This window comes from Arachis ipaensis, chromosome B2 (genome assembly GCF_059453495.1).
Source record: "Arachis ipaensis isolate K30076 ecotype BB chromosome B2, ASM5945349v1, whole genome shotgun sequence".
NCBI lineage: Eukaryota > Viridiplantae > Streptophyta > Magnoliopsida > Fabales > Fabaceae > Arachis > Arachis ipaensis.
Genome location: NC_142437.1, coordinates 1,736,808 through 1,807,725, shown reverse-complemented (window position 1 = coordinate 1,807,725; position 70,918 = coordinate 1,736,808). Strand labels below are relative to the sequence as shown.

The 70,918-nt window shown below is 32.7% G+C and overlaps 9 protein-coding genes and 1 long non-coding RNA gene across 14 annotated transcripts in view; 4 read left to right on the top strand and 6 right to left on the bottom strand.

The window, feature by feature from the left end:
- Window positions 1-7,057, bottom strand: part of LOC110262350 (putative disease resistance RPP13-like protein 1) — an 8,137-nt gene extending 1,080 nt beyond the window's left edge. Inside the window, exons 1-3 of one of the 3 annotated variants that reach the window (XM_088504558.1) lie at window positions 6,110-7,054; window positions 5,182-5,286; window positions 455-4,157 (exon numbers count right to left, since the gene is read on the bottom strand). In XM_088504558.1, the coding sequence (XP_088360684.1) occupies window positions 473-3,880 (3,408 nt within the window). In that variant the 5' untranslated portion in view covers window positions 3,881-4,157; window positions 5,182-5,286; window positions 6,110-7,054 and the 3' untranslated portion in view covers window positions 455-472. Of the gene's footprint in view, window positions 1-454; window positions 5,287-6,109 lie in introns of all 3 variants that reach the window. The other 2 variants (XM_088504557.1, XM_088504559.1) reach the window with 2 other exon arrangements.
- Window positions 7,058-10,914: 3,857 nt separating this feature from the next.
- LOC110262482 (putative disease resistance RPP13-like protein 1) lies at window positions 10,915-15,782 on the bottom strand. 2 transcript variants are annotated; one of them, XM_021114226.2, is made up of 3 exons: window positions 11,973-15,782; window positions 11,695-11,777; window positions 10,915-11,135 (listed from the first exon to the last, which is right to left on the bottom strand). In XM_021114226.2, the coding sequence occupies exon 1, from the start codon at window positions 15,585-15,587 to the stop codon at window positions 11,991-11,993; it is 3,597 nt and encodes a 1,198-aa protein (XP_020969885.1). In that variant the 5' UTR covers window positions 15,588-15,782; the 3' UTR covers window positions 10,915-11,135; window positions 11,695-11,777; window positions 11,973-11,990. The 2 variants fall into 2 exon arrangements, with proteins under 2 accessions (XP_020969885.1, XP_088360682.1); XM_088504556.1 differs by having other exon boundaries at window positions 11,699-11,777.
- Window positions 15,783-19,381: 3,599 nt separating this feature from the next.
- LOC107621547 (putative disease resistance RPP13-like protein 1) lies at window positions 19,382-24,029 on the bottom strand. Its single transcript, XM_021114620.2, has 2 exons — window positions 20,304-24,029; window positions 19,382-19,683 (listed from the first exon to the last, which is right to left on the bottom strand). The coding sequence occupies exon 1, from the start codon at window positions 23,898-23,900 to the stop codon at window positions 20,322-20,324; it is 3,579 nt and encodes a 1,192-aa protein (XP_020970279.2). The 5' UTR covers window positions 23,901-24,029; the 3' UTR covers window positions 19,382-19,683; window positions 20,304-20,321.
- A 2,163-nt stretch (window positions 24,030-26,192) lies between these two features.
- LOC148572784 (putative disease resistance RPP13-like protein 1) lies at window positions 26,193-35,343 on the bottom strand. Of its 2 annotated transcripts, XM_088505497.1 has the most exons (5): window positions 35,207-35,343; window positions 29,021-32,611; window positions 28,136-28,311; window positions 27,446-27,524; window positions 26,193-26,795 (listed from the first exon to the last, which is right to left on the bottom strand). In XM_088505497.1, exons 1-2 carry the CDS (start codon window positions 35,239-35,241, stop codon window positions 29,035-29,037), a joined length of 3,612 nt encoding a protein of 1,203 aa, XP_088361623.1. In that variant the 5' UTR covers window positions 35,242-35,343; the 3' UTR covers window positions 26,193-26,795; window positions 27,446-27,524; window positions 28,136-28,311; window positions 29,021-29,034. The 2 variants fall into 2 exon arrangements, with proteins under 2 accessions (XP_088361623.1, XP_088361622.1); XM_088505496.1 differs by lacking the exon at window positions 35,207-35,343 and having other exon boundaries at window positions 29,021-33,236.
- LOC148572785 (uncharacterized) lies at window positions 27,781-30,903 on the top strand. Its single transcript, XR_015905329.1, has 3 exons — window positions 27,781-28,223; window positions 28,548-30,152; window positions 30,304-30,903. It is a non-coding gene; the product is annotated as an uncharacterized LOC148572785 (long non-coding RNA).
- Window positions 35,000-37,045, bottom strand: LOC107621649 (pentatricopeptide repeat-containing protein At2g46050, mitochondrial-like). Its single transcript, XM_021114627.2, has one exon. The coding sequence runs from the start codon at window positions 37,043-37,045 to the stop codon at window positions 35,084-35,086; it is 1,962 nt and encodes a 653-aa protein (XP_020970286.1). The 3' UTR covers window positions 35,000-35,083.
- A 3,526-nt stretch (window positions 37,046-40,571) lies between these two features.
- LOC107621661 (uncharacterized) lies at window positions 40,572-43,456 on the bottom strand. Its single transcript, XM_088505089.1, has 8 exons — window positions 43,373-43,456; window positions 43,189-43,324; window positions 41,961-42,461; window positions 41,686-41,870; window positions 41,514-41,594; window positions 41,314-41,389; window positions 41,114-41,188; window positions 40,572-41,014 (listed from the first exon to the last, which is right to left on the bottom strand). The coding sequence occupies exons 3-8, from the start codon at window positions 42,454-42,456 to the stop codon at window positions 40,821-40,823; spliced, it is 1,107 nt and encodes a 368-aa protein (XP_088361215.1). The 5' UTR covers window positions 42,457-42,461; window positions 43,189-43,324; window positions 43,373-43,456; the 3' UTR covers window positions 40,572-40,820.
- Window positions 43,457-43,878: 422 nt separating this feature from the next.
- On the top strand, window positions 43,879-46,915 carry RHB1A (RING-H2 finger B1A). The gene is made up of 5 exons (XM_016323562.3): window positions 43,879-44,277; window positions 44,860-45,037; window positions 45,679-46,057; window positions 46,167-46,276; window positions 46,419-46,915. The coding sequence occupies exons 2-5, from the start codon at window positions 44,975-44,977 to the stop codon at window positions 46,446-46,448; spliced, it is 582 nt and encodes a 193-aa protein (XP_016179048.1). The 5' UTR covers window positions 43,879-44,277; window positions 44,860-44,974; the 3' UTR covers window positions 46,449-46,915.
- Window positions 46,916-51,893: 4,978 nt separating this feature from the next.
- Window positions 51,894-54,921, top strand: RLK4 (receptor-like protein kinase 4). Its single transcript, XM_088506294.1, has one exon. It carries the CDS (start codon window positions 52,001-52,003, stop codon window positions 54,542-54,544), a length of 2,544 nt encoding a protein of 847 aa, XP_088362420.1. The 5' UTR covers window positions 51,894-52,000; the 3' UTR covers window positions 54,545-54,921.
- Window positions 54,922-55,959: 1,038 nt separating this feature from the next.
- LOC107626531 (uncharacterized) lies at window positions 55,960-56,358 on the top strand. Its single transcript, XM_016329433.3, has one exon. The coding sequence runs from the start codon at window positions 55,960-55,962 to the stop codon at window positions 56,356-56,358; it is 399 nt and encodes a 132-aa protein (XP_016184919.1).
- Window positions 56,359-70,918: the final 14,560 nt, after the last annotated feature.

The window sequence follows — 70,918 nt, the reverse complement described above, 5'->3', positions numbered from 1 at the left end:
CATCATGATGCCTTCAAATTGTAAATTTAACCCAAAAAAAGAGCCTACAATTCAAGTTTGATATAACCCTTGCATTAGATATTGAAACTCATTTGTTTAGCATGTTGGTTCAAAGTTCAAACATGACTGCTATTGGATATAGAATATAGAAATTCTCAAATGTTAGATATAGAATATATAGATGCACATATATATTCCCTATCTTCCAATTTGTAAGAATGACCTTTTTTGAGAATAACAGAGGATATTTCTTTTGAGTACAGCTACAGACTGAGAGGTTTCCCAATGACTGAAAAAAAAGACTGCAAATTTTATTGTTGGCGAATCAGATTATCAGTCCAACTAGTTAGTAATGTGTAAAGAAAGAGAGAAGTCTTTTCTTTTGAGGAAAAGGAAATTGATGCAAGTATAATTGAATTGTGGTGGCATGAGAACCGTGAAGTTAGATAATTACCTGCTCAGAAATTTATATTCAGAAAATTTGTTTATCATTGACTTTAATGGTTGGAATGTGTGAAATTTTGGGCCAGATTAGTTGATGCTTGTTCTTGCAGTGTTCTTCTAGCAAATGACACCCTTCAATTTGAAGTAGGATGAGAGAGGAAGGCAGAGTTTCTCCTTCCATATTCTCCAGCTTGTAGCAGTACTCAATGTGCAATTGTTGAAGGGAGGTGAGGCGGAGAAGCTCGTTGCACTCCAATGCCTCTAGATTATCAAAGTTGTTGATATGTAGAGTGGTAAGGGAGGGTAGATGAGGCAGGGAATCCACCTCGGGGTATGACTTTATTGTGCTCACACACCCACTACCAGAAATGGTGAGATGAGTGATGGTGTCCAAGTTGCCCATCCATGATAGAATCCTCATTTGTTCCTCGCAACCTCCCACACCAAGAGATTTCAAGTTAGGCGGCAAATCACCCTCTGGCAACCTGTAAATGTTTGGGCAACCATATATCTGGAGAGACTGTAAACTTGGGAGTAGACTCTTCATGTCACGTGGTAATGCCTCCAACTTTGTGCACCATCTGACTTGAAGATGAGTCAAGTTGGGTGCAGCCAGTCCTTCTCCTGCTAATGACACTAATTTGGAGCACCCACTGATTATGAGACGTTCAAGAGCAGCGTGTGGTGCCTCTGACATTGACACTGATTCCAGATTCCTACAGTCTCTTATCTCGAGATTCTTGAGATTGGGAAAGGTATCCAAAGAAAACGAGGTCAGTGAATCACAGCTGGCTTCTATTTGTAGCTCTACCAAATCATACTTGTGCTGCTGTTGCTCCGGGAATTCAAATTTTGGGCACCAGTAGATTGTGAGCTTTTGCAGAGATTTGGGTAAACAATTGTCCGGAAAGGATACAGCAGACAAACAGTAATAAATATGTACTTCTTGGAGACAACATAGATGGTTGATGCTCCTTGCATTAAATGCAGACTTCACCAAGGATTCACATCCCCTTATTGATAAAGCATCCCCACGAGGTAGAATCTCATTAGACCTTTTTTCATGATCTCCCCGTATTTCCAGTTTGCGAATTTTGGAAGCATTCGATGAAGAAGAAACCATTCTCAAGAATATGCCATTAAGCATATCTTCCTTTAACATTGGACAGTCTTTTATTCGAAGTCTCTTAAGCTGAGGAAAAGCTTCTGGGTCAATTACGTGCCACTCCTGCAAGCATGGAATGTTATGAAATTCCAATGTCTCCAGTGAGGGAAACGGTGCAGTAGGCAAAGAATCATGATCTCTTTCATTCTTGTAAAACTCATCACCAATACGCTTGAGCTGATCAAAACCTTCAATGCGCAGGGACTTAAGAGATGGCAGCTGTCCAAGTGAAGGCAGCATGCAGCAATTCTTGCAAGACTCTAGAGATACATGAGTCATATTGTTGTAGGAACAGCCCCCCAACCAATCTGGAAATATTGTACCCTTGTATCCCTTGATTTTCAACTCTTTCAACCCATTGTGCGGTTGCAATCCGTCGAGTATATCTGTCAGAGTCTCTGTGCTTGTAACCATCTCATCGTCTGAACACCATTCCAACAATAAGTTGTTAATTTGGTTCTTCTCCAACATCCTTGCACCCCTTGCTTGTCTGGCATCAACAACATTCTCTAATTTCTTAATCTCAAATGATCCATGAAGATTTGAGAGCCCTGCTAATTCTTGGATTCCATTGTCTTCATGCCTGCCCACCACAAAATAATCTAAAATAGGCAAGTGTTTCAACTTACCTATTCCTCCTGGCATTTCTTCCAAACAAGTTCGCCTAAGATCAAGGTGCTGTAAATTCACAAGATTATGCATGCCACTAGGTAACTTAGTCAGCCTAGTACATTCATACAATATTAATGTTTGTAGATTATGCAAGTTGCACAATGACTCTGGCAATGTGGTGATGTCTGTCCAAGAGAGATTCAAATAGCGTAGATGAATCAATTCACCTACTGAATCAAGCAATATATCAAGTTTACTGAACGAGCCAAATGAAAAAAAATCAAGATTCTTAAACGAGTCAAATGACAAAACTCTCAAATATTTGAACTTCTTTATCAAGATATCGATAGTATTGCCATCAACTTCGTTGAATAGAGAATAGATACTGAAACTGCTTGGGAGGAATGTCCTCAAGGATTTAACTTTAGTTATGGAATCAAAATTTTGTGAGAGCACATGATTCAAGTCTTCATAGGACAAATGACGAGTCAAAGTAGTCACATCTTTTGCTTTACCATGCTCTTCTAATGAACAGTAGAAGTCTCCAGCAAGGAAAATTGCCAGGTCATGCAATAGATCATGCATCTTATAATAAGAATACAAATCTTGTTTAAAAAATAACCTGGAAGCTAGTTCTTCAAAACATTTGCAACCAACTTCTTTTAAACTCTCCCCTCTCGTTGGTGGCCTTAAAAGATCTTCAGCCATCCATAGCAGGATCAGTTCATCTTTTTCAAAAAGATAATCTTTGGGATATAATGAACAATAAACGAAACATCGCTTCAAATAGGCAGGGAGCTGGAAGTAGCTTATTAGCAATGCTGGAATAATTTTACTATTTTTCATAGGAAATTCCCAGATGTCACTGCTTAAAACAGCATTCCATTCTTTAGCATCATCCTTTCCTTGCAACAAGCGCCCAAGTGTTTCTACAGCTAATGGCAAGCCCTTACACTTGTTGACAATCTGTCTACCGACATCAACTAGTATTGGGTTCCCATTTGACTCCGGAAAAATGGCATTCTCTGCAAAGAGTAACCAACAAGAATCTTCGGACAACTCATTAAGAAAGTAAGAGGAACATGTCTGAACAACTGAAGCAACCTCTTTAATGCGAGTTGTTAGAAGAATCATACTACCCTTACCCCCACAGTGAAAAGGAGTTATAAACTTCTTCCAGTTATCAGTATCATCGCTCCAGACATCGTCTAGAACAACAAAGAACTTCTTCCCCGACAAGATCTCTAGCAATTTATTCTGAAGCAAATTCAAACTCCCAAGGGAACAAGTAGTTTTAGTAATTTCCTCAATGGTTTTCCTTGTAATCTCAACAACATCAAATGTTTCAGAGATGCAAACCCATGCTTTGAAATCAAATCCCTCTGTGGTATTGTACACCCATTTTGCTAAAGTTGTTTTACCAACCCCACCCATACCAACAATAGGGATCACAGATAACTCACTTTCACTGCTGTCATTTATTACTTTGAGTAAGGCTTGTTGATCATCCTCCCTCCCATATATATTCCCTTCCACCAGAGATGTGGATTCTCTCCATGATGATGACAAGATATTGGTAGTCTTTTGAAGACCAAGGAAATCTTTTTGTTGTTCAAGAAATTCTATCTTTGTAACCACCCTTTCCATCTCATCTACCATCTCCCTTTCGCGGTTGAGGAAGTAATCAGGCCAGTAAGAACTTCCCTCCTTTGGAATAGCCTCTTTGGTGAGGACAGCGTCCAGCAAGTCATCAGCCTCATAAACAGCATCTCTAAGATCGTTGAGCCACTCCCTCACGGATTCGTTGCCCAGTTGCTTGTACTCAGCATCATCAAGCACAGCTTCAGCAGCATGCAGAGAAATCTTCAGCCTCTTAACCAAGTCAGGGTCAAGCTTCTTGCCCAACACCAAGTTGACCGCATCTTTTGTAAGGAGCCTGTCAAAGACAACGTTAATGAAGCCAGAAAGAAAAGCTCCACCAACAAGTGAACCAGCCATGATATGATCTCAAACAAGTGATCAGAATTCGGGTATGAAGAAGAGTGAAAATGCAGATTTTGCAGGGTTTGTAACTGAACTGTGTGTAGGTCTATCAAAGCATATTGTGAAGAAGTAGTTCTCAATAATTTGATGACAACAAGACAAAGACGGTTGACTCAACAAAAAGTTGGTCTTCTTAACTAGTGGGAGTATCTTGCTGGCTCTTTGCTAATTTTATGTGCCTCAAAGTTATTTTACGATATTAAAATACAATATTATATATAAAGTATTATAAAATAATATAAAAAGTATAAAAAAGTAAAAATAATTAAAGTATTTATAACTCTAATAATTAATTTTTTATTTCTTGCTTCAAGGGAATCGGCTTTTGGATGCAAAGTTACTTCTGCGTTTAGAGAAAAAAAGTTGCCAAACATCAAAGAACAGCGTTCAAAGCACGCACTTTTATCATCTCCAACGTGTTTGCCAAACACACCTTACGTCTTGTTGGCAGTTTCAATTAAAGTGTTATCTTGTGAGTTATGGGACCAGGCTCAATAGTATTACTATACCAAATTACTAATCTCTCTCAAATGCATCAAATCACATTAGTTATGGTATAGAGCATGTTAGTTACTACTTAATATTAAATTAAGAGTTATGCTACTCTTTCAACTATTACAAGTGATTATCAAGCAAAGTTATTGATTCAGAGTTGGATTCCAGAGCTTCAATCACCCCACAATCTTCTTAAAAAATTCATAATTTTGTGTTTTTTTTATCTCTATGAAGAAGCGAAAAATTTCAATGTCACGACCCAAAATGAGCCATGACTGGCGCTCAGGAAAATAATCCTATAGCAAGCCTAACATAGTCAAATATAAGTTCAATAAGCAAGTACTAATATTTTACAAGTTCTAAAATAAATAGTTATATACTTTTAACAAAAAATTAAAATAACTAAGAATGGTTGGTCCTGCCTGTGACATATGGAGCATACACTTCTAGGAATTCGACAAAGAATAGGTACTCATTGCAGACCGTTACTCTTGAATAGAAAGTCTCACACAGTCAAATATTTGTTCCTGAAAAATATTTTTAGAAAAACGGGGTGAGTTTTGCAACTCAGTGACCAGACAATACATCTATAATCAACATGAGACTATACAAACATTATCATTAAAATAATTTTAATTAGAAAATAATAGTTGATAATAATAAGTGAATCAATAAGGGAGTTCTCATACAGAAATCAAATCAAAAGTCCACACTTGGGCGGCTCCACCTCTATGGGTAGCCCTTTCCTCTTGTGTGTCCTAACAGAATAACAGATCTAACGTGTGGCCTATACGTTAGGCTAGCAACACCCCTGCTAGCTGGAGTCTGAGTTAGATGCATCTAAGTTAACGTCATAACCGCCGTTAACTACGGTTTTCTAATACGAGCCTCCCAAACCAATTCAAAACATATAATTTCAAATACAACAAATATTTGATCTTTCAAATATATAAGGTATCGAATCGAATCGAATCAAATAAAATTAAATCATACTTTTTCATCAGAAATCTTTTCTCAATCATACTTTTTCAACCATGAGAGATTTCAAATATATTTCACAATTTTTAGAGTGAGTATCAACAAATACTTCAATGCTTCAAAAACAAATATTCAAATAAAATCAAACATTTTAGAATAATGCAAAACTTCATCAAAAATATATATAGTCTCATGTATAGTTTCCAAAAGTATAAACTTCATAAAAATGAGTTATTTAATTCTAATAAATCAATTATTTTAATCAATTCAAAACCGTTCAAAGCAAATATAGCTATAATTCAAAGATCATAATAGATATCAAAATAATTGTAGATGCACAATCAAACAATCATAAATGTAAAGCCTACTCACAACGTAGTCCCTAGGGACCGAAGATACCAAACCCAGAGTGCCAAATTCAAGGTAAGGAGGATTGAAGTGGGATGGAACGAATGAGCGTAGAATTTGAACCGGAGTAGCGACAAGATAGAGCTGGCTATAGTTCTCGATTGTTAAAACTATAATCCGAACGCACCGACGGAACCTTTCCTCTCAACCCGAAATTGCGGCAGCCACAACCTCAGCTCCAAATCACTTTCTCAGCAACTACAACGACTCGGACTTAAGGGAAACAAGTAGCGGCAGCACCGGTGGTGGTTCCGGCAACAACAGCGCCATACCCATTGACCAGAAACCCCGACAGCGGCGGCGGCAGAAGAACGGCGACCTCAATGTGACTTTCCAGCGGCCAGAGGTGCAGTGGCTCTTGCGGCAGCAGCGAGCCACTCCAGCAACCCCTTGTGCAAGCTCTCTTCCTCCGGCAGCGACCCAGACGGTGACGACTCTCCACGGACGGCGGCGGGCCTTCGGCGGCGGTGCAGCTCCAGTGACGACGGTGCATGGCGGGACAGCGTTCCTCTCTTCCTCGAGCTCTCCCTCTCACTGGCGCTCAATGGCGGCGGTTGCAGCTCGCGATGACAGAGACGCTCCTCCGCGACGGCGAGGGTGGCTTCAATGGCGGCGGTTGCAGCTCGCGATGACAGAGACGCTCCTCCGCGACGGCGCAGTTGGCAACGATGGGCATGAACGGCAGCAGCGACCTCCCTCTCTTCTCCGCGTCAGTGTAGGTGCGTGTGTGTGGGGATGAGCGACGGCGTGAGGATGAGCGAGGGGAGTGCGTCCATGAGTGTGTGTTTCTACGAAGAGGGTGTGGGAGGAGTGGGGGTGGGAGCTCGACGGCTAGTGAGGGACTGAGGGTTGAGAGAGTGTTTTTGTGTGATTAGGGTTAGGGAAAAAGTAAAGGAAGAGTGACCCACAAATTTGTTTTTTTGTTTTTTTTTTTTTTTTTTGGAGCTATTACATTCAAGGCTTTCAACTTTTGTATAAGCAAGGTAATAGTACGGTTTTCTACAATAAATTTAGTGACTGCAAGAGCTTCTATGCTGTTAATAAGGGACATATGATGATTTCGTTTTTTTTTTTTTTTTACTTTCAATTTGTTTATACACAATAAAATAAAGTCCTCTTTCAGAGATACTCCTAAATAAATTACACTATCAATTTTGAAGAGAACAATGTCTATAGGATCATGAGCTTATTTTGTTTTCTGAAGTACTGTCTTAATTGCTTTGAGTCATTCCCTTATTGGTTTTAATTTGCTGAACTTCATTGATAAGAACATTAGTTCATGGTATTATTGGTCTAACTAATTGGAAAAAGAAGACCTACATCTACATGATATGTAAGAAATGCCCAAAATTCGAGTATTAATGACAACGAAAGTTATTTATTTTTGTGTTATATATTTCCAAAGGGATTATCAAAGCTGATGTACCTACCTTTGATTAGAAGTTAATTAATTTAACTGCTGCATGCTTGGTAAGATGTAGATTATCATAGCTTTAACATATAATAACACTACTTCAGCTAGGTTCAATGATCTTAATCATCATGGATTTGAATTGTAAATTTAGCCCCAAAAAAAATACAATTCAAAATTGATATAACCCTTGCATTAGAGAGAGAAGCATTTGTTTACATTGTTGGTTCAAAGTTCAAACATGACTGCTATTGATAACCAAACAACCAGATATAGTTCCCATCTTTCAAGCAAAAAATTGAATTGAATAATCCAAGCAAGTCCACATGTAGTGTAGATATGAAAGCTGAAATCAGAAAACACTGCTTCTGCATCCCAACACATTAATCCAGTTTACATCTCCACATATATACATGTATAATGAAATCCCGAACATCTGTGAACTTTTAACTAATTCCTTCTCAGATCATGCTTCATAACTTTTTCTTTTACCCAGCAGAACAGGAAAAGTAAATTCGAGAATGGAATTTAGTAAAGTTATCAACTTGAAGCTAAAACAGCAGTGCAGTTAGATAAAAAAGAAAGTTATCACAAGCATGATTTGATAAAATAAAAAAACAACAACTCTGATTTCGGGACTTATCCTGAAACACTAATACACAAATTAATAACATTTCAAGACTAAGTGCTTGTCATCACGAAAACCAAAGACACTTATCATTCTACAGTTTTTCTGTTTATTTTATTTTATTTTATTTTCTACCGTTTTGCTTTCTACAGCACTGAAAGTATATTTAACAAACAGAAATGCCACCAAAAAATGAAATTGCAAAAGAGGAAGTTAAAAACTGTTGGGCCAACCGTGGAGAGCTCTCGACAACCGGGGAGAATTCGGGGAGGAATCAAGTGAGAGAACATAAAATGAGAAGACACCACATCCAACTCAAAACCTTAAGGTGTCAAGTTAATGGGTCTCTCATCTTATAAACTCCTCACTCTTCCATGCTTTCTTTGATGTGGGACTAACTTCAACACTCCTCACACTTGCAACACTAACACTCCTCACACTTGCACACACTTGCAACACTAACAATCTCCCCCTCAAGTGTGAGCCTCCACATCAAGCACCAACTCCCCCTCTTTCTAGCTCCTCCACCACCACGAGTATTCGTCCATCACACCGCCGCAAAACACCCTCTTTCTAGCTCCTCCACCACCACGAGTATTCGTCCATCACACCGCCGCAAAACACCGCGGGACACGCCGCCCGAACCACCTTTGCCGGGAAGACTTTCGATGCTTCACCTTGAATACCCCTTAAAACCAGACCGATTAAACCATCGGCTCTGATACCACTTGTTGGGCCAACCGTGGAGAGCTCTCGACAACCGGGGAGAATTCGGGGAGGAATCAAGTGAGAGAACATAAAATGAGAAGACACCACATCCAACTCAAAACCTTAAGGTGTCAAGTTAATGGGTCTCTCATCTTATAAACTCCTCACTCTTCCATGCTTTCTTTGATGTGGGACTAACTTCAACACTCCTCACACTTGCAACACTAACACTCCTCACACTTGCAACACTAACAAAAACAGCAGTGCAGTTAGATAGAAAAGAAAGTTATCACAAGCATGATTTGATTGACATAATATTACAAGTTAGAAGAAAAAGTTTTTAATACAGACATTTCAGAACAGAATACTTGTAGCCATCCTCTCTAAGTCCCAAATGATCAAATATTCTAAGACAAGATTTCTTCTTGAATAATTTTACATGTAAGAATAATATATTTATTTTGATCCTATGCAGCTTAATATATGTAGTTATTACAAACTGCACATAGGAGGATTTATTCATGGTATGCCTCTTTTTCATTTTGCATAAAAAAATGCCTATTTTTCATTTTTTTTATAAAAAAAGAAGAGAAAAAGAAGAAGAAGAAGAATAAAGAATCTCACCAATAAATAAAGTTGATAGAAACTAAATTGTTGTCTGATGCTTCTAATGACATTAGCTATATCTTCATCACCTTGGGAAAACAATTTGATAAACAAATTAACAGTTACAAGCAGTTGAAGGCAAAAATTCCACTCTTTTAGTTCTAGCTGATGATAAGGATAGATACTGTACAAATATGTTACCAAAATTTAGATAGCATGTTGACACATATAAACAAGACAAGGAAGAAATGGTTATTGTTAAGCCCCTATCCTTTGTATTAGAAATAGCTTATATAGGCATCTACTTTTAATATTATCTCATGATTCAATCTATGGTTAAAAAAACTACACAACAATAACTTGATCCTTTTATTTTGAAAGTATTGTACACCTCATGCAGATTCCTTTTATTATCCTACTGACTCTGATGAAAAAGCTATTAGACATTCTGCAATCATCTGAAGCTTTGCTCTTGTTAAAAACAAGTACATTTCAATCCTGGAAACCAGTTTATTAGCCTTATTTAATTTGAATTTGGTTAGGCATATATATAAAGATTTGGCAAAGACAGGATCACCATTTTATAAATGATTTCTTTCCACTGATCAAGCTGTCATTTTTTCTTTCCATTGCAAAATAGGAAAAGATAAAATTATGGGAAGGGGCAAAAGATACCAATAACAAAACCTTTTAACGACTACTCCAACTTTCTCCATCATTTCTTCATTTCTTATACATTCCTTCTGGTTCCGACATATCAATCCAATTTACCACCTCAGATGAACTTCGAATTGAATGAAGATAATGAAGATATGATTGCCACTGTATAGGATTAAATCTCCAGATATACACAAGTACAATGAAATCTCAAAAATGTATTCAAAGTCAAAAACCTTGTTTTTAAAATGCAAAAATCTGTAATTCTATATAGGCATAAACTGTGTTCCTTTCGGTGTGATATTTAGTACACAAGTTGAATAATTTGATTGATTTCTCACCTTATTTTTACAATTTTGCACGGATGCGCACATACCTATATTACTAACAATGGAAGTTACTTTATTTTTTGTCATATATGTTTTCAAGGGATTATGAAAGCTGTTGCACCTACCTTTGATTAGAAGCTAATTAAATTAACTGTTTCATGCTTGGTAAGATGTAGATTATCATAGCTCTAACATATAAGTAACACTACTTCCGCTAGCTTCAATAATGATGTTAATCATCATCATGCCATTGAATTGTAAATTTAACCCAAAAAAAAAAAAAGAAATAGAAGAAAAAAAAGAAAAAGCCTACAATTCAAGTTTGATACGACCCTTGCGTTAGATATTGAAATTCATTTGTTTAGCATGTTGGTTCAAAGTTCAAACATGACTGCTATTGATAACCAAACAACCATCTTATGTTCCTATCTTTGAAGCAAAGCATTGAATTCAATAATCCAAGCAACTCCACATGTAGTGTGGATATGAATCATATGATACACATCAGTCATTAATTTAAACTAGTGTAGATACCATTTAAAATGAAAGCTGAAATCAGAAAACATTACTGCTTCCCAACACATTAATCCACTTTACATCTCCATATATATACATGTGCAATGAAATCTCTAACATTTCTGAACTTTTTACCTGCAAAAGATATCAAAAACAGTAGGAAAAAAATTATTAAATTCTTTTGAAGCTTCACTTTCCATTTTGAGGCAAGACAATAAACTTTATTTTCTTTTAGCCTATCATTCTAAGTGGCAAACCATATCATGTTGTATTATATTGTAAAAAACTTTAAAAGAAGATTAAAGAATAGAAGAAAAAGGAAACAAGGTAGATCATATTAAAAAATATCCTAATATTTGGTGAAAGTTTTAATTTTATTTCAAATATTTTTAAAAGATTTTAATTGATCTTTCTGCTAAAATTACGAATGAACAATAAAAAATAACAAAAAGTACAATTTATATATTCCAAAAACAGTTAAAGAATCAAATTTAAGTTACTACATGGCAGTACGAATTAGTTCAGCATAAAGCCATAAATATCAAATAGTGTCAAAGGCAGAAACACAATTTTACCATTAAGGGCATATATCTAATATCTAATTCTTCTAAAATCAAGTTTGATAACATTTTTCTTTTTCCTAACAGAAGAGGAAAAGTAAATTCTAGAATGGAATGAAGTAGAGTAAATTTACCAACTTGAAGCTAAAATATTTGTATAAGATTATATATGATGAAATCTCCGTCATTTGGGCACTTTTACTTGATAACAATGTACCTGCAGAAGAAGGATGAAAACGGTAAATTTCATATATCGATGTATGTAAAGAAATTCTCAAATGTTAGATGCACAATATATATATTCCGTGTCTTTGAATTTTTAAAAATGACCTTTTCTGAGAATAACCCAGGATATTTCTTTCGAGTATAATTGAATTGTGGTGGCATGAGAACTGTGAAGTTAGATAATTACCTGCTCAGAAATCTCTATTTAGGAAATATGTTTGAAATCGACTTGAATGGTGGGGATGTGGGAAATTTTGGGCCAGATTAGTTGATGCTTGTTCTTGCAGTGTTCTCCCAGCAAATCACAAAAATCAACTTCAAGTCGCAAGAGAGAGGGAGGCAGCTTTTCTCCTTCCATATTCTCCAGCTTCTCGCAGCCCACAATGTGCAATTGTTGAAGGGAGGTGAGGCGGAGAAGCTCGTTGCACTCCAATGTCTCCAGATTCTTGAACCCCCATATCTCAAGAGTGGTAAGGGAGGGAAGGTGAGGCAGCGAACGCACCTCTGGGTATGACTTTATGTTGTTGCAGTAAGAACCATAAATTTCAAGACGAGTGAGGGCGTGCAAGTTGGGCATCCATGATAGATCCCTCATTTGTTCCTCGCAAATTCCTACTTCAAGTTCTTTCAAGTTAGACGGCAAATCACCCTCTGCCAACCTGCAAATGTTTGGGCAACCATATATCTGGAGAGAGAGTAAACTTGGGAGTAGACTCTTCATGTCACGTGGTAATGCCTCCAACTTCTCGCACCATCTGACTTGAAGATGAGTCAAGTTGGGTGCAGCCAGTCCTTCTCCTGCAAATGTCACTAATTTGGAGCAGTCAATGATGGTGACTTCTTCAAGAGCAGCGTGTGGTGCCTCTGACATTGACACTGATTCCAGATTCCTACACCATTCTATCTGGAGATTCTTGAGATTGGGAAAGGCATCTAAAGAAAACGAGGTCAGTGAATCGCAGCTGAAAACTATCTGTAGCTCTACCAAATCATAGTTGTGCTGCTGTTGCTTGGGGAATTCAAATTTTGGGCAACACCAGATTTCCAGCCTTTGCAGAGATTTGGGTAAACAATTGCCCAGAAAGGATACAATAGAGAGACACCCAGCAATACATAGTTCTTGGAGGCAACATAGATGGTTGATGGTGGTTGCATTAAATGATTGAGATGGCCTTATTGATAAAGCATCCCCACCACCTACCATCTCATCACACCTTTCTTCATCATCTTCCCCCATTTCTACTTTGGAAACATTTAACATTGGACAATCTACTATTTCAAGTGTCCTAAGCCGAGGAAAAGCTTCTGGGTCAGGTACGTGCCACTCCTCCCAGCATGGCATCTTATGAAATTCCAACGTCACCAGTGAGGGAAACGGTGCAGTAGGCGAAGAATGATGATCGCTGTCACTCTTGTAAAACTCATCACCAATACGCTTGAGCTGATCAAAACCTTCAATGCGCAGGGACTTTAGAGATGGCAGTTGTCCAAGTGAAGGCAGCATGCAACAATTCTTGCAAGATGCTAGTGTTACACTTGTCATATTGTTGTAAGAACAGTGCCCCACCCAATCTGGAAATCTTTCGCCCTTGTATCCCTTGATTTTCAACTCTTTCAACCCATTGTGCGGTTGCAAATTATCGAGTATATCTCTCAAAGTCTCTATGTTTGAAACCATCTTATTACCTGAAGACCATTCCAACGATAAGTTGTCAATGCGGTTCTTCTCCAACATCCTTGCACTCTTGGCTTGTCTGACATCAGCAACATTCTCCAACTTCTTAATCTCAAATGATCCTTCAAGATTTGAGAGCCCTCCTAATTCCTCCATTCCATTGTCTTTGTGCTTGCCCACCACAAAGTAATCTAAAATAGGCATGTGTTTCAATTTACTTATTCCTCTAGGCATTTCTTTCAAAGAAGTTCCCCTAAGATCAAGATGCCGTAAATTCACAAGTTTATGCATGCCATTGGGCAACATGGTCAGGTAACGACATTGATACAATATTAATGTTTGTAGATTATACAAGTTGCATAATGACTCTGGTAATGTCTTCACATAGGTCCTAGAGAGATTCAAATAGCGTAGATGAATCAATTTACCTATTGAATCAGGTAATGCACCAAGTTGACGAAAGGATAAAACTCTCAAGTATTTCAACTTTGATGCTCTGCTTTTCTTGCTTAACAAATCATCGATATACAATGATGTCCTCAAAGATTCTGATTTCATATCGGACTTAAAGACTTTTGAGATTGGATGATCTAAGCTTCCATATGGCAAATGTGACAAATGACGAGTGAGAACCTTCTTCTTTTCTTGTTCATCAAGCTCTTCTATTCTATAATAGAAGTCTCCAGCAAGGAATATTGCCAAGTCATGCAAGAGATCATGCATCACAAAATACTTGTCATTGTCTTGAAGCTTTTTAAAGAATAACCTCGAAGCTAATTCTTCAAAACACTCAGAACCAACCTCTTCTAAACTCTCTCCTCCATTTGGTAGCCTTAAAAGATCTTCAGCCATCCACAGCAAAACTAGTTCATTTTTCTCAAACTTATGATCTTTGGGAAACAATGAACAATAAACGAAACAACGCTTCATGTAAGGAGGTAGTTGGAAGTAGCTTATTAACAATGCTGGAATAATTTTACTATTTTTCAATTCCCAAATGTCATTCATTAAAACAACATTCCATTCTTTAACATCATCCTTTCCTCGCAACGAACGCCCAAGTGTTTCTACAGCTAATGGCAACCCCTTACACTTCTTGACAATCTTTCTACCGACATCCTCTAGTGTTGGGTTCCCGTTTAACTCCGGAAAACATGCATTGGCTGCAAACAATAACCAGCAAGACTCTTCGGACAACTCATTAAGAGTGCAAGAGGGACATGTTTGAACTACTGAAGCAACCTTTTGATTGCGAGTTGTTAGAAGAATTGTCCTACCCTTAGCCCCACAATGAAAAGGAGTTAGAAATTGCTTCCACTTATCGGCATCATCACTCCAGACATCGTCTAGAACAACAAAGAACTTCTTTCCCGACAAGATTTCCTGCAGTTTATTTTGAAGCAAATTTAAAGTCCCAAGGGTACAAGAATTTTTAGTAATCTCCTCAATGGTTTTCTTTGTAATCTCAGCAACATCAAATGTTTCAGAGATGCAGACCCATGCTTTCAGATCAAACCCTTCCGCGACACTGTACACCCATTTGGCTAAGGTTGTTTTACCAACCCCACCCATGCCAACAATAGGAATCACAGATAACTGAGATTCACTGTTGTCATTTATTGTTTTGATTAGAGCTTGTTGATCATGCTCCCTGCCATATATGTTCCCTTCCATCAGGCATGTGGTTTCTCGCCATGATGACAAGTTATTATCCTTGATAGTCTTTTGAAGACCAAGGATATCCTTTTGCCTTACAAGAAATTCTATTCTTGAAACCACTCCTTCCATGTTATCTACCATCTTTCTATGTCGGTTGAGGAAGAAACTAGGCAATAAAGAATGTACCTTCTTTTGAGTGGCGGCTTTGGTGAGTAGAGCGTCCAGAAAATCATCAGCATCATAAACAGCATCTCTCAGTTTGTTGAGCCACACCCTCACACCATCGTCGCCCAGTTGCTTGTACTCAGCATCATCAAGCACAGCTTCAGCAGCTTTCAGAGAAATTTCCAGCCTCTCAACCAAGTCAGGGCCAAGCTTCTTGCCCAAGACCTGGTTGACCGTATCCATTGTGAGCAACCTTTGAAACACAACTTTAATGAAGCCATCAAGGAAAGCTCCACTAGCCATGATATGATCTCAAACAAGTGATCAGAATTCGGGTATGAAGGAGAGTGAAAATGCAGATTTTGCAGGGTTTGTAAGTGAACTGTGTGTAGGTGTATGAAAGCTTATTGTGAAGAAGTAGTTGTCAATAATATGATGGCAAAAAGACAAAGACTGTTGACTCAATAAAAAAGTTGGTCTCCTTAATTAGTGGGAGTGTCTTGCTGGTTCTGTACTAATTTTATGTATTTGGAAGGAACGTAATTTTCATTTTTGCCTTTGATTATTACTGCTTGTTACCTTTTATTTATTTATTTTTTCAAAACTGGCATCATTATTTTTGCCTTTGATGTCAGATACATTATCATAATGAGCTGGTCGTGGGTCATGCTAAAATAATAATGCAGATGCAGTGCAATTGCTTTGCTCCTTCCAAGTTCCAATAATTCAGCTTCATTCACTGTATTCCCTTCTTGATTGTGTCGTGTTCCTTACTTCTTAGCTTAAAGAGTAAAGACATTCACTTCAAGCCCTCATCTCTGTCCATGAAAAATTTGTATGAATTGAGTTATTTGATTTGCCTAGCATCTAGTTGGCTCACACTAACTTTGTCCTTGATTCTAATTTATTTGATCGATGCAACATAATTGCATCTTATTGGAAGTTTCAATTAATGTATTATCTTGTGACTTATGGGACCAGGCTCAATATTACTACTATATTAAATTATTAATCTCACTCAAATACATCAAATCACATTAGTTATGTCTATAGCATGTTATATTAGTTACCACTCAGTATTAAATTAAGAGTTATGCTTCTATTTCAACTATTACTACTTTACAAGTGATTATCAAGCAAAGTTATTGACTCAGTTGGATTCAAGAGCTTTTTTCCCCCCTCGAAAATACTCATAATTTTTTGTTTTTAACTCTGTTAAAGAAGCAACAGAATTTCAAGCGTTTCAACTTTTAAAATATAGTGACTGAAGGAGCTTCTATATTCTATATACTTTTAATTTGTTTCTATATGAGATAAAATAAAACCTCTTTTTGAGAGATTCCTAAACAAATTACACGTTCAATTTGAAGAGAATAATGTCTATAGATCACGAGCATATTTTGTTTTCTGAAGTACTGTTTTAATTGCTTTGAGTCATTCAATTGGTTTTAGTTTGTTGAACATCAATGATAAGAACATTAGTTCATGGCATTATTGGTCTAACTAACTGGAAAAAGAAGACATACATCTACATGATATGTAAGAAATGCCCAAAATTCGAGTATTAATGACAACGGAAGGTACTTTATTTTTGTGTCATATATTTTCAAAGGGATTATTAAAGCTGTTGTACCTACCTTAGATTAGAAGTTAGTTAATTTAACTGCTACATGCATGGTAAGCAGATTAAAGAAAAGAAGAAAAGGAAACAAGGAAAAACATGTTAAAGGGTTTCAATTTACCAACTTGAAGCTAAAATAAAAAAACAACTCTTCCGATTTCAGGACTTATCCGGAAACACTAATACACAAATTAATAACATTTCAAGACTAAGTGCTTGTCATCACAAAAACCAAAGACACTTATCATTCTACAAATTTTATTTTCTACACCTTTTTGTGAGAATGCATAGTACAACAGCTATGTTGGATTGGATCACTGTATTGATTTGAGGATCAGCACTGAAAGTATATTTAACAAACAGAAATGCGCCAAAAAATGAAATTGCAAAAGAGGAAGTTAAAAACAGCAGTGCAATTAGATAGAAAAGAAAGTGATCACAAGCATGATTTGATTGACATAATATTACAAGTTAGGAGAAAAAGTTTTCAATACAGACATTTAAGAAGAGAATACTTGTAGCCATCCTCTTTTAAGTCCCAAATGATCAAATATTCTATGACAAGATTTCTTCTTGAATAATTTTACATGTAAGAATAATATATTTATTCTGATCCTATGCAGCTTAATATATGTAGTTATTACAAACTGCACATATCAGGATTTATTCTTGGTATGCCAATTTTTCATTTTATTTAAAAAAAAAGAGAAAAGAAAAAGAAGAAGAATAAAGAAATTCACCAATAAATAAAGTTGATAGAAACTAAATTGTCGTCTAATGGCATGAACTCAACTTGACCTTCTAATTACATTAGCTATATCTTCATCAGGTTGGGAAAACAATTTGATAAAACAAGTTATTCAAGGCACTAGATGAGTGTAGAATTCAACTTAACAGTTATAAATCTAGCAAGCAGTTGAAGGCAAAAATCCCAACCTATTCGTTTAGTTCTAGCTGATGATAAGGATAGATACTGTAAAAATATGTTACCAAAATTTAGATAGCATGTTGACACATATATATCTGCATACAAACAAGACAAGGAAGAAATAATTATTATTAAGCCCCCTATTCTTAGTATTAGAAATAGCTTATATAGGCATCTACTTTTAATATTATCTCATGATTCAATCTATGGTTAAAAAAGACTACACAACAATAATTTGATCCTTTTATTTTGAAAGCATTATACACCTCATGCAGATTCCTTTTATTGTCCTACTAACTGATGAAAAAGCTATCAGACATTCTGCAATCATCTGTTTAATAGACCTGTTTAATTTGCTATGTACCATGAATTTGGTTAAGCATAAATATAAAGATTTGACAAAGACAGGATCACCATTTTGTAAATGATTTCTTTCCACAAATCAAGCTGTAATTTTTTTTTTCAAAATAGAAAAAAGATAAAATTATGGAAAACGACAGAGTAATGATACCAACAACAAAACCTTTTAACTGCTACTCCAACTTTCTCCATCATGTCTTCATTTCTTATACATTGCTTCTGGTTCTGACATATCAATCCAATTTACCACCTCAAATGAACTTCGAATTGAATGAAGACAAGAAAGATATGATTACCAACCTTAACTTGTTTTTAAAATGCAAAAATCTTGTAATTCTAGATAAGCATAAACTGCGTTCCTTTCAGTGTGATAATTAGTAAACAAGTTGAATAATTTGATTGATTTTTCACCTTATTTTCTTATTCGTATAAACTTAAAAAAATCAATGGAAGACGATAAAGTAATATTAAATTAAAAATTTCAAAAGGACATGATCACATGATATACTTTTCCTAGACTAAGAGAATCCATATAGTTGACAAGAAAACTTTTAATTTTTTTTTGGTTAATTATATATGAATAGAAGAGTACACTAAGGCTAAAAATGTAGGCAATGACATAAATAAGATATATAGTTATCCAATGTCTAAACAATTTAAATAATATCATAAGAAAAGAAAAAACTCTAAGTATTACAATTTTATGTCATACGCATTTTACAACATATGTGAGTCTCATTTCTATTAATTATTTTTTGTCATACGCATTTTACAATTTTGCACGAATGCGCACAAACTCTAAGCAAAAGAATAATGGATTTTTTATTAGACATAAGAAAACAAAAAACATAGATTTATATTTACACAAATGAAAAAACTTGTATTACTAACAATGGAAGTTACTTTATTTTTGTCATATGTGTTTCCAAGGGATTATGAAAGCTGTTGCACCTACCTTTGATTAGAAGTTAATTAAATTAACTGTTTCATGCTTGGTAAGATGTAGATTATCATAGCTTTAACATATAAGTAACACTACTTCAGCTAGCTTCAATAATGATGTTAATCATCATCATGCCTTTGAATTATAAATTTAATAAATAAAAAAAAAAAGAAGAAAGAAAAAGCCTACAATTCAAGTTTGATACAACCCTTGCATTAGATATTGAAACTCATTTGTTTAGCATGTTGGTTCGAAGTTCAAACATGATTGCCATTGATAACCAAACAACCATCTATGGTTCTGTCTTTGAAGCAAAGCATTGAATTGAATAATCCAAGCAAGTCCACATCACAAGTAGTGTGGATATGAATCATATGATACACATCAGTCATTAATTTAAACTAGTGTACATACCAATTACAATGAAAGCTGAAATCAGAAAACACTACTGCTTCCCAATACATTAATCCACTTTACATCTCCATATATATATATATATATAGATATACATGTGCAATGTAATCTCTAACATCTGTGAACTTTTTACCTGCAAAAGATGGCAAAAACATGTCACAGCCTAAAATGAGTCATGATTGGCGCTCAGGAAAATAGTCCCCTAGCAAGCCTAACAGATTCGAATATAACATAAATAAGGTTATAAATATTTTTGATAAATTTACAGTTTCAAGAATGAATAATTACATTTTTAACAAAAATAAAATATAGATGGATGCTGTGACATATAGAGCAGATGACGTCTAAGAACTCAACAAAGAATAGATACCCTTTGCAAATCATTAATCTTGAATAGAAACTAGAAAGGCTCACATAATCAAATATTTATTCTTGAAAAATTATTTTTAAAAAACAGTAAATTTCATTTATCGATTATGTAAAGAAATTCTCAAATGTTGGATACACAATATATATATACATTCCCTGTCTTTGAATTTATAAGAATGATTTTTTTTAGAATAACAGAGGATATTTCTACAACTACAAAGTGAGAGGTTTCCCAACGAATGAAAATAAAGAATGCAAATTTATCAGTTCAACTAGTTAATAATGTGTAAAGAAAGAGAGAAGTCTTTTCTTTTTAGGAAAAGGAAATTGATGCATGTATAATTGAATTGTGGTGGCATCAGAACCGTGAAGTTAGATTATTACCTGCTCAGAAATCTCTATTCAGGAAATTTTGTTGTAATTGACTTCAATGGTTTGGATGTGGGAAATTTTGGGCCAGATTAGTTGATGCTTCTTCTTGCAGTGTTCTCCCAGCAAACCACAATAATAAAGTTTAAGTCGCAAGAGAGAGGGAGGCAGCTTTTCTCCTTCCATATTCTCCAGCTTGTGGCAGAACTCAATGTGCAATTGTTGAAGGGAGGTGAGGCGGAGAAGCTCGTTGCACTCCAATGTCTCCAGATTATCAAAGTCTTGGATATGTAGAGTGGTAAGGGAGGGAAGGTGAGGCAGCGAACCCACCTCTGGGTATGACTTTATGTTCTCACACCCATGAATGGTAAGATGAGTGAGGGCGTCCAAGTTGCCGATCCATGATAGACTCCTCATGTGTTCCTCGCAACCTCCCACAGTAAGTGATTTCAAGTTAGGCGGCAAACCACCCTCTGGCAACCTGCTACAAATTTTCGAGCAACCATATATATCCAGAAACTGTAAACTTGGGAGAAGATTATTCATGTCCTGTGGCAATGCCTCCAACCAGTAGCATTTGCTAACATTGAGATAAGTCAAGTTGGGTGCAGCCAGTCCTTCTCCTGCTAATGACACTAATTTAGGGCAATCATAGATGGAGAGACGTTGAAGAGCAGCGTGTGGTGCGTCTGACATTGACACTGATTCCAGATTCCTACACCCTTCTATCTCCAAATTCTTGAGATTGGGAAAGACATCCAACGACAAGGAGCTCAGTGAATCACAGCTGTATTGTATTTGTAGGTCTACCAAATCACACTTGCGCTGCTGTTGCTCCAGGAATTCAAATTTTGGGCACCTCGAGATTTTCAGCTTTTGCAGCGATTTGGGTAAGCAATTGCTCCTTGCATTAAATGATTGAGATGGCCTTATTGATAAAGCATCCCCACCACCTACCATCTCATCAGACCTTCCTTCTTCATCTTCCCGCAAACAACAATCCCTTCTCCATAATATGTCGTTAAGCATATCTCCGGTTAACATTGGACAATTTCTTATTTCAAGTCTCCTAAGCCGAGGAAAAGCTTCTGGGTGAGGTACGTGCCACTCCTCCCAGCATGGCATCTTATCAAATTCCAACGTCTCCAGTGAGGGAAATGGAGCAATAGGCAAAGAATGATGATCGCTGTCATTCTTGTAAAACTCATCACCAATACGCTTGAGCTCAAGAAAACCTTGAATGCGCAGGGACTTGAGAGATGGCAGTTGTCCAAGTGAAGGCAGCATGCAGCAATTCTTGCAAGATGTTAGTGTTACTCTTGTCATTTTGTTGTAAGAACAGTGTCCCACCCAATCTGGAAATCTTTTGCCCTCGTATCCCTCCATTCTCAACTCTTTCAACCCATTGTGCGGTTGCAAGCCTTCGAGCATATCTCTCTCAGTCTCTGTGTTTGGAACCATCTCACGAAGCCAAGACCACCTCAACGATAAGTTGTAAATGTGGTTCTTCTCCGACATCCTTGCACCCCTGGCTTGTCTCACATCAACAACATTCTCCAACTTCTGAATCTCAAATGATCCATGAAGATTTGAGAGCCCTCCTAATTCCTGGATTCCATTGTCTTTGTGCTTGCCCACCACAAACGAACTTAAGGTGTGCAAGTGTTTCAATTTACTTATTCCTCTAGGCATTTCTTTCAAACAAGTTCCCCTAAGATCAAGATGCCGTAAATTCACAAGTTTATGCATGCCATTGGGCAACATGGTCAGGTCATAACAATCATGCAATATTAATGTTTGTAGATTATACAAGTTGCATAATGACTCTGGTAATGTCTTCACATAGGTCCTAGAGAGATTCAAATAGCGTAGATGAATCAATTTACCTATTGAATCTGGTAATGCACCAAGTCCACGAAAGGATAAAACTCTCAAGTATTTCAACTTTGATGCTCTGCTTTCCATGCTTAACAAATCATTGATATACAACGATGTCCTCAAAGATTCTGCTTTCACAACGGACTTGAAGACTTTTGAGATTGGATTATCTAAGCTTCCATATGAAAAACATGACAAATGACGAGTGAGAACCTCCTTCTTTTGTTGTTCACGAAACTCTTCTATTCTACAATAGAAGTCTCCAGCAAGGAATATTGCCAAGTCATGCAAGAGATCATGCATCACATACCTTTCACGAGGATGATCCGCTGGTTTAAAAAATAATCTGGAAGTTAATTCTTCAAAACACTCACAACCAACCTCTTCTAAACTCTCTCCTCTCTTTGGTAGCCTTAAAAGATCTTCAGCCATCCACAGCAAAACTAGTTCATTTTTCTCAAAGTAATGATCTTTGGGAAACAAGGAACAATAAACAAAACAACACTTCAAGTAAGGAGGTAGCTGGAAGTAGCTTATTAACAATGCTGGAATAATTTTACAATTTTTCATAGGAAAGTCCCAGATGGCACTCCTTAAAACAGCTTTCCATTCTTCAGCATCGTTCTTTCCTTGCAACATGCGGCCAAGTGTTTCTACAGCTAATGGCAAGCCCTTACACTTGTTGACAATTTGTCTACCGACATCAACTAGTGTTGGGTTCCCGTTGGACTCCAGAAAACATGCATTGTCTTTAAACAATGACCAACAGTACTCTTCTAACAACTCGTTAAGAAAGTGAGAGGAACATGTTTTAACTACTGAGGCAACCTCTTTCATACGAGTTGTAAGAAGAATTGAACTACCCTGAGCCCCACAGTGAAAAGGAGTTATAAATTGCTTCCACTCATCGGCATCATCGCTCCAGACATCGTCTAGAACAATAAAGAACTTCTTTCCTGACAAGACTTCCTGCAGTTTATTTTGTAGCAAATTTAAAGTCCCGAGGGCACAAGAATTTTTAGTAATGTCCTCAATGGTTTTCTTTGTAATATCAGCAACATCAAATGTTTCAGAGATGCAGACCCATGCTTTGAGATCAAATCCTTCTGCGACACTGTACGCCCATTTGGCTAAGGTTGTTTTACCAACCCCGCCCATGCCAACAATAGGAATCACAGATAACTGAGATTCACTGTTGTCTTCTATTATTTTGGTTAAAGCTTGTTGATCATCCTCCCTGCCATATATTTTCCCTTCCATCAGACATGTGGTTTCTCGCCATTTTGATGATGATGATGATGATGATGACAAGTTATTATCCTTGGTACTCTGTTGAAGTCCAAGAATATCTTTTTTACTTACAAGAATATCTATTCTTGTAACCACGTCTTCCATGTTATCTACCATCTTCCTATGTCGGTTACGGAAGCAACTAGGCAACAAAGAACGTACCTCCTTTTGAGTGGCGGCTTTGGTGAGTACAGCGTACAGAAAGTCATCAGCATCATAAACAGCATCTCTCAGACGGTTGAGCCAATCCCTCACACGATCGTCGCCCAGTTGCTTGTACTCAGCATCATCAAGCAAAGCTTCAGCAGCAAGCAGTGAAATCTTCAGCTTTTCAAGCAAGTCAGAGCCAAGCTTCTTGCCCAAGACCAAGTTGACCGTATCCTTTGTGAGCAACCTTTCAAAGACAACGTTAAGCAAAGCTCCACCAACAACTGCAACAGCCATGATATTATCTCAAACAAGTGATCAGAATTCAGGTATGAAGGAGAGTGAAAATGTAGATTTTGCAGGGTTTGTAAGTGAACTGTGTGTAGGTGTATGAAAGCTTATTGTGAAGAAGTAGTTGTCAATAATTTGATGGCAAAAAGACAAAGACTGTTGACTCAATAAAACGTTGGTCTCCTTAATTAGTGGGGAGTGTCTTGCTGGCTCTCTACTAATTTTACGTGCTTGAAAGTGATTTTGCAATTTGGAAAAAAAAAAAACGTAATTTTCATTTTTGCCTTTATTTCTTACTGTTTGTTACTTTTTAAGTTTTTATTTATTTATTTTTTCAAAACTGGCATAATTATTTTTGCCATTGATGTCAGATACATTATCATAATGAGCTGGTTGTGGGTCACGGTAAAATAATGATGCAGATGCAGTTCAATAATTCAGCTGAAGGACATTGATTCAGCTTGATTTACTGTATTCCCTTTTAGATTGTGTGGTGCTCATTCCTTGTTTGCTGAAAGACATTGACCTCCAGTCGTCCCAACATCTCTGTCCATGGAAAAATTGTACGAATTGGGTTATTTGAATTGCCTAGCTTCTAGCTGGCTCACACTAACTTTGTCCTTCATTCTAACATTTTTGAATCTTGTTGGAAGTTTCATTTTAATGTGTTTTGTTATGACTTATGGGAGCAGATTCAATAGTACTACTATACTAATCTCTCTCAAATACATCAAATTGCATTAGTTATGGTAAATAGCAGAGGAGGCATTTCAAATATTTCAGGAATACTAGTGTTTCAGTGGTTTTAATAATTGATTTGAATTATAATAAATATGTACATGGTGGAGATCAATAGCCAAAACTACCAAAACATCAATATTTTCGGAATACTTGAAAATTTTTCTATAGCATATTAGCTACTATTCAGCATTAAATTAAGACTGATGGTATTATTTGAAAATTTTTCTATAGCATACAAGTGGTTGTCAAGCCATGTGATTGCAGGACGTAGAGTTATAGTCATTGTGGAAATTTCGTCCTTGACGTCAGATACATTATCAGTATCATAATGAGCAAGTTGCGAATCATGGTAAAAAATTATGCAATTGGTAAAATAAGGTCTACTTTGTTACTTAGCCTTCTTCTTTTAGGTAACAAATTCTTTATAACAAAAATATTCTTATTGGAGAAGTTGCTTTAATCCACACATTGTAATTTGTAGAACAAATTAATAGATCAGATATGCTGCATGTAATTTGATGTGATGAAGAGTTGCTCCTTCCAAGTTCAAATAATTCAGCTTTATTCATTGTATTCCCTTCTTGATCGTGTGGTGCTCCTTACTTGTTAGCTAAAGGACATTGACTTCAAGTCATCCCAACATCTCTGTCCATGGAAAAATTGTATGAATTGAGTTATTAGAATTGCCTAGCATCTAGCTCGATCACACTTACTTTGTCCTTGATTCTAATTTATTTGGTGGTTGCAACATTATTGCATCTTGTTGGAAGTTTCAATTAATGTGACCAGGCTCAATAGTACTACTATACTAATTTATTACTTTACTAAATTACTAATCTCTCTCAAATGCATCAGTAGCATTAGTTATGATAATAGCATGTTAGTTACTACTCTCTCTTTTTTTTTCTCTTTTTGCTTTTAATTTGTTTCTACTGAAATAAAATAAAATCCTCTTTGAGAGATACTCCTAAATAAATTACACTAATACTTTGAAGTCCATTGATAAAATATCAGTTCATGGTATTATTGGTCTAACTTATTGGAAAAAGAAGACCTGCATCTACATGATACATAAGAAATGCCCAAAATTCGAGTATTAATAACAATGGAAGTTACTTTTATTTTTGTCATATACATATTTCCAAGGGATTAATTATCAAAGCTATTGTACCTATCTTTAATCAGTTAACTAATTAACTGCCTCACGCTGGTAAGAGGTAGATTCTCATAGCTTTAACATACAAGTAACACTACTTCAGCTTGGTTCAATGAAGTTATAATCATCATGGCTTTGAATTGTAAATTTAGCCCAAAAAAAAAAAAAAAAAAAAAAAAAAAGAAAAAAGCACTACAATACAAATTTGATATAACCCTTGTTTAGCATGTTGGTTCAAAGTTCAAACATGACTGCTATTGCTAACCAAACAACCACCTATGGGTCCCAACATTGAAGCAAAGCACTAATGTTTAATTGCAGAGGAAGGTACCTCATACAGCTTTATTGAGAAGAGCTAAAGGAAAATAAAGTGAACTCAATGAAAAATGTGGAGGGTATAATATAGGGATAAGAAATTCTTCCCCTGGAAGTAATATATAAATTATTATTTATTTATTTACAGATGGATAATGAAGCTCCAACATACAAATTTCAGTCAAACAACACCACCAAGAAGCTAAGCTAGTACAACTACAACAGTGTTTCACTTTAACCCGAAGACTCTTCTTCCAAGAAAGTAAAACAAACAACTTCTGATGAAGTGTTTTCAAGCTTACACTCCATCGAGCTTAATACTTACCAAACAAAGATCAAATAATGTTTACAATATGAACAGCATAAATACCAAATGGGAAAAAGAGGTAGTTGGAAAATTAGAGATGACTTTTTAGTCTATCAGTATTCGGTATTCACCTTAATCCAACCTATAGGTAGCCCTTTCCATGGCGCCGAGAACCACGCTCTGATACCATTGTTAAGTATCTAAGGAAAGTGGAAAACCACACCTTAAAAGCTATCTGTTAAGGGGGAAGAACCACTCTCCTTATATACAATATCAAGCATCCCATACTACTCGATGTGCGACTTTGAGCACCCCATAATACCCAAGTCCCTAACAGTTTCATAATCTTTTGACTTTCTCTGCTTAATCCTCCTTGTATCTCCTGCAGAATTCAGAGGTTACACAAATTAAAAACATTTCATGACTAAGTGTTTGTCATCACAAAAACCAAAATGCATTATTATCAATTTATCATTCTATGGTCTTTCTTTTTTTCATTTTGTATATCTCTTTGGTAGGTACGCATATAATACTGCAATTATCTGAAACCTCATGAACACAATGTTGGATCAAAGTTGCAAACCGCATCCTGTTGTGTTATATTGTAAAAATAACTTTAAAAGAAGATTAAAGAATAGAAGAAAAGGAAACAAGGAAAACCATACCAAATGTCCCTAGTGTTTGGCGAAAGTTTTAATTTTACTCCGAATGTTTTTAAAGGATTTCAATTTATTTCTCTGCTAAAATTATGAATGATCGACAGTAAATAGCATCGTAACAGAAAGTATAATTTAGAGATTCCAAAAACAGTTAAAGAATCAAATTTAAGTTACTACATGGCAGTACCAATTAGTTCAGCATAAAGCCACAAACATCAAATAGTGGCAAATGCAGAAACACAATTTTACCATTAAGGGCATATATCTAATATCTAATTCTTCTAAAATCAAGTTTTGATAACATTTTTCTTTTTCCCAACAGAAGAGTAAAAGTAAATTCTATAATGGAATGAAGTAGAGTAAATTTACCAACCTGTAGCTAAAATATTTGTATAAGATTATATATGATGAAATCTCTGCCGTTTTGGCACTTTTACTTCATAACAATGTACCTGCAGAAGATGGATGAAAACAGTAAATTTCATTTATCGATGTATGTAAAGAAATTCTCAAATGTTGGATGCACAATATATATATTCCGTATCTTTGAATTTATAAGAATGACCTTTTCTGAGAATAACAGAGGATATTTCTTTCAAGTACAACTACAAAGTGAGAGGTTTCCGAATGAATGAAAAAAAAAAAGAATGCAAATTTATATCAGTCCAACTAGTTCATAATGTCTAAAGAAAGAGAGAGGTATTTTCTTTTGAGGAGAAGGAAATTTATGCATGTATAATTTAATTGTGGTGGTATGAGAACCGTGAAGTTAGATAATTACCAGCTCAGAAATCTGTATTCAGAAAATTTGATGGTTATATACTACAAGTTATAAAAGAAAAATTATAAAGAAACAAGAGTGATTGTTGGCTATAATACTACAAGTTATAAAAGAAAAATTTTTCCATACACATAATACCCTGAATTTACATAACAATAACCCTGTATATTTGTAGCTATCCTCTTCAATTCAGTCCAAAAAGATCAAATATTCTATGACAATGCTTTTTCTTGAATAATTTGAATCCCACTGCAGGTTAATATATGTACAAACTGCACATACCAAGATAAAGATCAATGAGTGAAGTTGATAGGAATGAAATTGCTCCTGATGGCATCACCAGAACTTCACCTTCTAATGACTATTTCAGGTACAGGATTGTCATCTTTAAATGTGGAAAGCATATTCTTGAATCATGTCTGCATTAGCTACATACCTTCATCGCCTTGTGAATTTGTCTGATGATGTATCCAAATCCAGAAAGGAAGAAATAGTTATTATTATAGAATGTTTTCTCTTAGTATTAGAAATAGTTTATTTTAGGTATCTAATACTATTCATTTTATGTAATGATTCAAACTGTGGTAAGAAAAAAAAAACAGACTACATAACAATAACTTGATCCTTCTATTTTGAAAGCTTATATACCTCATGCATGCTGATTCCTTTTATTATTCCTACATGAATCTTGCAGCACAACAACTGGCTCTGATTATCATAAAGAATTGGCAAAGACAGAAACACCATTTGTAACTCTTTTCTCTCCACAAATCAAGCTATTATTTTATTCTTTCTGTGCAAAACAGCAAAAATAAAATTATAGAGAGGAAGAGAGAAACATACCAACAAAAAAAGAATCTTTTCAACAAAAAAGATGTTCACTGTCCTTCAATTTTTGTTTCATGTTAATTCTTATCTTGTTTTGTAAATGTGATTTTATTGGAATATGAATGTTACTAAGTATTAGAGAGAGCAATGAGTTTGTGAAAGAAACAAAAGACTTCTTGAACTACAACTGCAAAGTGAGAGCTTCCCAGATAAATGAAAGAAAAGAATGCAATTTGGCATACGAGTTCAATTGTCTTTTTTGTCTTGAAGGAAATGGAAATTTATGCGTTTGTGAATTTAATTGTGGTAGCATGAGAAACATGAAGATTAGAGAATTACCGGCTCAGAAAACTCTAATCAGAAACTTTAACGGTGGGGATGTGGGAAATTTTGGGCCAGATTAGTTGATGCTTGTTCCTGCAGTGTTCTCCCAGCAATCCACAGTCTTCAATTATCAGTAGCAAGAGAGAGGAAGGCAGCTTTTCTCCTTCCATATTCTCCAGCTTCTTGCAGTACTTAATGTGCAATTGTTGAAGGGAGGTGAGGTGGAGAAGCTCGTTGCACTCCAATGTCTCCATGTTAGGAAAGGAGCATATCTTGAGAGTGGTAAGGGAGGGAAGGTGAGGCAGCGAACCCACTTCTGCGTATGACGTCACGCTATCACAATGACAACCAACAATTGTGAGATGAGTGAGGGCATGCAAGTTGGGCATCCATGATAGATCCCTCATTTGTTGCTTGCAAAATCCCACATGAAGCTCTTTCAAGTTAGGCGGCAAACCACCCTCTGCCAACCTGCAAATGTTTGGGCAACCAGATATATGAAGAGAGTGTAGATTTCGGAGTAGACTCTTCATGTCACGTGGTAATGCCTCCAACTTCCCGCATCGTATAAGGCTGAGATGAGTCAAGTTGGGTGTAGCCAGTCCTTCACCCGCAAATGACACTAACTCAGGACAATCAGAGATGGTGAGATGAGTCAAGTTGGGTGCAGCCAGTCCTTCTCCTCCAAATAACACTAATTCAGGGCAATCATAGATGGAGATACGTTCAAGAGCAGAGTGTGGTGCCTCTGACATTGACACTGATTCCAGATTCCTACACTTTATTATCTCCAAATTCTTGAGATTGGGAAAGACATCCAACGACAAGGAGCTCAGTGAATCACAGCTGTATCTTATTCGTAGCTCTACCAAATCATACTTGTGCTCGAGGAATTCAAATTTTGGGAACCACAAGATTTTCAGCTTTTGCAGAGATTTGGGTAACCAATTGCTCCTTGCATTGAATGATTCACATGCCCTTATTGATAAAGCATCCCCACCACCTACCATCTCATCAGACCTTCCTTCATCATCTTCCCGCAAACAAGAAACCCTTCTCCACAATATGCTGTTAAGCACATCTCCCTTTAACATTCCACAATATTTTATTACAAGTCTCCTAAGCTGAGGAAATGCTTCTGGGTCAGGTACGTACCACTCCTCCCAGCATGGCATCTCACGAAACACCAATTCCTCGAGTGAAGGAAACGGTGCAGTAGGCAAAAAATGATGATCGCTGTCACTCTTGTAAAACTCATCACCAATACGCTTGAGCTGACGAAAACCTTCAATGCGCAGGGACTTGAGAGATGGCAGTTGTCCAAGTGAAGGCAGCATGCAGCAATTCTTGCAAGATGCTAGTGTTACACTTGTCATATTGTTGTAAGAAGACTGTCCCACCCAATCTGGAAATCTTTCACCAATATATCGCTTGATTCTCAACTCTTTCAAGCCAGTGTGCGGTTGCAAGCCATCGAGTATATCTCTCTCAGTCTCTGTGTTTGAAACCATCTCACGATCCCAAGACCATTCCAACAATAACTTGTCAATGTGGTTCTTCTCCGACATCCTTGCACTCCTGGCTTGTCTCACATCAGCAACATTCTCCAACTTCTTAATCTCAAATGATCCTTCAAGATTTGAGATCCCTCCTAATTCCTGGATTCCATTGTCTTTGTGCTTGCCCAGCACAAAGTAATCTAAAATAGGCATTTTCAAATTACTTATTCCTCTAGGCATTTCTTTCAAAGAAGTTCCCCTAAGATCAAGATGCCGTAAATTCACAAGTTTATGCATGCCATTGGGCAACATGGTCAGGTTAGAACATTTATACAATATTAATGTTTGTAGATTATACAAATTGCATAATGACTCTGGTAATGTGTTCACAAAGGTCCTAGAGAGATTCAAATAGCGTAGATGAATCAATTTACCTATTGAATCAGGTAATGCACCAAGTCGACAAAAGGATAAAACTCTCAAGTATTTCAACTTTGATGCTCTGCTTTTCATGCTTAACAAATCATCGATATACAAAGATGTCCTCAAAGATTCTGATTTCACAATGGACTTAAAGACTTTTGAGATTGGATGATCTAACCTTCCATTTGGCAACTGTGACAAATGACGAGTGAGAATCTTCTTCTTTTCTTGTTCATGAAGCTCTTCTATTCTACAATAGAAGTCTCCAGCAAGGAATATTGCCAAGTCATGCAAGAGATCATGCATCACGTAACTCTCATAAAAAAACTTGGTTGGTTTAAAAAAAAACCTTGAAGTTAATTCTTCAAAACACTCAGAACCAACCTCTTCTAAACTCTCTCCTCTCTTTGGTAACCTTAAAAGATCTTCAGCCATCCACAGCAAAATTAGTTTATCTTTATAAAATTTGTAATCTTTGGGAAACAATGCACAATAAACGAAGCAACGCTTTAAATAGGCAGGGAGCTGGAAGTAGCTTATTAACAATGCTGGAATAATTTTACAATTTTTCAAGGAAAATTCCCAGATGTCACTCCTTAAAACAGCATTCCATTCTTTAGCATCATCCTTTCCTCGCAACAAGCGCCCAAGTGTTTCAACAGCTAATGGCAACCCTTTACACTTCTTGACAATCTTTCTACCGATTTCCTCTAATGTTGGATTACCGTTTGACTCCGGAAAACATGCATTGGCTGCAAACAATAACCAACAAGACTCTTCTAACAATTCATTAAGAAAGTGAGCGGGACATGTTTGAACTACTGAAGCAACCTCTTTCATACGAGTTGTAAGAAGAATTGAACTGCCCTTAGCCCCACAGTGAAAAGGAGCTATAAATTGCTTCCACTTATCGGCATCTTCGCTCCAGACATCGTCTAGAACAAAAAAGAACTTCTTTCCCGACAACATTTCCTGCAGTTTATTTTGAAGCAAATTTAAACTCCCAAGGGTACAAGAATTTTTGGTAATCTCCTCAATGGTTTTCTTTGTAATCTCAGCGACATCAAATGTTTCAGAGATGCAGACCCATGCTTTGAGATCAAATCCTTCCGCGACACTGTATGCCCATTTGGCTAAGGTAGTTTTACCAACCCCACCCATGCCAACAATGGGAATCACAGACAACTGAGATTCACTGTTGTCATTTATTGTCTTGATTAAAGCTTGTTGATCATCCTCCCTGCCATATATGCTCCCTTCCATCAGACATGTGGTTTCTCGCCATGATGATGATGATGATGATGATGACAAGTTATTATCCTTGGTATTCTTTTGAAGACCAAGGATATCTTTTTGCCTTACAAGAAATTCTATTCTTGAAACCACCCCTTCCATGTTATCTACCATCTTCCTATGTCGGTTGAGGAAGAAACTAGGCAACAAAGAACGTACCTCCTTTTGAGTGGCAGCTTTGGTGAGTACAGCTTCGAGAAAGTCATCAGCATCATAAACAGCATCTCTCAGACAGTTGAGCCAATCCCTCACACGATTGTCACCCAGTTGCTTGTACTCAGCATCATCGAGCACAGCTTCAGCAGCATGCAGAGAAATTTTCAGCCTCTCAACCAAGCCAGGGCCAAGTTTCTTGCCCAAGACCCTGTTGACCGTATCCGTTGTGAGCAACCTGTCAAAGACAACGTTAATGAAGCCAGAAAGGAAAGCTCCACCAACAAGTGCACCAGCCATGATGATATGATCTCAACAACAGCAAAGTGAATGGATTTTCAGAGAAAGGTAAGAGAACAATTGTTGCAGTGTAGTGAACTGCTAAATTTTTCAAACAATCAAGTAGGGTAATGCTTAGGAGGAGTCAATGATTCCTTAGCAAGAAGACATGGTATGGGTCTCCGAGGTAACTTAAAATTATTCTAAGCAGTGGAGTTCCTAGCTGGCTTTGTACTAACTCTTCATTTTTCAATTCTTGTTTGAAAGATGCAACAGATTATTAAATAGAAATAGTGTTGTTGTTTCAATGTGAGCAACGTGAGCAACGGTAACTGCGATGCGCGGAGAAATAAATTAATTATACTGCATAGTATATTTTAATAAGTGTTATATTATTTAGAAATTGATTAAATAATATATAAATTAATATTAAATTTAAATTAGTTATATTAAAAATATTTTATAGAATATTTATTTGATAATTTGTATATAATTTCATATAATTATTCAACTAAAATATAATGTCAATTAAAATATAATTTATTAGTCTAAAAATTTGAATTCATTTATTTTTAGAAAGAGAAAAGTATTGTTTTTGTCTCTAACGTTTGGGATAAGTAATAAAGTAATGTGATTCTATTCTAGTCATTTTATAAACATTTCATGATGAGTAAAAATCTTTAAGAGTAAAATTATAATCAAAGTAGTGTGATTAAGTGTAATTTACTTAAATGTGATTAAAAAATAATTGAATAACTATGTACGATAAAAGATTGATATTAGTGAAGGATAAAATTAAAACTTATTTCTATGTATCGTTTTTGTCTCTAACGTTTTCGTCCTATTTAACTCCTAACGTTTCAAAATCATCTCAATTTTGTCCCGTCGTCAATTCCGTTAACAAATTCCTAACGGTAGGACAACATTGAGTCAATTTTAAAACGTTAGGGACTTAAATAGGACGATTCAAACGTTAGAGACAATTTTGAGACTTACCCAAACGTTAGGGACAAAAACCGATATTTTACTCCTTTTAAAAAAGCATAGGCCTTTTATATTAAAATTGTACAAAACTAAATATTTATTTGTTGCTTTTATTTTTACATTTGCTTTAGTTGTCATACTTTGTCTTTTCATATGGTATTCTTTGCTTTACAAATAATTAAAGAAAAATTAAAAAAATGAATGAGATTAAAAAACACCAAAAATAGAATATAAAATTATAAATTAGTTTTATAATCATGATATATTTGAATATACTTAGTAAGGAGATGTACCAAATTTAATCTTATTTGGGTTTAAAAAAATGAATGAAAATAAAAAATACCAAAAATATAATATAAATTTATGAATAAATTTTATAATCATGGTATATTTGAATATACTTAGTAAAAAAATATGACAAATTTAAACTTATTTGAAAGAGTTTTTGCTAATTGGTATTAAAAATTAAGAAATAAAGAGTAATAAGAATCTTATATGATATGCAAAAGTAGCCCAAATAATGTAGTAATAAAAGTATTAAGTTGTACAATTTTAATATTCGTAACTGAAACTTTTATAATAATTATTATTATTATGACACTTTTAATGTATACTTACCGTATTTAATAGTACTTTATGTTTTAATAAATAATAATAAATAAGAGTTTTTTCTTTTAATCTTTTTAAAAAAATTCACTAGTTAATTTTTAAGTTTTGTTAAGTTATTAAAATTGTTAATGACATCATTAAAAAAGAAAATATGACTTAAACTTATTGTATAAGAAATTAGATATCAATTTTTATATAATAAAAATAGATAGATTAATCAATTACATAAATCTAAGAACATGTAGCTGCACATGAATCATGGTAAGTAATACTAATAATATAAGGTTAAAATTTCTTGGCAATCGAGTTCGGACATGAGCTTCACGTGGTTGCTGTCTTCGAGGTTACTTTTTAAAATAGAATTATTTGTAAGTTGTTAAATGTCATGCTTATTTTGTTTGCAACTTTAGACATGCTGTAGAACAGTTACATATTCAATGAAGAAACAACAAAGGTCAAAACAGTGAAACACTAAGGATATGTTTGGTTAGGGATTAAAATAGGAGATAAATTTTACCTAAATCAGTCTTACATGTAAATTTATAGTCCCATTAGGGGGTTAAATGGTTGATTAGAGACTATAAAAGGAGGTATTACTCTCAGTTCTAGTCCTAGACATTGATTGAAAAACCTAGTAGAATTGGCTTGGATATTCATTACAAGAGAGAAGTCTTATATGTGCTATTCCAGAAATCTTATCACCACATAGGTTGTGTTTGGATAAACTTACTTCGGGTACAAGTACAACACAAACTTTTAATCAAATCCTTGTTGATACAACTTTAGAAAAACCAAAAAATATTTCCCAATTTATTATTGATCATGATCTATATACCATTTACAATTTCACACCATTTTCTTCTTTCATTGACCTAAGCAACATTTTTAGTGTAGCATAAATTTGCAAAAGTTTAGGGTGTACCTTATCACTAGACACAAATGAATGAACTTGATTACCAACCTGTATCCAGCTACAGCCTGGGAATTTAGCAACATCCTTGTCCCTCATGGTTTTTCGAACTCTTTCAGCATCAAGCCAGTGATTATGAGAAGCATAAATGTTAGCCATGACAGCATAGTTCACAATCTTCTCTGGAACTATTGCAAAAAGCTTTCCTGCTGCCAATTTAGCCAGTTCTATATTTTCATGCAGTTTACAAGACCCAATGAATGCTCCTAACATGTTCGATTCAGCTTGAATTGGAATTGATTTCAAGAATTCAAAGGCTTCGTTTATGTAACCATGTCTTCCAAGGAGATCAATAAGGCAAGTATAGTGATCTGAATCAGGAATAATACGATACACATCTGTCATTAATTTGAAGTAGTGCAGTCCTGCGTTCACGAATCCACAATGCACACAAGCAGAGAGAATGCCAAGAAAAGAAATCCGGTCAGGTTTTATGCCGCAAGATATCATCTTCTCAAACATCTCAGTTGCTTCTTTGCCAAGACCATGGAATGCATATGCATTTATCAATGAAGTGTATGTAACAAGATCAGGTTCTAACATCAATCTGAAGCATTTGAATGCATTAGTTATGTTACCACACTTGGAGTATGCAGTAATCAAAGAATTGGAAACAGATACAAATTCTTGAAATGACAGCTTAACTGCTAAGGCATGAGCTTGCTGAGTTTCAGTTATGGCAGAAGCATAGCCACACGAGCTAAGAACGCTGGAAATAGTGAGTTCATCGGGGAAAATTCCTTCGAGTAACATATCTCTGAGAATCTTCATAACATCAATCACTTTGCCACTATTTCCACACCCAACAATCATGGTATTCCATGCCACAACATTTCGAATCGCCATCTTGTCAAACACTCTCTTTGCATCAATGACATCTTCATTTTTTGCGTACATATTGATTAATGCACTCGCCACTAGAATATCGGATTCAAGTGACAGTTTCAGAATAAGACTATGAGCTTGCTTTCCAAAATCATAATATTCTAAAATATCACATATACTTAGCAGGCAGCTAAAAGTGAATTCGTCGCCATTAGCACCATCCAATCTCATTGAGTTGAAAATGCTAAAGGCCTCTTCTGGTAAACAATTCAGGGCATAACAAGAAATCATGACATTCAACATAACCAAATCTCTATGTGTAACAGCACAAAAAACCTTCCTTGAATTCTCAACCAAACCAAATTTTGCATAAAAATCAACCAAAGCACTACCTACAAAACAATCCAAATCAAGTCCTCTTTTCATTGCAAAACAGTGCAGTTGTACTCCAATTTCGATATCATGAAGCTTTGCACACACACCAATCAAAGCATTCAATGTTATATCATCCGGAGCCACCTTTTCGAACAACATCCGCTTGAAATAAGAAAACCCCAGATGAGGATTCAAGTCATTTTCATTTCCACATCCAACAATGCCACGGATCACAATATTCCACGAGACCACATTTCTCCCAGGCAATTCATCAAACAGTTTAAGTGCATCTTTGGTTTCCTTGCATTTAAGGTAAATACTCAAGAACTGATTTTGCAATGACAGAACATGACAAAAACCAAACTTTATCAAATGGGCATGCAACTGTTTCCCTTCAGGGAGAAAAGCCCTTATAGCAGCAACTTTGAGGGCTTTAGCACAAAACAAATGAACAATTTCAGGGTCCCTGAAGTTGGGTTCATTAGGGATTGGAACAAAAGCTTTGAGTCTGCTAAGCGAATGATTACATGGATGTGGTTCATGAGAATAGTTACTGAAGCATTGAGTTACAAATGAGAAAAGTGTTGGAGGGAAAAGGAACTGTTTTTTGAAATGGGATTTGAAGAACATAGGATAAAAATTAAAAAGATAAAATTACAACTGAACCCTGAAAATTTCATGTTATAAACTTCTGCATACCTGTGGATTTGGTGGCACCTAGGTTTTCTTCGTGGGAGGATCGGGAGTAATATACTTTAATATTATAATTTTTGTTATTTTTAAAATTATGAGAAGTATTAAAATTGGAATTTAATTTTGTACGTCACATTTTTTTAATTTTTTTAAACAGAAATTAGAGAGTTTGATTTATGTATTTATTAAAAATTGAAAGATTCAATTTTTACACTTTAAATTAAACTGCTTCATATTTAATATTAATGTCTATTATTCTACAATTCAAAAAAATACTATTATTAATCTAATATTCAAAATAAAAAGTAGAATTTGATATTTTATTTTGTATTCTAATTATATACCTGTTTATTATTGGATTATGTTTGAAATTCATATATTATGAGATAATTTTATTTTTAATTTAATAATAAAAACTAAAAAGATATATGAATTTGACATACAAGACAAAAATAAATATCTAAAGCATTTTTCTATATTCATTTCTCTTGGGATGATATAATCATCTTGGTTTGACGTGCTTTTTTCTCCTATGCTTTAGTCTTTGGCACATTGGCATTTTCTACTCTGTACTAAGTAGAGATGTTTTATATTTGCACGCGAGTTTCAATTTAGTTCATGAGGTTTTAATTGCCTCTATTTAGTTTTTGAAGTTTATAAATGTGGGTCTGTTGCATGCATAAGGCAGGATTTGAACCCCCGACACTTGCTTAAGCAGACGAGTGAGCTGACCACTCAACTAACCCAAGTTGATTTTTGGTTTTGACATTTAAATAGGTCAAAAACGGCATCGTATTACTTATTTTGTTAGGTAAAATTTTAATAAACACCATTTAAGATGTTGTTTTTAGGTTATTTGAGTGCCAAAACCAAAACGACATCATTTTACAAAGTTTAGTATGGCATCCGGCTGTCACGACAGTGTTTCGTTAAGATTTGTACGTTGAAAATTGTTTCAAGGACTAACATGAGTTATGCTCACAAAATTTGGGAACTAAATAGAGGCAATTGAAACTTCAAGAACTAAATTGAGACTCGCGTGTAATTTCAGAAACCAAATTGAGTATTATCTCAAAAATTTTTATTCCTTACTATCTCACTAGATCTCCTTTCTTTTCCTTCCTTTTCTTTTATCTTATGTGAATTTACTAGCTTTTATTCTTCTCTGATATAATCATCTTGGTTTGACGTGCTTTTCTTTTCCCTGTGCTTTAGTCGGACACGGATTCGGTACGTCGGTCTCTTTTGGATATCGAAACGACAAAAATTGATTTGGCATACTGATAAGTCAAATTGGTCAAAATAAAATATTTTACTTTAATGAATCCTTTTTGTTATAATTTTTTAAAAAAGGGATGTTTTTATCTTTTTTTTATATTTTTTTATTTTATTTACTTTAATCACGGTGTCTATTCCATTATGAATTTAGGATCTTCTCGTCAGTTTCCATGTCTTCTAACTTTTTCACCCTTATTTTTCATGTTGAACTTCCAAAAACTAATACCGAATTTTCCTTATCACCACCACTACCACAGTATTTTTCTCCCTCTTGTTACTGTCACCGCCATCTCTCTCTTCTTCCTCGTTCTCTTCTTCCACCGTCGTAAGCACACCACCTCTTTTATTATCTTCACCGCCGGCGACAACAACAAACCTCTCCACCGCCTCTCCTACTCACTCTTTCGTCGCGCCACCAACTCCTTCTCCTCTCCACTCGGCCATGGCAGCTTCGACACCATCTTCTCCGGCGCCCTCCCATGGCGGCACCGTCTTTTCCGACACACTCCCTCCTCCAGCTCTGGCAAGAACTCCTACTGCAGTGACCCTGGAGTGGCGCGTGTTTACTCGATGGTGGAGATTACGGAATTTATCTCTGCTATGAGACCTCTCGACGCGCGACCTCTCCGATCTAACAATGCCGCTCTCCACACTAAATCTCTGCCTCCTCATCCAGCGACTAATCGCATTCCCTTCAGATCTGATCTAAGGTCCAATCCTACATCCTCTCCCACTGCCACAACTTCGAGTCACTCTTTTCTCTTACCAATAGTGCCGTTTTTCAATCCCAGCTTTTATCCGACAACCACGCCAGAGTCCTCAAGATCATCTCCGACTAGATGGTTGATGTCGAGGTGCGCAATGAGATGTTGGAGAGTGTTAGGGAAACATTGAAGAATGGACGGTTTAGCTTTGTTGCTGAAAGATTGAAGGAGTTGAAGGTGGCACTTAACATAATATTTCTGATATAACAACAATAACCATCAAGAAAACAATATTTTTAAAGCAACCCACTGACACAAAAGCTGAAAAAAATATTAAATAACCAATTACATCAAACTACATTTAGGATAATCTTTACTGTTGAACTAAAAAAATATAAAAAATATAATGGCTTCCTATTGAAAACGCGCACCAATAAACCAAATAAGTTTTTAGCGTTTCGGTGCCTAAAAGAGGCCGGCGTTTTTAGTCTTTGGCATTTTCTACTCTGTACTAAGTAGAAATGTTTTATATTATAATAATAATTTTATTCCTTACTATCTCCTTTCCTTCCTTTTTTTTCTTATGTGAATTTACTAGCTTTTATTCTTCTCTGATTTGTTTACTATTAAAAAATTTATTCTGGTGTAATTATAATTCTTATACTTTAATAATTAGCATCATTATGTTGAGAAGAATTTGGGTTTAAAGCCACCATTATTCCTTTGTAAAATTCACAAAGCAGCTAAGAGTCATAATTTGAAATAATTGTGTCAAAAAAGAGTTCTAGAAGTATCATCAACATGAATGAGAGCTCGTAAAATCTTTTATTAGTGTGAGATGAATTTCAGTTTCTTAAATATCCATTTTGGATAAAAAGGATTTTCAATACAAATAAAAAGATAAAGAATAATTATTTGGTCACAAACGAAATTACATGAATTTTTTTTAAATCATTGGTATATATATTTTCGATCCAAACAAGGAGAAAAAAGTTTTTTGATTCCTAATCCATTCCCTATATAAAAATAGTTGTTTGAAACATAATTGGCATTTTTTCCCCTTTGTATGCTTATTGTCTATTTAACATGTCAGTTCCTTTTAAAATATGCATGTACTTTTTGCCTTTTTGGTGGAGATTCAATGATTCTCGAAAAATAAAAAATAGAAAAGAAAATTGGTGGTATTTTCCTTTATTATTATGGTCATAATTATTTTGTTTTGGGAGTCTACTAACTAAGTGTCTAAGTCCCACTAAAACGTGTGGGCCTCCTTAAGTCCTGTTATGACTTATTATGATTTTTTAATAAACATTGATATTTTATTAATAGTAAATTATTAATATACAAACTTACTTTTTCATATTTTTAACATTTTTAATTATATAAATTATTTTAGATAATATTTTAATAATAATTAATAATACATATTAATTACTGGTTTGTAATGCATACCAGTAATTATACAACATGAGGCATGAATACCAACAAATATAAACCATTAACTACTGGTTTGTAATTCAATCAGCTCCTAATGTGCAAGTCTCAGACTCTTAGCATCACCATCACAAATCCAAATGGGAAAACCCACTCAACCAAGGATTATAACCCCGCCAAAATCATCATAGACCTCTATAAGGGAAGGGGTTAGAAGAAGAAACAACAGGGACATAATATGGAAGTACATTGACGAGGGGATACCAGACTTGACACCTTGAAAGCAACAAGATGCCTTAGTTTCTGCCCCGTCCCCGTGGATGAGATGCGCTCCTCTCACCGGAATCTATCCTTGCTCTCTCCTGTGTGCGAGAAGAGCCTGTTCTATCTTGAGCTTCAGACATTGTTTGAGCAGGATGGCCATGCGCCGAAGAAGGGAGAGCCCACCCAACCTGCCTGGCCTGTGCAGTTTGCTGGTTATCAAGAGCTCCTAAAACAGAAAAGAGAAACAAATTAAAGATAAGATGATATATTCTAGAGATTAATCATCCCCGCCCTTAAGTAACAAAAAGAATATTCGGCAACTGACCAATATTCCCAGTCCATTCAGGCAAATACTTTTGACCTTTTTGTTTCCAATCATCTTCAAAGCCAGCAAGTTCATCTACAAGATGACAAATTAACAACACAAATCCTTCAGTAACATTAACATAGAAGGGCATGGAAGTATGGAACTGCTACAGTAGACATCACACCATCGAAATCATGAATATTGAATCCAAGATATACCTTCATTCAGATTGTGCAAGGTCTGCATGCTGTCCACTCTACCATCCGAATTAAGTTTTCTTGAAAGGGAATGTCCCTATGAAGTACCAGACCAAGTGAAATAAATTTAATAAGCAGGGCAATTACAAATACACAGCTATAACCGAAGCAACTTAATCCAATATTATTAATATGATACCAAAGAAATAGTATATGAATACCTTGCCATGAATGCCTCTGGAAACTCTGTGAGAAGCTTCCCTTGTAGAACTATCAGCTTCTTTGGCCTCTTCAAATGTCACCTAATATATTGAAGATGGCATCAGAAAACCAACAATACACTAATTCACTCTAGAGAGTAGAGAGTTATTTAACCAGATTCTAAATGCTCACCCCATCACTGCCGGTCCTCCTTGTCGTTGACGAAGTATAGTATGTTCCATTAGCACCACCATAGTGTACGGTTGAGCTCTGGAAGCAGAAGCTGTGAGTTTGAGGTTCAGCCCTAGCCACATTGAATCTGTTGTTGAATTCATTGTTGTACTCATTCCTAGCCTGCAGGTGTCTGCTTTTCTTCCCTGTTAATATAAACTTTTAGCATGAACAAACCAACCATCTGATTTCAGGAAGAGAAAAAGCAAAAGTACCAACCAACAGCTTCCCATTACCTTCAATTCCTCCGTTTGGATGTTCAATGAAGGGCTCACTGCTCGACCTGCCATGCTTTCGTGGATTCTCTTTCTTTGCCTTGTTTCCGTCTTTCACATCCCCACTCTCATCATCATCATCATCAGATTTCAATTCCTCAATGATAGGCCCCCTTCGCGCGCTAGACTCGGGAGCCGGAGCCTGAGCCTGAGCCTGATGCTGGTCAAGAAACCCAGCTGGATGCATATCCTGGGAGAAAGGGAACCTAGGGAATCCAGCAGGGGCAGCACCAAAGGGGCTAGAACCAAACATGCCTCCACCAAAAGGACTTCTGAAGAAAGGGTCATCAAAAGGGTCCCTTCCCCCAAAGAAGCTCGAAATTAAGCTTCCAGGAGGTCCAAAGGGACCAAACCCTCCTCCAAAACCACCACCAAAAGGGTCACCACCAAAATCAAAGAATGGATCCCTACCACCACCAGCACCACCACCAAACCCTCCTCCTCCACGTCGATTCATATTCACTGCAAGCAACAGGATAATCAAACCATATCCCCACAGAAACAATGTATCAATTATCAAAACGCACGATCACAAATAGCAACGAAGGTTCCAACTTCCTACAGAGTTTTTTTTTTAGAAAAGAGTAAATCTTAATTCAAAGTTCAAAAACCACTAGAATATCATATCATAATGATCCGAAGAACCCTAATCAAAGAAACACTAGAATATCATATTATATTTAACTATTTATATGAAGATATTTTTATAAATATTTATTATTATTTTTTAAACAGTTCAGTTGTTTTCAAGAATTTTTGCTCGTAGGTATTACTTAAGAATACATAGATGAGGTTCTTTTTAAGAAGTGTTTGACAGTCAAGAACAAGCCAGTAATAGAGTTAAAATTTATCATCAAGCAGTGAGCAAAGCCAATCAACCAAGAACACTGACTGAGCATCCAATTAATCCAAGCACAATTAAGTCAAAAAAAAAAAAAAAAAAGCAACACATCTCTTAATCAATAATCAATCAATGAAAACACAAAACACCAGCAGTGAGCAAATCAATAATCAGTAAATTAAAGTAATAAAATCACAAAACAGCAGCATAGCAGAACCAAAGCGAATCAATAAGCAAGTAATCGTTCACCAAAAATTAAAAACACAACCACAAATCCACAAGCTTCGAACCACAGAGCAGAAAAAAGTAAAAACAAAAAAACAAAGAACAAGCGACCGAGCCACTGACCTTGAAGACGACGCCGACAGACTGTTGATTGACGGACGACGCCGACCAGACGACGGATGGGCCGAGAGCTCGCGGAAGAAGAGAGCAGGGGCTGGAGACTTGGGGGCAGTGGCTACACGGATGGACGGCGGCCGAACTCGACGGACGGGCGGCGGCAGTGGATCGACGGACCGCCGGCGGCAGCAGCTAGGTTGGAGAAGTGGGAGTGATTCAGAGTTCTGCAGCTTGAAGATGTGAGATGTGAAGACTGAAGAGAGCATGGTTGTTTAACCGTTTAAGCCAAAAACGACGCCGTTTTCTTTGAACCGTTTCTAGTCCGGTCCAATCGGCAGGTTTTCGGTCGGCTCAGCGGTTCTCCACCGATTTTACGGTATTGTTATAAATTTTGTATAGAGAAATAGGAATTATTTTTTTTGGTGACTTGAAATAGAAATTATTTGTTATATGTATACTATATATATATATATTAAAGTATACTTGATGTATTTTATTCATGTCATGTCAATTGATGTAGCTATTAGATTGTAGTAATTATTGATTTTATTGAGATAAATAAAAGATATAACTTATAAGTATGTATTATGTATTTATATGTTTCTAGAAAAAAAAAAAGCGTTTTGAGCTGGATTTTTAAAGGCTCCTAAAATACATAAATGGATAATACAGAAAACACAAGTAGTACTTTTACGGTTTTATCATTAGTAATATCATGATAATATTCTAATAGTAAGGGTGTTATATTTTTAATCGGACCATTAATACCATCAGTTTGCAGTTGAACCGGTCCGGTTTTCAGACCATGGTTGAGAGGTGAATGAACAACTTGAGACCTTGAGTTGACTTTTGTTTCTGTACTTTCTAGTTCTACTTGCACACTTCCAAGTTCCAACAAAAGACAAACCTTTCTCTCACTACATACTCTGCAACAACCTCAACTACAACAAAATCAACAATATTCAACCAACATCAAATTTTGCACTGAATCAAAGGTTTCTTTTCTTCCCAGTGCACAAAAATCACCATCCTTCCCTAAAAAAATCTCTCCTTTTCTCGGAACCCAATTCCAACACTTCTCTATTTTCCATAAAGGTAGTTTTTTTATGAACTGTAACTGCTAATTCACTACCCCTTTTCCCCTTTCATCAAATTAGGGTTTATGCTCCCAATTTTCATTGAAACAGTTCACTCAGTTTGGCATGTTTAGTTGCGTGACTGGTGAATGATGAATTCTGGGCTGGTTTGGACTTAATTTGATTACTTCTGTTTCCTGTTTCCTGTTTCCTTTTTGCTTCTTATTGATTGTGTAGATTGTTTGTTATGTGAAAAAGTTATATTTTTTATGCTAATTATAGTATTCTACAACTGGGTTGATGAGTTTGGTTGAACCTGAAGTATAGGCATGAAGCTGTGAATTTTTTTTTCCTTTTGCATCTATTGAATAGTATCTTTAATCATGTTCTTTAAGTCCTTATGTAACTTGTAATGATGTAATTTTGTTTCTGAAATCTGAATTGAAGGTATTGGTTATCATAACTTTGTAATTAATTGAATTTGATCACTTTATGTTATCTTGCATAATTTTCTAGCTTCCATTCATGTCATGGCTTGTTGAAGTTCATTTCTAGTGTGAAAATGACCAATTGATCCTCTCTTTTTTATTTGTGGTTGCAGAAATGGATGCATAGAGTTTGATATTATCTAATTCTCCATAAATTCCAAGTAACAGAAGAGGATGAGAGTATCATTGGTCAGTTGAACTAAATAACCGAAGCGAACTGCTGGAAAAATGGGAGGTTGCTGTTGTTCTGCCAGAAAACCTCATCTTCACGGAACGCCGGTGTATTACTATGTTAGTAAATTTTTGTGCTCTCTTAATCTGTAGTTCTGTGTGTTTAGTTCTGTTTTTGGTAGAATTGATTTAGTTGGAATGAATTTTGAGGTAAAGTGATATATGTTTGGCAATTCATTTTAAAAGCGATTTTGACAAAAAGTAAAATTTAAGTAAGAAATTATTGAATATCAACTTGAAGCCTTGAAGATTCATTCAGTATGGGGTTTATCCTCTTTGATGAAACCAATTAGAAGTTAGAAACCCTTTAATAAAGTCGAACATAATCGAAGTCATTTTAATGGTTCAAGTTCAATCAAGTAAATATGTTACTTCTATAATCTTAGATTTTACTGGTCATCGAAGGAAAGTTTAAATTATTTCATATTCAACACTATGCTGAATCCTTCGAAATGGTTTCTGTAAGGGAGAAACTTCATTAGCATATTGCAACTTGCATAAAATTTGTTTGGAGCTTAAGCAAAATTGTTAATGGCAGATTCTATGCAATTTACAACTCTAGCTCTTGCCAGATAATACCTATGCTTTCCTATTTCTAATTACCTTAAAACGCCGCAACATTTTCCGTACATTAATTATTTAGATGATTGCTTGATATGTGTGAACAAATCTATGTAATCTGAAAGGTATCCTGTTTGCAGTGTTCGCCAGCTTTGGAAGAGCGCGAGTCTCTAACCTCTAACGACGGTAATGGGACAGCTGCTTCACTCACCACCGGACTGCTCATCGGCTTGAACTTGGAATCATCCATACCAGATACTTACCAGTCGCCTCCTGCGCCTCTACCGTATGATACTGTCCTGAGAGGTCCTGCATCAACAGATTCCGAGTCAGGTAGAGAAACCATTAGTGGTAGTAGTTTCGAAATTTTAGTTACATGTGAAGATCTTGAAGAATCAGATTGTAAAGCTCAACCTAAATCGGCACCCTTGTCTCCAAGGAAGCCGGAACCTTTAAAATCAAATGAATCTCATGCATTGGTGACAGAAGAAGAGGATGTATGTCCAATTTGTCTAGAAGGTATAATTGCTAACTCGGCTAGATTGTGTTGTTTTAGTGAACAGATCAGGATGTTCCAACTCTCCTTCTCTGTAACCTTTTCAGTTGATTTTTTCATTTTTCGCTGCAGAATATGATGCTGAGAATCCCAAAACACTGACGAAATGCGACCACCACTTTCACCTGTCATGCATTCTCGAGTGGATGGAAAGAAGCGACTCGTGTCCCATATGTGATCAGGTTTGGTTTCTTTCGTGTCAAGTCATCAATAACTACATGAAAAACGCATCCGAATCCTTTGGATTTTCGGCTATTGTCGAACATAAGATTCAATCTATCTGAGCAAGTTTATGTCCTAAATGCTGTTATCTAATGTTTGCAGGAGATGATCTTTGACCAGCCACTGGATTAGTTCGATTGGTTTACAAGAAAAAATTTCTGCTAAATGCAATGGAAGATATATGAAACTCATTGTTTGATAAGTGAATTCATTTTTCAATTCATCATGCAATTTTAAGAAGTCATTGTTCTAGTGATCACACAATCTATCAGAAGAAGAAGAAGAATGAATGAAGAGTTTTTGACAGAATGCTACACCAAATTGCATGCATGGATGCATCTCTCACTGCAATTCCCTAATGTTTGGATCTTTGTTGTACAAATTTGTTCATATTTGTTTGTTTGTTGTTTCTCTATGCTGCAGAAAAAGGGGAAAAAGGAAACAAAAAAGAAAGATGTATAGATTTTATAAATCAAGTTTGCTTCACATTTTCAATGTATATGTTATATTATACTTTTTTTTTTTAAGGATCAAATTTATTGTTGTTGTTTTTATAGTCTATAGTCTATAATTTCACTTGAGATTTTTAAGCATGCTAATAGCTAAATCATGTCAACATGCACCATGCCACCATTAATATTTCCTTACCTTTTCCAAGAGATTTTCTAAGGCATTTGATATTTGTATCTATAATATTATATTCTGTTTGATTCCTGTTTTTAATTAATGTCACTTAATCTTTTTATTAATTTATCTGACTATGAATTATTGGCAATTTTTTATCAATGTAAATAAATATTTCTATAAAAAATGACAGTGACAAATTAAAAAAAAAAAAATATGAGATAAGGAAGAGAATGTCATTTGGCTATGTGGGACATTGATATATATATAGTTATGGATTTTGATGCCATTTTTAGTTAATATAGTAAACATGGTGAGATGATTAATAATGGAAAAAAATCTTGTTATTAGATTCAAGAGTAATATGATTGAAGTAAGCAATAAATCAATAATAAACATTTGGAAGGACCAATAATTTCTCTTTACTCAGATTAATTAATTTCACATGGTATTTATGAAAATGATGGTCAAACAATGACACATTATTTTCAATGTCAGTAGGTGATAGTGTGATACACATTTTCCCTCAAATATTATGAAAAAACTATTTTAGTTAGGAGTATAGTGGATTTAACGGCATTATTTAGACTGAGTTTGAAAATGTTTAAAATTAAAATTATATTTATTTTAGTAATTCTTGTTTGTATTAATTTTTTTAAATAATTGATTATGTGAAAATTAACTTATATTTAGATACTTAGCTAAAAAGTGGTTTTAGGATAATATATTGTGTTTGAAATTTACGAAAAAATTATTCTCAACTAGTATAATTAAAAAATGGGTATAAAATGATTGTTTATATTATTTGATATTTGATAGTTGAGATTAAATTCATAAAATCATTGCAATTCAAAAATAATAAGCTTTGTTTATAATCATAAGTTTCAAAATATTGCTTTTATTTATAAGTTTTTTTTAATTTAAACTTGTTAATTTCAATTATAATCTATTTTCAAAATTTTACCTAAATGTGATTAATTTATAGCAAAATATTTTTTTTCAAAAAAAAGTCTTTTTTTTTTAATGTTTCCAAGCATGCTCTTAATATGTTCCCCTAATAATTGCTTTAATAATACTAATTTGTCACTAGCATTGTAAACTCTAACCACAGCCCACAGGTTAGGTTTCAAATCTTGAGAAAAATTATATCTTATAACTTTTCCTTAATTATTATTGGTTAAGCAAAAGTAGCAAGATAGAAAAGAGTAGCAATTGTAGTCAATGAAGACCCTCTTCATGATGATGTTGCACTCAAAATATTCTAATTGATTGATAAGCATGCTAAACAACAGCAAAATTTCTTCTTAGCTTTTTATATTTTGTTACCTAATGTCATCATCAACAAATTTTAAATTAGATTAATCAAATTTTTGGACAATAGAAGTCAAATACTTTAAACAAAGATTTTAAACAAAAAAAAAACTATATTAATAAAAGGATAGTGAGATAATATATTCAATCAAAGTGCATGAGTCTAACCCTAACCCTAACCTAGCTAACCCATACCAACTAATTAATATGATAGCTGGAATGAGCAGCCATAGAGACATGAATATATGATAGTAATTATTCCTTGGCTGCATCTTATTATAGTAATTAATTGACTATATATATATAATTATTCGTTTTATCTTCTGAAATTCAGATTACACTTTAGAAATTAAAGTCAGATTCCTACCAATAAGCATGAATTCGAAGGAAGAATTGGTTGGTAAAACTACAATAATTTCAATCAAAGTAAAGCAAATTGAAGTTAATTTTGAAAATATATTATACAATTATATTAGATTTTGTATTGAAATGTTTCATGCACTATATTATAAAAATGAGATTAAGAATTTAAACTAAACGTAATAAACTACACCCTACAAAGCTTGCTATTGCTGTTGATATTGTTTTATTTTTCAAGGCATAAACAACACAATGATTTTTGAAAAAAAAGTGGGTGGCTTAGAGCAAATTATTTTAACATACAGTGGATATATATTTTTGTTTATTATTTCTTAATTTAATAAAACGTAGGCTGTATGTATATATTTCAAGATAAATATATGATATGATGATGTCACACATAAAAATAATGCTTACTATATGATATATACTAAATAGACGTTGCACTTTAAGACAGCTCACGTTTCTACTATCCAACTATTTTTCTATTCCCCAAAATTAAAAGGGACAGAGACCTGCTAATATTTTTATAAAGTCCTAGAGTTGTGGCTTCAAATTTTTTTTATCCGAGTGGAGGAATATTATACGGTTATTAGAATTTTTTGTTTTTAGTTATTAATTAATTATTAATATTTAAAAATATATGATAAAATATATTATTAAATTATTAGATTAAAAAATTAAATAAAAAAGTTAAATTAATAATTACATAATAACTGAAAATAATAATAAATTTTGAAAATTTTTAATATTTTTTACGTGAAAATTATTTTATATTTATAAAGACTATTATATTATTAGATAGCATGATTTTGTTTTTTGAAATTATTTATTTTTTATAATTTTTCGGTAATGTAAAATAAAAGTCTAATTTTCAAAATAAATACTTATTCATTTTGTTATTTTTTAAATTTAACGCCACATTGTAAATAAAAACTAAAAAGAAGAAAAGAAAAAAATACAATTTTTTTTAACAAGGTGATATATTTTAAAGATAAACATAAAGTTATTGCATTTTTGTGGCTAAACATAAAGTTTATTTTAGAAGAGTCTAGTTAAATTAAATCGTATAGCGTAAATAAATTGCAACCAATTAATTATTGACACGCTTCTGAATATGAATATATATAAGAATAAGAGACTGTTTTTCTTAGTTTGGTTTCATAAAAGTTTTGTCAATTATTCAATTGCTGCTTTTTCCTGATTTCCATGGTCCCAGTTTTTTTTTTTCTGCATGCTCTAATTATTTCTACCTTTTTAAGTTCATAAATTATTGAATTTTAAAGATATGAGATACCTTTTGGCCCTTTGCTGTTGTCGTAAAAGAGTTAAAAAAGAATTATATAATTTAATACGGCGAATTGGTGAAAACTCAGGTGCAGTCGATTTCACGTGAAATTAATAATCGAAAGTTATTAGATGAAAATTTAGTCAAATCAATCAAATTATTTAATTGCTCTCAACTATCAATTTTATATGAATTCGACTGCACTTAAATTTTTACCGTTTAATAATTATTTTTTTCCCATGCCTTACGTTGAAAAATATTTAAAAAAAAAAAAAACCTTGGTTGAGTGGATATCAGAAACAGTTGTCTACCACCACCTTTCACTCTCATTCTCCAACTTGTCTTTTTACCAAATAAATAAATTAAATTAGATAAATAAATAAATAAAGCTCTAAAATTAGAATTTATAGGTTTACCACAGCCATTTTAGATATTTTTTCTTTCCGGTTTAATTAAGTTAGAGATTTTTTTTATTTTATTTTATTCAATTTTCCGATTAAAATTTTCAATTTATAATAAAATTTTAATTAAGCATATATGTTGTATAAAAGTTTCAATCAAATTCTTCTAATTTAAACTTTTTTATTTAATTCTTACATGATACAAATATTATCAAATAAAATTGTATATTTAATATTATTGTGATCATTGATCTAACCGTAAACCTACTATATTTGTTACTTAATTATTTAATCCCCGCTACTCAATACTATTATTCAAAGCTTTGATCATTCGCACCTACTAAACAAGATTTGAGAATATAATTTTGACTTTAATTTAGATTTTGAGGATAAGCTTGCCTAAATGAAGGAATCATTTGGAAGCGATGATTGCAGCTCTTAATTATGTTTTTTAACATTGTTTTAGTAAGATTCGTTTTCAACAAAGATTAACCAAAACAAGAAGTTTTTATGACATTTACAACATATATTTATGGCTCACACTTTTTTGAAGAATAGAAATTGTTTTATTTGAGTTGTTGACAAGAACTTAATTAAATTACTAAAAAAATGCTAACCAAAGACATGTTGGTCCAACCTAAGTAATAGCAAGAGTTTGAGTATGTGGGTGATTTTAAATTCTATCTCAAAATTATTTATGTGTATCTAAAAAAAGTATACATTATTGAAAGAGAGAGAGAGAGAGAAAAAATACAAATTATAGAAAAAGTATGGAAAAAAAAATCACTCAACATTGTAATCTTAATTTATGTTGAGTTTTATAACCAAGTAGTTACAATTTAAAAGGCACACCCTTGCTTTTGGATTTTCATCTTGTTTATATTTAAAATGAAATTAAATTTTTTTACTTTTGATAAATATAAACTAATTTTAAATAAGTAAAAATTTACGTGCAATTATCTGAATGTAAAATTATTAATTAAAAACTGTTAAATAATTTGATATGTTTGACTAAAGATAAAAATTTAAGTGTAGTCGACTTCACGTAAAGTTGAAACTTGAGAGTCGTTAGATAATTTAACTGATTTGACTAAATTTTCAATTAACGGCTCTTAGATATCAACTTCACGTAAAGTCAACTTCATATGAGTTTTCACCTTGACTAAATTATTATCTAACAGTCTCAACTAACAATCTTTATATGTGAATTTTAATATTTTTAAAATTATCTATAACTTTTTAAAAATAGCAAAACTAAGTATATATATATATATATATATATATATATATATATATATATATTTATTTATTTATTTCCTACATACAAAACTAAATAATGTGTGTACTTTTTCTAAATCAAGCTTAAATTGAACCTAATATGTAGTAGCTCATAAATGATTCCACTTGAGTAATGAGTACCATGAGAATTTGTAAGGTAGTAGTAACTTGAAACTTCAAACATAGTAATGCAAATCCAATTTCCCATGGTAGTAACACTTCATAAAACTGGTAAGAAGATAACATAACACAGAGAAACAACTAAGAAAACGACAAAATCAACGCCACCACAATCTATTGTTTGCTAATAATAATGTCACCTTTTTACTGCCACCAAAACACACATACTTTCTCTCTCTTTCTTTCTCACTGACAAAAACACAAACACCTTCTCTTCACTCTCCCAACCCCCACAAAAAAACATGCCACTCTCTTACACTCTCTTCTTCTTCTTCTTCCTTCAACGCATTCTAACCTTCACCATTGCAACCTCTTCCACCACCATTATTCTAGAAGGAAGCACCACACTCCGAAGCCCAAACAACACCTTCGAACTCGGAATCTTCAACTTGCCATCTTCCAACAACTTCTACCTCGCAATCCGCTACGCTTCACTCTCAAAACAAACCCTCATTTGGGTCGCTAACCGCCGTCAACCCTCCCCAACCCAAACCAATACCACCCTTCAGCTCACCAACACCACCACCACGTGCCACCTCAGCCTCACTCACCCCCAAACCTCACTACCTCTATGGCAAACCCCAACTCCAAAAGGCCCTTCCTTTTCTTCTTGCAATGTTCAGTTACTGGAAAATGGAAACTTGGTTCTTCTCTCTTCCGAAAATGGCACCGTTTTGTGGCAGAGCTTCGACGAACCAACTGACAAGTGGCTTCCGGGTATGAACTTGACCCGAACCCAATCTCTTGTTTCGTGGAAAACCGAAACGGACCCTTCGCCGGGGCTTTACTCTCTGCGGCTGAAACCACCGGATTACGGTGAGCTTGAGCTTGTTTTCAACGGCACCGATTCGTACTGGTCCACCGGAAACTGGACCGGTAATTTTTTCACCGGAATTCCTGAGATGACGAATCCGTACATTTACCGGTTCCATTTCGAGGAGCCTTTTACTGCAGCTGCGTCGTTTGGGTTCACAGAGACGACTTCGGATAGTGGCTTTGTTCCGACGATGTTCCGTTTGGAGCCTCACGGTCAGGTTCAGCAGTACACGTGGTGGAAGCAGGCTGGTGCGTGGAACAAGTTTTGGTTCAAGCCTGAGGTTTGTCAGGTTCGGGGGCTTTGTGGGAGGTTCGGAGTTTGCAAAGGTCATGAAAGTTCTGAACTTTGTGTTTGTGTTGATGGGTTTGGGCCTTCTGATGAAGTGGGTTGGGGGAATGGGGATTACACTATGGGTTGTGTTCGTAAAAAAATGGATTCTTGTGATAAAAGGGATGGTTTTCAGGATATGGGGTTGGTGAAATTTGGATCTGGTAGTGTGAATTTTTCGAAAGCTAAGTCTAGGAGCTTTTGTGAGAGTAAATGTTTGGGATCTTGTGAGTGTGTTGGGTTAACTTTTAGTGAAGGGAGTGGTTTGTGTAAGAACTTTTATGGTTCAGTGTTTGATTTTCAGAATGTGAGTTCTGTTGGTCTTGGTGTTGGTGATGGTGGTGGTGCCTTGTATGTGAGGGTGCCAAGAGATGGGAATGAGAAGGGTTTGGATAGTAAAGTTTTGATTGTTGCTGTCCTTGTTGGGTCGGTGGCAGTTTTGGGTGTTGTGGTGGTGACTTTGTTGGTGTTGGTGAAGAAGAAGAGGAAGAAGGAGTTGGAGGAGGAAGATAGATTTATTCAAATGTTGAATTTGAGGATGTTTTCTTACAAGGAGCTTCAATTGGCAACAAGGGGTTTTTCGGAGAAAGTTGGGCATGGTGGATTTGGGACTGTATTTCAAGGTGAATTGAGTGATTCAACTCTTGTTGCTGTGAAGAGGTTGGAGAGGCCAGGGAGTGGGGAGAAAGAGTTCAGGGCCGAGGTTTCGACAATTGGGAACATTCAGCATGTTAATCTTGTGAGGCTTAGAGGCTTTTGTTCTGAGAATGCTCATAGGCTTTTGGTTTATGAGTTCATGCAAAATGGCGCATTGAGCGCTTATCTGCGCAGGGAAGGGCCTAGTTTGAGCTGGGATGTTAGATTTCGAGTTGCAGTTGGAACAGCCAAAGGGATTGCATATTTACATGAGGAGTGTAGGAACTGCATTATACATTGTGATATCAAACCTGAGAATATCCTTTTGGATAGTGGTTTCAATGCAAAGGTTTCGGATTTCGGTTTGGCAAAGCTCATGGGGAGGGATTTCAGTAGGGTGTTGGCAACCATGAGGGGTACTTGGGGGTATGTTGCTCCGGAGTGGATTTCCGGGGTGGCAATTACTGCGAAGGCTGATGTTTATAGTTATGGAATGACATTGCTTGAACTAATTGGTGGTCGCCGAAACATTGAGACACTGCCATCTGCTGGTGGTTGTGACAGAGGCAAAGAGAGTGGTTGTGAGATGGGAGAGAGATGGTTCTTTCCTCCTTGGGCGGCACGGCAGATAATCGACGGCAATGTGGCCTCCGTGATCGATAAGAAACTTGGAGATGCATATAACATTGAGGAGGCTAGAAGGGTTAGTTTGGTAGCAGTTTGGTGCATTCAAGATGATGAAGCTATTAGGCCTACAATGGATATGGTGGTGAAAATGTTGAAAGGGTTAGTGGAAATTAGGGATCCTCCACTGCCGAATTTGCTACAAGCATTGGTTACCGGCGAGTCCTTTCAAGGCGTCAAGTCTGATTCAGGCAATGAGATTTCCACCGGCGGAGGCTTATCCGGCGGCAACTTGGAAGTGTCAATTGCTGATTCAGAATCATATGTTGGAGATGCATTTCCCTCCCCAATGGATGTGAATGTCAATGTTGATGTTAGATAACAAAGGTTATGGTAAATTGTTAATTAGTCCAACAAGATCATAGCATTTTAAGTTAGTATACCTCATCTCTTTCCCTTTTCCTCCTTGTTTGTTTTTTTAGTTACTTCCTAAGGAGATGAATTGGAAGAAGAAAGTTGAAAAAGAAAATGGGATGTGGATGTAAATTAGTTAGTTAACTTTGTTCATTGAATCTTACAATGCTTGGGATTAGGATCCTGAAACATGAAGTGGATTTTCCAGATTATATATTGTAGTAATACTGTAATAGTTTCAAATTTTCTTGTTTCAATTGAGCAGATAAGCAGAGATTTTAAATTTGTCAAATCATTTTCAACTTGTAATTTTATTGTAACATAAGAGCAATGATCTTGACTCAATTTTGATGCTTGTGTTACATTTTAGTATCTAGATTCTAGAAGAACTGTGGGTTGCAAAATGCAAAATTTATTTAATGTTTAAAGAAGTACAAAAGAGGGAAAAAAATATTAATAAAATAAAAAGAAAAGTTTATACAAAAAGTGTAGGTAGATGTGGAATTCTGGCTGTTGTTGACTGTATCTAGTTGCAGACAGCCTGGTAGCTGACCATAGAATAAGATCTTTCCAAAGGTTGTTCATCAGATTCTTAAATTTATTATTTCCTTATTATTATTATTATTTATTTATTTATTTCCAAAGGTTGGTTTCCTTTGATGTTGCAAGGTATGATTTGACAAGGCTATAATATTATTTGCTTCTTTTTATTGCATACTAATGAGACCAGTTTAGAATTTTAACTTTTTAAGTAATGGATTTTAATTTGTCAATAAAATCTAAATAAACCATTTTCACAAGGCACAACAAATGCTGAAAAATCTTGATACATATTTATTCTGTAAAACATGTAAAACAGTTCATAGCTTTCCACTTCACAACAGAAGAATCAACCAACCTTATATTCTTGTGTTTCATATGTTCTGTCTTAATTTTATTAACTGCAATATAAATATCCATTATTGAAAAAGTTGATAAGGATAAACACTAGATTTAAACATTAAACATCAGAAGAAAAAACAGATGGCAGAAACAAAAATTCTAAACTGTTTTTCTTTTTCACTACTTAAATCTTGTACTAAATTAGAAATTTTAACCGTTAATACTTAAATTTACATATAACTAAAACATTTGTTTCACAAGAAATTCGCAGTTACGCTTATTATATGCATTATTTTTCGGACTTTTCCAACTCATCAATAACTCACATTCATTCTCTTAAAATATTATTATCTATTAATATTAACTCACACACGTGACACGTCATACCTGGTAATGAAAATGAGATTTTTCTATCTTTCCGACAACCAAAAATCTCAGAAAATTCTTGTTTTGTTTTGATTTCAACATAAAAAGTATCATCATTATTATTAGTGATTGATAATGCAAGGTGGAGTGCATCATGAAAGTTCTCTAAAAGAGAAATTGAAATCTTCAATGTGTTGCTTCATGGGCAAGGTACAGGAATCATTAGACAATAATAATAATATGTTGAACATTAACACTCCGATGTCTAAGACACCAAAGTCGTCGTCATCATCACCCGCCACCTCACCGGGCTCAACGTCACGGTGGCTTCGTAGGCATAACAGCAACAACAACAACCACCACCACCACCATCGCCAATCGCTATCTGCGGATTTTAGCTATGATCCTTCCAGCTATGCCCTCAATTTTGAGGATGATTCTGGAGAGTTGCCTCTGAGAAACTTTAGTGCTCGGTTGCCGCCTTCGCCACCACGGCGGCCAACAACAACCACCTCCATGGCTCCATGCCATTGAAGTACCCTCACCAAAAGAAAGACTATAATTATGTTGTTATTATAGAATATGAAAAATGAAATTGCATAACTCTCTCCATCTCTTTCTTATCAATATCTATTAATTAATAAATAAAGAATAATATACATGAATTAATAGTTTTGTTTTGATTTTATATATTTTTTAATTTCAAGCGTAATCAAATTCAATTAAGTTAGTCCAATATCTTATTGACATAGTAATTGATCCTTGAATTAATCATAAACATGTATTAAACCCTTCACATGTAGGCATGTAACTTTATGTATATCATGGTATTTTAGTTTTGGATGTTTTTTTTAGTATATCAATTCAGTTCATGTTTGAGAAGCTGCTGTTCTTCTTTTTTTTTGTTGACTGATTGGATGGTTTCATCTTTGAATAAGTTTAAGATAAATTGTAATGCCAGTTTTGTGGAGGATATTAGTTTAGCGGAATTTGAAAAGTTGTGATAGTCCTCTTCTATTTGGATCAATTCTTAGAGGAGAATTTTTCGTTGTTTGAAGAGGTTTGACTCTAACTTAAAAGATAGATATTCGCGATGTTATTTGTGAAACGGATTGTTTCAGATTGTTCTTCTTATTCAAGTACAAATGTCTCTGTTCATGTCATGAATAAAGATATTGTAAAAAAATTTCAGAATTTGCTGGTGAGAGAATGGTGTGCTTCGATTAATTCGGTATTACGTTCTGCTAATATTGTTGTTAACTCATTAGCCAAAAATGCTACAAAGAATAATGAGTATATTAGAAGGTTAATCTAAGAAAATTTAAAAAAACTTTCAACTTCCTAGTTGTGTTATTTGCTATTTTTTCTTGTTTTTTTATTTCTTTCTCTATTACACACCAAACAAATATTGTAACTTTATGTATGTAATGCTTATGTCATTCTCCACAAATACAAATCAGTTTCAAAGGCTATATATGCATTGGAGTATATACAAAATGATTGCATATCCTACTAAACTTTCATCTGAATCTAAATCGCATATACAGAATATTTGTTGATAAATCTTTTCTTTCATACATGAACTATTATTATGTTAATTAGGGATGGTAACAAAATAGGGTAGAAGCAGGGGATGTCTCTCTGTTCTTTGTTTCTACCTTTAGATTTGCTCACCGTCTTGGTTCTCGTTCTCCGAAATGGGAAATATTGTCCCCCATTCCATTTTTTACAGAGTCCTATTCTTTGTGGAATTTCACTTCCATTTTTTCGATAGTTCTAATTAATTATTAATTTTCATAAGAATAGAGCTCCAAATATCTATCCTATACACAAACAATAAAATTTTATACAAAAAATCTAAACGGTAGGACGACGACTTCTTTCGAAATGATGCAAGTTAAAACACAGAACAGTGAATGAGATGGGAGACGCGACAGCAAAAATGAGAATGGATACGACAACAGAGTTGCATAAAAAAAAATGAACGCACCCTTAAAGAAGAAAAACAACATTGCAAACAAAAAGAACGAGACGGTAAGAGTGATGACACCGTGAGAGATGGCGGGACAGTAAGAAGGGAAAGTGACAAAAGAGATGGCTGCATAAAAGTTACAGAGTACGCACTAAGAATTTTTAAATTGAAAAAAGAATATGCAAATGAAGATTAAAAATTTAGTATTTTTCTCTATATATATACCGCATGTAAAATGACTAAAAATATATATAAAAAATAAATTATTAAAGATAATTAAATAAATTTATAAATTTCAGATATTAGTAAAGATAGAGTAAAAATTCTCGTTCAAATTTTCTAAAAAATCTTACCTTCCGTCTCTATTCTCACTAAAAAAATCTCCTATATTCAAACCCCATTTGAGTTATAGCTTAAATGGCATAGATAGGAGACTCGAACCCGCAACCTCTTAATTGAGTATGGGGAGACTATGCCATTTGAGCTATTACTTATTGGCTTAAATTTGGAAAGATAGGAGACTCTTAATTGAGTATGAGAACTGTGACTCGAACCTGCAACCTCTTAATTGAGTATGGGGAGTCTATGCCATAATTCATTGGCAAAAAAAAAATTAAAAAAAAAAAAGAGTTTTACTATTTCTAACTAACGTTAACTTTATAGCATATTTTCTTAGATTTTATTGTATCCAAATTCATGAATCTTATGGGCTTTGCCAACAAAAAAAGACACCTAAAATTTTGTAATCTATAGTTATTCAAAAAAGACCTAAAGTTACATTATTTGAGATTTTACACCCTCTTGTGTATTTACCATCACCAAAAATTAGTGATAGAATACCGGATCCAAAGTCACAATAGATCATATAATAAATTAATCATAAAAATATGGATCTTTGAAATTATCTATTTAAACAATTTTAACAAACCAAAGACTACTCTCTAGCTATGAATAAAAGGAAGATATTAATTATATGGTAATAAAATATCATTATTGATGTCAGTATAAAAGTTACTGAATAGTGAATAGTAAGGTAGCAACAATTCAAAGTTAATGTTTGTTACCAGATTATAAATGGGTACATAAATTAAACTTTGGGTTTAAAAATTATCGTCCTAGATTGTTTATTTTAAAATGACTTTTGTTACCAGATTATATAAATGGGTACATAAATTAAACTTTGGGTTTAAAAATTATCGTCCTAGGTTGTTTATTTTAAAACGACTTTTTTCATATATGAGGCAAGACCATAACTATTAAGATTACTTTAAAAGTTAAAACCCATCAAATTCTTAAATAGCACCAACATAGGTTGAAATTGAAAAATAAAATTTTAAAAATTAAAAATTATTTGATACTAGAGGAAGTATTAACTAAATTAAAAATATTTTGTGTAAGAAAATTTAGCTATTAAATTATTTACGATATATTTGTGTATATTTTATACACGCATCAATTTATATATTTTTTAATTTAAATTAAATAATTATTCATTTAAATAATCAAATCTATCGTAATAGGATAACTAAACCTAAAATATTTTAGTAGAATAATCAAAATTATTTATCATAGTATGATAAAAAATTAAGATGCCAAATATATATATATATATATATATATATATATATATATATATATATATATATATATATATATATATATATATATTGGCTGATTATTAACTAAATTTTGGTAACATAGGATGATTATAACAAAATAGTATTTTGAGAAATAGAAAAATATTTAAAATGTATTTTGAAAATTGCCATTATTATTACATGATTTTATTCCTTTTTTAATTACTTTACCATTTTTATAATACAATTATTTATAAAAATGATCATCTCTCTTAGTACTTAGCAATTATTTTGGATCAAAATTGATAATAGGATAAAATTTAGTCTCTTTTGTCCCTGATACTTTTAAAAAGTTTTAAAATATATCATTAATATTTAATTTATTTTAATTTTGTCTCTAAAATTTTAAATATTTTTTAATTATACCCTTGAGAGTAAATACTGTTAACAGAAATGCTGATGATAATTATATCCTTGAGAATTAATTTTGTCCCTAAATATATTTGTTGTATTTAGGGTAAAATAATAAAATGATGTCCAAAACTTTATATCATTGATAAAAATAACTTAAAAAAATATAAACGATAAATAAATTCTTAAAAAGTTTTAAAATACAAAAAATTATATATTAAATATATATTTTAAAAAAAAATTTAGAGATCAAATTTTAATTTTTTTTGCAAGTATTAGTATAAAAATAAAATATTTTATTTTTAAAATTTGATAATTTTGTGTTAAGTGAATTTTTTTAAAACTAATTTTATTATATTTGACTAAGGTTTATATTGAAAAATAAAAAAATTATAAATGAAGTTTTGTTCTATATTTTTGTGTATCTTTTAAATAGTTATTTAAATGTGGCTACAAAAATTTGGATCAAACAAAATAGAATTCATTTGCTAAATATAAAAAAAATTTGCCACTTTAAAAAAATATAATATTTATTAAATACTTTTACCATACTTTTAAATCATTCCAAAATTTATTTATCATTTGTATTCTTAAAAATTATTTTGTGTCAACGTCATAAATTTTTAGATATAATATTAATAATTTATCTTTTATTTAAATTAACAAATTCTAGAAACACCCTCGTCATAAAAAATCTTTAATATATATTTTGTAGTTTTATAGAATAGATCAACTCAAATTAAAACACTCATCAAAGAGACCCACTAATAAAATTTTTTTTTCAATTTTAGATTTTCTCTTTCTCTCTTTGTCTCTCTCTAGAAACTGGTATTTCTTTCTCTCTCTTTTTATCTTTTATTTTCTATTTTCTATTTTAGACTTTTAGTCCTTTCTCTTTCTCTTCTTACGATTAAATATTTATTTTGCATAGCATAAAAAAAATAAAAATAAAAATAAACCGATGAGATTAAAACTTATTTTTTACTAACAAACAAAAACTCCTTTTCTTTTCTCTTTTTTCAGGACTATTGATATATCTATATATTATAGAAATATAAAAAATAATTATTTTAATATAAATTTAATACTATAAATTAAAATAATGGTCATAAATATTATTTTTAAAGAACAAAAAAAAATTTAAAATATCTAAGAAATATTTATTTTATGCCACCACCTACCCTAGAATAATCACAAATTTTAATATATATCACATCGAATTAATTTTGTTTAGTTAAATAGTTAATTCACTCATATGTCTAAATAAGTATCAAAAGATTTGACCTATTTAAAAATGACAACACTATTTGAAGATATCTATCATGCCTCTACCTGCTCAAATCGAGATTTTCATAAATGGAGTCGTCGGATTTAAGTAATATCCACTCCGATATATAATATATATAAATATATGTTATTTTAATATATATATGTAAAATAATTAATAATATTATATTATATTTAAATTTTTATTTTAATTTACGTTATATAAGTAATGATGGTTATATAAATTTTAAAATTTAATTTTATTTGTTGAATTTTAATAATTATAGAAATAGTTAAAAAAAATAAAATGAGACAAAACAGAACAGACTAAATATCTATAAAGATAAATAGAACAGACTAGATATCTATGAAAGTGGATTAAGGTTTAATTTTTTAATGTCTACCAGTCGAATTGGTGTGGATTTTATGTGAGTTGTTAAAGTTCAGATTTATATTGAATATTCAATTATTTTTTATTATCTTGAGTTAAAAAATATCATAAAAATAATATATATATATATATATATATATATATATATAACTATAAATAATTATTAATTAATGCCGGTAGATATTTTAATTTTTGCAACTAAATTTGCACATCAATAATTCAAGTATACATAAATTTTCTCTTATCTTAATAAAAAAATTTTAAGAATGCCAATTAAAGATATATTACTTTGGTATGTATTGAAAAAGTTTGAAGCGTGTCAATTTTTAGGGTTTGACTTGAAAATGATATATCCAAAACAGATATATGCAGAAATTATTTGTAACAAAAGAATTAAATAAGGACCTATGAAGTATTCACAGAAATAAAATCCTATCTCATAAATAAATAGAGAGAGACAGAAATATAAATACTCACCGTATATAAATTCATTTAATCTCTACGAATAATGTAAAATTATTAAATTTTTCTGATATAATATATATTATGTTAGTATGTTAAAAAAAAATTAAATTATTTTATTTTAACATAAAAGCATTAAAAAGATGCTCTCACTAGTCAAAAGAATTAAGTATTAATTTAGGATTCAATTTAGCTTGACTAAATGGGTTTACAATCATAATCATAAGAGAGTAGATAAAATTGAAATAAATTTAACTATTCAAAAAAATTATTTGACTAAATAATATAGTTATTATTAAATGTTCAGTCAAGATAATTTAACCTATATATATATATATGATACAATTTTTTATAGATATGGGTGGTGATCGAACAATGACAACAATGAAAAAGATTCATGGTGGTAACTATTTGAATCTTGTGAGTTCATCATCATCAAAGTCAAGTGATGAAGAAGACAAGGGAGTTCTTAACCAAGAATATCATCATCATGATCTGGACGTAGATACAACGGTATGTGTATTGAATCAATTCATTCTCGACGACTCAATTCTCGCCAATTATGATGGAAAAGGAAGAGGAGATAGTAGTGACGATGAAATACAAGTGTTGGAGGAATTTAATGTTAAAAATAAAAATTGTGGTGGTTGTGACGGAGATGATAATACCAGAAAAGGTGACAATATTTCAATAAAATTATTGAGTTGGGTTAAAAATGTTACGGTGAATCCTTGTGGTGAATCTAAAGTTGGTTTAACTTGTAATAATAAAAATTCTAAGAGTGGAAGTGGAGAATGTCATTCTATTTTTTCTTTTCACTTACAGATTTGCTTATTATCTCTGTTTTCGTTCTTCGATATGAAAGAATATTGCATAAATTATGAACGGCACTGAAAATATCTAAATTAAAGAAGAATTATGTAAATGAAGATTAAAAATTTAGAATTTTTTTCTCTGAGACATGTGAAATGACTAAAAAATATAAAAAAAATAAATTATTAAAAATAATTAAATAAATTTATAAATTTCAGATATTAACAAAAACAGAGTAAAGATTCTCGTTCAAATCTCCGCACATGCTTCTGAGAAATTTTACCTTCCAACTCTATTCTCACGAAAAAATTTCCTATAGTCAGACCCTATTTGGACGTCCCCTGCTAGGATCTAAGAATTTTACCATTCCTAACGTTAACTTTATAGCATATTTTCTTAGATTTTATTGTATCTAAATTAATAAAATATATTTATCAACTCATCATGAATTTTCTCGGCTTTGCCAACGAAAAAAGACACGTCAAATTTTATAATCTATAGTAATATAGTCTTATTCAAAAAAAGGCCTAAGTTACATTATTTGAGATTTTACACCCTCTAATGTATTTATTATCGTCACCAAAATTTAGTGATAGAAATTTAGGGGTGTTTGCGGTGCGGTTTGGTTCGATTTTAAAGGAAAAAATCATTCGATCCGAACGCTTAATTTATGTGCGGTGCGGTTTGAATTGGATGAAATTTTTTTGAAAATCCGATCCGATTACAAGCGGTTTGAATCGGTTTGGATTTGCGGTTTTTAAATAAAAAAAATCAAATACATATAACAAGTCTCAACATCAAATTTTAATCAACAATGACATAGCAAGTCTTAATAATATCTTAAAAAACTAATGATAACATAACAATAGAAATAAAATTATAGGTTAGTTAAAATAAATAAATAAATAACATTTTTAACATAAAATATTTATTAAATAATAATAATAGATGAATAATAGAAAAATGTATAACAAATTGAACATGTTATAAGTATAATTGTAGATATAATAATAAAATAATAATATTATAACACATTGTACGGTTTGGATTGGATTTGATCGGTTATAAAAAGCAGATCCGAAATCCGATCCAATCCAACGGTTTGTAAAAAATAGAATCTAATCAAATTCGAATTAGTGCGGTTTTAATCGATTTTCAGTTTGAATTGGATTGAATGAGCGGTTTAATTTGGATCGGTTTGGATTTGAACACCCCTAGATAGAATAATGGATCTAAACTCACAATAGATCATATAATAAATTAATAATAAAAATATGAATCTTTGAAGTTATCTATTTAAACAATTTTAACAAACCAAAAACTACTCTCTAGCTATGAATAAAAAGAAGATATTACATGGTAATAAAATATCATTATTGATGTCAGTATAAAAGTTACTGCATAGTGAATAGTAGTTTCTATATAAGGTAGCGACAATTCAAAGTTAATGTTTCGTTACCAGATTATAAATGGGTACATAAATTAAACTTTGGGTTTAAAAATTAAGATGCCAAATATATATATTGGCTTACTAGTGTAGTTAAATTTTAGTATATACATAGGATTATTATAACAAAATAATATCTTGAGATAAAGAAAAATATTTCAAATTTATTTTGAAAATTGTCATTATTATTACATGATTTTATTCCTTTTTTAATTACTTTACCATTTTTATAATATAATTATTTATAAAAATGATAATCTCTTAGTACTTAGCAATTATTTTAGGTCAAAATTGACAATAGGGTAAAATTTTGTCTCTTTTTGTTCCTAATATTAAAAAATATATATATATCATTAATATTTAATTTATTTTAATTTTATTCTTAAAATTTTAAATATGTTTCAATTATACCTTTGAGATCAGAGTAAATACTATTAACAGAAATGCTAATGATAATTATATCCTTGAGTTAATTTTGTCCCTAAATATATTTTTTGTATTTAGGGTAAAATAACAAAATAATGACCAAAAATTTATACCATTGACAAAAACAACTCAAAAACGATATAAACGATAAATAAGTTCTTAAAATATTTTAAAACATAAAAAAATAATTATATATTAAATATATATTCTAAAAAAAATTTTAGAGATTAAATTTTGATATTTTTTGTAAGTATTAATAGAAAAATAAAATATTTTATTTTTTAAAAATTGATAATTTTCTGTTAAATGAATATTTTTTAAAAATAATTTTATTATGTTTGATTAAGGTTTATTAAAAAATAAAAAAATTAGAGATTAAATTTTGTTCTATTTTTTGTGAGCCTTTTAAATAGTTATTCATTTATTCAAATGTGGCTACAAAAACTTGGATCAAATGAATAAGAATTCATTTGCTAAATATAAAAAAATTTTGTCACTTAAAAAAATATAATATTTATTAATAAATATTTTTATTATATTTTTTAATTATTTAAAATTTTATTTATCATTTATATTTTTAAAAAATATTTTTGTCAATGACATAAATTTTCAGATATAATGTTAATAGTTTATCCTTTATTTAAATTAACAAATTCCAAAAACACCCTCATAGTAAAAAACCCTTAATATATATTTTGTAGTTTCACGGAAGAGGTCAACTCAAACTAAAACACTCATCAAAGAGACCCACTAATAAAATCTTCTTTTCAATTTTCGATTCTCTCTTTCTCTCTTTGTCTTTCTCTAGAAACTAGTATGTCTTTGTCTCTCTCTCTCTCTTCGTCTTTTATTCTCTGTTTTAGACTTTTAGTCATTTCTCAAACTAAAACACTCATCAAAAGACCCACCAATAAAATCTTCATTTCAATTTTCGATTCTCTCTTTCTCTCTCTAGAAACTGGTATGTCTTTGTCTCTCCCTCTCTCTGTCTTTTATTTTCTGTTTTAGAGTTTTAGTCCTTTCTCTTTCTCTTCTTACGATTAATATTCGTTCTGCACAACAAAAATAAAAAGAAAAAAATGGTGAGATTAAAACTGATTTTTCACTAACAAGCAAAAGCCCCTTTTCTTTTCTCTTTTTCTAGGTTCATATTGACTATTGACATATCTATATATTTACAGAATTATAAAAAATAATTATTTTAATATAAATTTAATACTATAAATTAAAATAATGGTCATAAATATTCTTTTTAAAGAACAAAAGAATATTTTTAAAATATCTAATATGAAATATTTATTTTATTCCACCACCTACTCTAGAATAATCACAAATTTTAATATATGTCACATCGAATTAATTTTGTTTGGTTAAATAGTTAATTTACTCATATGTCTAAATAAGTATAAAAAATTTTGACCTATTTAAGAATTACAACACTATTCAAAAGTATCCATCCTGCCTCTACCTGCTCAAATTGAGATTTTAACGAACGGAGTCGAATTTAAGTAATATTCACTCCGATATATATATATATATATATATATATATATATATATATATATATATGTAAAATAATTAATAATATTGTATTATATTTAAATTTTTGTTTTAATTTATGTTATATAAGTAATGATGATTATATAAATTTTAAAATTTAATTTTATTCGTTAAATTTTAATAAATATAAAAACAATTAGAGAAGAAATAGAATGAGACAAAACAGAATAGACTGGATATCTACGAAGGTGGATTAAGATTTAATTTTTTAATGTCCACGAGTCGAATCGGTGTGGATTTTATGCAGAGTTGTTAAAGTCCAGATTTATATTGAATATTCAATTTTTTTTGTTATCTTGAGTTAGAAAATATCATAAAAAATAATATATATATATATATATATAAATAATGATAAATAGTTATTAATTAAAGCCGGTAGATATTTTAATTTTTGCAACTAAATTTGCACATCAATAATTCAAGTATACATAAATCTTCTCTCATCTTAATAAAAAAAAATTTAAGAATATCAATTAAAGTTATATTACTTTGGTATGAAAGTTTTAAGCGTGTCAATTTCTATGGTTTGACTTGAAAATGATATCCAAAACAGATATATGCAAAAATTTTTTGCAACAAAAAAATTAAATAAGGACCTATAAAATATTTAAAGATGAGATCCTATCTCATAAATTTTTTTATATTATTTTATATATTTTAAATTATTATTTTTTATAATTAATATGTTACATAACTATTGAAGATAATTATTTGACTAAATAATATAGTTATTCAATGATCAGTCAAGATAATTTGACCAATAACATTTTATATATAATCTATGAAACTAATATATATATTGGACACAATTTTTTATAGATATCGACGGTGATCAAACAATGACAACATCGAAAAATATTCATAGTGATAACTATGTGAATCTTGTGAGTTCATCATCATCAGAGTCAAGTGATGAGGAAGACAAGGGAGTTCCTAACCAAAAATATCATCATCATGATCTGGATATAGATACAACGGTATGTGTATTGAATCAATTCATTCTCGATGACTCAATTCTCGCCGAGTATGGTAGAAAAGAAGGAGGAGATAGTAGTGACGATGAAATACAAGTGTTGAAGGAATTTGATGTTGAAGATAAAAAATGTGGTGGTTGTGACGACAATGATAATAACAGAAAAGGTGACAATAATTCAATGGAATTATTGAGTTGGGTTAAAAATGTTGCGGTGAATTCTTATGGTGAATCTAAAGTTAGTTTAACTTGTAATAATAAAAACCCTAAGAAGAAGAAGGTTTTGTCGTATAGAGAGGCTGCCTCCAACAAGAAAAGATTTAGGTCAAGCAGGGAACAACAATTTTGGAAGGTAACTTCAATTGTTTATTTTATGAAAAAACAAAATTTTTTTTGGATAATTAAAGACATATCTGTGTGAATCAATTTTTGATAGATTATATTCCCAATATGTTAGTTTAGTTATTCTGCTATTAGTTAATCTATTAAGTTATCATGAAAAAGAATTAATTTTTAAATTGATAGATTATATTCCATGTATTTTGGATAATGAAAATTTTCAACTCTATATAATATCCAGAGAAATATCATCAAAATTATTTAATTTATTTTAGAAATTAAATCACTATTGTAGATGGATAATAAAAATCTTAAAATTCATTTTCAATAATGTCTCTTTATTTTGGTATCAAAACTTTGGTTGTGTACAACATTTTCCTTTGTAATATGATGTTTATCAAGATGTCTTTCAATATTTTTTATCCAAATATTTTTTCTTTTATAATATTTTTTAATATCTAGTTTCATTGATTTTTTAAGCTGTTGGTGTTTTATTTGTAGTTTTTGATCGGTTAATTTTTTATTTATGCTGATTTAAATGTCTCTTATTTCAATGTTTTGAGCTTAAATGAGTGATTGTAACTATTAAAAAAAATGTTCAAACTTATTATATATATACTTTAAATTTTTTTCTATTAATGTTGCAACTTATTATATACTTCAATAAAATCAAAATTTGTAAACAAATTATATTTATAAGCTATAACATTATATATACTTATTAAACTAAAATATTGGTGTCATCATTTTGTAGAGTCAGAAGATGTGTCCATCATTGTATGAAGAAGAGCCTAAGGATGGAATGTATAACCTTAGGAAGAAGCTCAAGAAAAATAATAATGGGAGATTTTCATCTAAAAAATCCACATTTTCTATTCGTACTTCTTTAATTGCATCGTTGGATCCTGATGATTCTAAAGAACAACAAGAAAAAAAACATATGGTCAAAAAAGTGTCTAACAATTCCAAACAAAAATCATTTTTTGATCGACACGTGAGAGTAAAGCATGTGCCTATAGGTCCAAGACACCAAATTATGGTGCCGGAATGGAACGGCGGCGGCGCGGCTTCCTCGGAGAGTGACTCAAAGTGGTTTGGAACAAGAATATGGCCATTAAAAGATGGAATGAATCCTAGAGTTATGATTGAAAGGGATCCCATTGGAAAAGGAAGACAAGATTCATGTGGCTGCTCGGCACGAGGTTTAGTAGATTGTGTTGGATTTCATGTTGCTGAGAAAAGGACTAAACTCAAGCTTGAATTAGGTAAGCATTTTGATTATTTGTTTCATGCAAAAATTTATATGCAGTTATCTTTATTTAAAGTTAATAATTAAGAATAGTCAGATATAATTTAACATATTTAGTTAAATTATCGTCTGATAATTATTAAGTTTATATAAAAATAATTGTATAAACGTGAGTTTATTAAAAGCATAGTTGAGAAAAGTATTTTTTTTTCTTAAAATTTGTTAAAAATATTTTTAAATTTTATTTTGCTTTAGTTTTATTCTAAAAAAATTTTATTTGTATCAAATATATTGTTGACAGCTAATTTTTAAAAAAATTTAGGATCAATTCAGCAGTAATTTTACAAAAATAACTATCAACACAACTAAATTAGAGATAGTTATCATATATTATTGTTGGATTAATCCTAAATTTTTTGAAAATTTAATTACCAATGATATATTTAATGCAAATAAAAATTATTTGGATAAAATTGAAATAAAATAAAATAAAATTTAGAAATATATTTAAAATTTTTGACAAATTTAAAAGACAAAAAATATATTTTACCATTTAAATAATTTATTAGTAAAAAAGCATGTTACGTAACTAATTAATTAGTTTTGAACTTTGATAATAAGTCCAAAATACATGTTTCTTGTTTTCGGTGTATTTATTATCACATGCATATCGGTGTCAACATCATTTATTTACACGTAACATTATTTTTCCCTTTATCAATGCTTAAACTAGGTTAAATAGCTTGATATTTGTAATTTCTTTTTATCTGTCTAAAACTCTGAATAAAAGATGAACATGTTTTATTTTAACCCCTAACATACATCAGTAAATAATCACATAATGAATTAAATAATGTGATAAGTTACATTGTCTTGTCTTGCTATGTTATTAGTATTTTAGGATTTGGTTGACTTTTTATTTTTTACCAATACATTTTGTTTTTTAAAAATTTGTACTTATTTAAATTATTTATTAATTTCTTAATACTAGAAAAAAAAAGTGGAGAATGAATTAATGTACATTTGCTACTCATTTTTTTTTACTCAAAAACACAAACTAATAAGACTCGGCTAATTATAAGCATTATAATTATTATAATTAATACTATTAATTACCAATTACTCATTTTTGCATGTATATATATATATATATATAACACAGGTAGAGCTTTTTATGAGTTGGATTTGGACAAACCAAGAGCAGATACGAAAAGATTGTTAAGTGAGGAAGAAGAAGAATAAGAAATGAAGATATAAGGGTATATTTAATAATGTGTGTCGCAAAAATATTTACAATCATTTATTGTTAACTTTTTAACAAAATTTATGAAATGCTTCAAGTGATAAAAAAGTGATTGTAAACGACTTTATGACACACATTAAATGTACTTTAAAAAATTAGATGCAAACAGAATAATGTCCTGAATAATATAATAGACTACTTGCACTTCTCAAAATGAAGGCTTCTTTATTAATAAGTTTGTAAGCCTTTCAGTATGATGATTGGACTTTTGCCTACTTAATTAGCTTCTTGTTTAGAATATAAACATATATATCATTTGTTTTTAATAATAAGCTTGGTTTATTCGGATGTGTGTCCTAGTATATGTATATCTTTATTATTCTCTTGAAAATAGTTTAAGTGTAGATTCAACTATGATCATGCAAATTTGATCCTAGAAGAAGTATTAAAATAATCATTTTTAATTTTAACTAAATAATTATTCATTAAAATAATCAAATTTATCATAATAGGATAACCAAACCTAAAATATTTTAGTGGAATAATCAAAATTATTTACAATAGTACGATAAAAAATTAAGATGCCAAATATATATTGGCATATTAGTAGCTAATTTTTAGTATATACGTAGGATAATTATAATAAAATAATATCTTGAGATAAAGAAAAATATTTCAAATGTATTTTGAAAATTGCCATTATTATACATGATTTTATTCCTTTTTTAATTATTTTACCATTTTTATAATATAATTATTTAAAAAATGATAATCTCTTAGTACTTAGCAATTATTTTAGATCAAAATTGATAATAGGGTAAAATTTTGTCTCTTTTTGTCCCTAATATTTAAAAAAAATGTATCATTAACATTTAATTTATTTTAATTTTATTTTTAAAATTTTAAATATGTTTCAGTTATACCCTTAAAATCAGAATAAATACTATTAACAGAAATACTGATGA

Excerpts from the sequence above, each read along its gene's own strand:
- RLK4 (XM_088506294.1), top strand. The coding sequence starts at position 52,001 with ATGCCACTCTCTTACACTCTCTTCTTCTTCTTCTTCCTTCAACGCATT.
- LOC110262482 (XM_021114226.2), bottom strand. The coding sequence starts at position 15,587 with ATGGCTAGTGGAGCTTTCCTTGATGGCTTCATTAAAGTTGTGTTTCAA.
- LOC148572784 (XM_088505496.1), bottom strand. The coding sequence starts at position 32,673 with ATGGCTGGTGCACTTGTTGGTGGAGCTTTCCTTTCTGGCTTCATTAAC.
- LOC107621661 (XM_088505089.1), bottom strand. The coding sequence starts at position 42,456 with ATGAATCGACGTGGAGGAGGAGGGTTTGGTGGTGGTGCTGGTGGTGGT. Across the intron at positions 41,871-41,960 it reads TCCAAACGGAGGAATTGAAG|GGAAGAAAAGCAGACACCTG; the intron begins GTAATGGGAAGC and ends TTATATTAACAG. Across the intron at positions 41,390-41,513 it reads CCAGAGGCATTCATGGCAAG|GGACATTCCCTTTCAAGAAA; the intron begins GTATTCATATAC and ends GGTACTTCATAG.
- RHB1A (XM_016323562.3), top strand. The coding sequence starts at position 44,975 with ATGGGAGGTTGCTGTTGTTCTGCCAGAAAACCTCATCTTCACGGAACG. Across the intron at positions 46,058-46,166 it reads ATGTCCAATTTGTCTAGAAG|AATATGATGCTGAGAATCCC; the intron begins GTATAATTGCTA and ends TTTTCGCTGCAG. Across the intron at positions 46,277-46,418 it reads CGTGTCCCATATGTGATCAG|GAGATGATCTTTGACCAGCC; the intron begins GTTTGGTTTCTT and ends TAATGTTTGCAG.
- LOC107626531 (XM_016329433.3), top strand. The coding sequence starts at position 55,960 with ATGCAAGGTGGAGTGCATCATGAAAGTTCTCTAAAAGAGAAATTGAAA.
- LOC107621649 (XM_021114627.2), bottom strand. The coding sequence starts at position 37,045 with ATGTTCTTCAAATCCCATTTCAAAAAACAGTTCCTTTTCCCTCCAACA.
- LOC107621547 (XM_021114620.2), bottom strand. The coding sequence starts at position 23,900 with ATGGCTGTTGCAGTTGTTGGTGGAGCTTTGCTTAACGTTGTCTTTGAA.